This window comes from Urocitellus parryii, chromosome 7 (genome assembly GCF_045843805.1).
Source record: "Urocitellus parryii isolate mUroPar1 chromosome 7, mUroPar1.hap1, whole genome shotgun sequence".
NCBI classification, from domain to species: Eukaryota; Metazoa; Chordata; class Mammalia; order Rodentia; family Sciuridae; genus Urocitellus; species Urocitellus parryii.
In genome coordinates, this window is record NC_135537.1 from 183,513,426 (window position 1) to 183,581,625 (window position 68,200).

The window sequence follows — 68,200 nt, forward strand, 5'->3', positions numbered from 1 at the left end:
TGCAGAACAGCCCCGAGATCGGTCCCCTCGCCTGTCTCCATCCCTGGCATCCCGCCAAGAGCAGCACCGTGAAGACCAGGAAGGGCCACCAAGGAGACCCAGAGCTGGACGCTCGGCTGTCTTTGGCGTGGTATTTCTTCCCTGAACTGTGGGTGGAGCTGCCATGCACCCGGGGTCCTGATAGGGTGGGAGGCCGCCTTACCTGGCAAGAACAATTATTTTTGATTTTCATTTGTTCTTTCTAGACATGCCTGACAATCGAGTGTTTCTCGACATGTGACACGTACCTGCAGCGTGACTCACTCCAGTGGGATCCGTCCTGGAAGTTGTACGTGACGTGCCGTCTCACTGGTCGTGTATCCACATTCAGGCATGGGAAAGTGAGGTCCCTTCATCCCCCTCACTCCATTCCTTGGGGCTGGAGGGGAGGCAGGACATCATGGTGGACGATTGTGATGGAGGAAGCCAGTTGGGAACATGGCACCAAGGAGCTAAACTCAGCTCACAAAACACAGACCCCCCTCTCTGCCTTACTGTGTATTAACATCTGCTCATCAGAACATTCAGCCTCTGATTCTGGGGGGTTGGCTTATTTCACTTAGCAGCGATGCAGGACAGGTGAAGTTGGACAGCTGAGGAATTAGCAGGACGCAGGCTTACTGGCTGCCTCGGCTTGTCCAGAGGAGAGCTTGTGCCAGAAATTCTCCTCTGGATCCTGAATCTAGAAATTCTTTGAACTTTATACTGGGGGGGGGGGGTTACATTTTCGCAGAACTCTACATAAAAGTAATTTTTCCCCCTGAAAACTTGGCATTTGCAAACAAAGAGGAAGCTATAAACCACAATACCCTCTGCAGAAGATTTTGCTGATAGCTTTAAGTATGGTAAGGGTCTTCTGGCAGGGGGGTGGGTCTCAGGTCTGCTTCAGCATGATGGTCTTCAGTTCCACCCATTTACCGGCAAATGCCATAATTTCATTCTTCCCTGTGGCTGAGTAATATTCCATTGTGTACATGTACCTCATTTTCTTTATCCATTGATCTATTAAAGGCCTCTGAGGTTGGTTCCATAGTTCAGCTACGGAATATGTGAATTGAGCTGCTATAAACATGGATGTGGCTGCATCACTGTGGTGTGCTGATTTTAAGTTTTGGGGGTATATGCTGAGGAGTGGGATAGCTGGGTCAAATGGTGGTTCCATTCTAAGTTTTCTGGGAAATCTCCATACTGCTTTCCAGAGCGGTTGTACCCATCTGCAGTCCCACCAGCAGTGTATGAGTGGACCTTTTCCCCACATCCTCGCCAACACTTATTGTTACTTGTATTCTTGATAATTGCCATTCTGACCGGTGTGAGATGAAATCTCAGTATAGTTTTTTTAAATATTTTTTTAGTTGTAGGTGGAAAATACCTTGGTTTCATTTTTTTGAGGTGCTTAGGATCGAACCCAGTGCCCCACATAGGCGAGACTCTGCCACGGAGCCACAGCCCTAGCCCCTCAGCGTAGTTTTAATTTGCATTTCTCTAATTGATAGAGATATTTAACATTTTTCATATATTTGTGGACTGATTGTACGGATCCTTTGCCCATTTATTGATTTGGTTATTTGGGTTTTTGTTGCTGTTGTGGTTGTTGGTTGGTTGGTTTTGGTATTAAGTTTTTTGAGTTCTTTATATATCCTGGAGATCAATGCTCCATCTGAGGTGCAAATGGCAAAGATTTTTTTTTCCCATTCTGTGGGCTCTCTTCACATTCTTGTTTCCTTTGCTGTGAAGAAGCTTTTTAGCTTGATTCCATCCCATTTATTGATTCTTGATTTTGCTTCTTGTGCTTTAGGAGTCTTGTTGAGGAAGTCAGTTCCTAAGCCAACGCGGTGGAGAGTTGGGCCTACTTTTTGTTCTAGTAGGCACAGGGTCTCTGGCCTAATGCCTGGGTTCTTAATCCACTTTGAACTGAGTTTTGGGTGAGAGAGGGGAGTTGAATTTCATTCTGCTATACATGGATCTCCAGTTTTCCCAGCACCATTTGTTGAAGAGGCTATCTTTTCTCCAAGTATGTTTTTGGCGCCTTTGTCTAGTATGAGATAACTGTACTTATGTGGGCTTGTCTGTGTGTCTTCTATTCTGTACCATTGGTTCACTTCTGTTTTGGTGCCAATACCATGCAGTTTTTGTTACTATAGCTCTGTAATATAATTTAAGGCCTGGCATTGTGATGCCTCCTGCTTCACTTTCCTCGCTAAGGATTGCTTTGGCTATTCTGGACCTTTTATTTTCCAAATGAATTTCATAACTGCTTTTTCTATTTCTATGAAGAATGTCACTGGAATTTTAATAAGAATCACATTAAAATCTGTATAGCACTTTTAGTAGTATGGCCATTGTGACAATATTAATTCTTCCTATCCAAGAGCATGGGGGATCTTTTCATCTTCTAAGGACTTCTTCAATTTCTTTCTTTAGTGTTCGGTATTTTTCATTGTAGAGGCCTTTCACCTTTTTTGTTAGATTGATTCCCAAATGTTTATTATTTTTAGGCTATTTTGAAAGGGATCGTTTTTGTAATTTCTCTTTCAGTTGATTCATCACTGATGTAAAGGAATGCAATTGATTTATGGGTGTTAATCTTACATCCTGCTAAGGAAAAGTTCATTTGGGAGCTCACAGCTTCAGAAGTCTCAGTCCGTAGAAGGCTGGCTCCATTCCTTGGGGCTGGAGGGGAGGCGGGACATCATGGTGGAAGATTGTGATGGAGGAAACCAGTTGGGAACATGGCACCAAGGAGCTAAACTCAGCTCACAAAACACAGACTGCAAGGGCATACCGAGGGACCCAGCTCCACCCGCCACACCCCTCCTGCCTTCAGTCACCACCCAGTCACTCCCCGTCGGGGATTGATGCACAGGGTGGTCAAGGCTCTCGGGACCCAGTCACCTCACCTCTACACCTCTTTCACTGTCTCACACATGAGCTTTGGGGAAACCTCACATTCAAACCCTAACAGAGGCCGAGCTCTGCCCTCTCTGCTCCAACCACAGAAGAGGGATGAAGAGGGATGGGAGAAGGCAGAGTTCATCCCCAGAAGCATGCCCAGAAACAGCCTGGGGACGGTGGCTGTGCACACGAAGCTCTCCTGGGGCCTGGCAGAGGGGACTTGAAGCTCCTCCCAGGAGAGGACACTGAGCACACACCTGAGCCCAAAGCCCAGTGTCTGGGAGCCACAGCGATAGGCAGAGCCGCTCCCAACCTCACCCCAGTCCCCTGGAGTGTGGATTCACAAACGATGGAGAAGGAGTCATTGGAGATATCTGAGGTCCAGGATGCTCTGGAGTGTTGGGAAAGAGGAAGAAGAACTCCACGCCCACTGGGGATGGAAAACCATGAAGCAGAAGGCGGCGTCCCCAGCATGAGTCCCCAGTCCAGCCCAGCCCCAGCTGGGCCACCCCCAGCGACGTCCCTGCTGCATGTGCTCCGAGCCAGGTCCGAAGTCCCTGGAGCTCCCTGGAGAGCTGTAGGCCGACCTCTGCTGGTCTCCACGGTTTCTGGAGAGAATCCAGCTGTCGTTGGTTCCTTGTCCCACTTGTTTGGTTCTGTTTTAATCCGACGGCGTTACTGCCACTTCTGTCTTCAGGTCTCTGCTGCGGTGCAGAGGGGTGGTTCTCCTGCCTGCGACTTGCTGAGGTTCTTGACTTGTTCTGAGAAGCTCCCGGCCACACTTCAGATACTGGTTCTGTCCCCTTTCGCTCCTCTTCTCTGGGGCTCCAGTGCCAGGCCGCTGGACGACGGGGCCCCATCTCCCTGCTTGCCTGTGTCTCTTCTTCTCCTTGTCTCTCGGAGCTCGGATCATTCCATTGGCCAACCTTTGAGTCAACTGATTCTTCTGTGTGGTTTCTTAATCTTGGACATTGTATTTTTAAAGTTATAGAAAGACTCTTGGGCTCTTTTATTAGAAAATCCCGTCCTCTTTGACCCGGTGTGGAGCACCCGCCTCTGAAGAACCAGGGGCTGAAGCCAAGGCCGGGCCTTGGGCCTGCCAGGGGTCCACCACTGGGTGGCACCCCGCTGGGCCGGGTTCCTTGGGTTGAGCTCGTTTCTGTGAAGGTCCTAGAGATGAGATGCCAGGGCAAGGGGCCGGTCCGAGGCAGGAGTGCAGCCAGCATCTGCCACCAGGACACCTGAAAGGGGACATTGGAGGGACAGGGCAGGGCACATGACAGTCCCCTTGGGGTCAACACTACTGGCTGCAGAGTGATCATGGCCCCTTGGTGATCCATTCCAGGCCTGAGGAGATGGCGTGAGTCCTAGGAACATGGGGTCTTCTCCCAGGACAGATGGGGACTCTCAGCTCCTTCAGGGCAGGGGAAGGGGTCTGGGACTCGGAGTCTCTGCCAGATACTCTGTGTCCACTCTCAGAAGCAGGCTCCAGCCTTCTCTAAGTCCAGCGAGGATGACTGCATGGACTTCCCCAGGCCCTCTACATCCAGCTGAGCAACGGGAAAGCCAGGTCCACATGCTCCTGTGGGCGGGGACAGTGGCGACCCTCCAGAGGCAGGTGGGTTGGGACAGTGGTGTGGCACTCCACCCAAAGCCCAAAGTGCCTGCCCAGCAGTCACTTCAGCAGCCATAATGTTCCCCTCCCTTGTCCCTTCAACCCAAGCATGAGTACCACCTCGCCTTCCCTCGACCCTGGGCACAACCCCCCCTTGAGCTCTCCAGGATGCTGCCCCCAGAGGTGCTCTTGGTTTGTGGCTCCAGGTGAAGGGTGACAAGGCTTGAGGGTCCCACCCTCACCCTCTGCCCCTCCTGCCCCCACTCCTCCAGCCTCCTCCTGGGCAGTGTGCCACCTGCATATCGATGACACAGAGGGATAGTGACACCGCTCAGCTCTGCAGGCAGTAGAAGTGACAGCCCCAGAGGGGACAGCACCTTCAGGATGCACCTGGAGAAGAGAGCTAAGAAGAGAGGGAGGGGCTAGGTGGCCAGGGAAGACTGCTGTTGCAGAGAGGCACTGGAGGCCCAACAGGCAGCAACTGACCACCGACTGCCCACACCCTGGCAGCTGGCCTGCAGTCAGAGGTGGAGTCCCAGGAGGATAGAGAGTGGGCGCCAGGTTGGCCCAGGGCAAAGGGGCCTCATTTCAATGTGACGTCCTCCCACATCCAAGGCCTGGCTGCTTCCCAGGGTCACCTTCGTGGGTTCTGCTGAAGTGTGAAAGGCTGTGAACTAGAGTCAGGAGGGCCAGGCAGAGGACGAGGTCAGGTCAGATGCAGCCAGACCCCCTGAATCCCCAGCCCTGCCCAGGTTGCTCATCCACAGAAGCCCACAGCCCCGACACCTGGGGCTGGACCCGGCCCTGCAAGCTCCCGGGCAGCGCCTGGGCTGGACGACGCCACAGTCCCCACCCCACGCCTGCCTCTTTCAAGACCCTGGCTCTCTGGGAAGGGGTTGAGGGTTCCTGGGGTGGCAGGTGGCTTCGCCCCCAAAGCCTGATTGACAGCGGAGAATCCGAGGTCATGAAGACTCAGCGGGAGGCTGCAAGTGGAGGCTGTGAGTGGCCGCTGAGTCCTGGCTTCTCCACCCCGCACAGATCCAGGGCGGCGGACCTGCCCAGGCCCCCGGGTTGAGCCCAGCCACACCCGACCTGGCCGTGACCTGGGCGCGCAGGAGCCTCCCGGAACATTGCCCTCCCTGAGGCCTTAGCGCCACCCGCCCGCGGTCCGCGTCCCCGGTGCCCCGGAGTCCCCGCCCGGCAGACCGCTCCCTCCGCGCCCGCGAGCCGCCGACGCTGGGTTATTAATACCCGGAGCTGGCGCTGGGCCCCGGCGCATTCCCAGCTGGCGACCGGGCAGGTGGCGGCGGCCAGGGGCCGGCGCGGCGCCGCTCTCCCCGTGGAGAGGGCGGGCACCTCCCTCCTTGGCCTGGACGCCCAGGAGGCCGCGGACCCTCCGCCCCTCCGCGCCGGCGGGGACAGCGCAGAAGTTCCCAGAGCCCACTTTTCCGCGAAGTGGTCGGAGACTTGTGCGGAGCCACCAGACGCCAGGCCAGGTGGCTGTCCCGAGCGACCCCAGGCTGGGTGGACAGATGTGATGGCTCCGTGACCACCCGAGTGCCGCGGCAGGTGGGTGCAGCGCGCGTGGCTGGGGTCCCGAGAGCTCCTGCGCCCCGGGGCTGGCATTGTGGCGCCCAGAGGGAACGGAGGTCCCTGGACACGCAGGTCTCCATCCTCAAGGAACCGATGGAAGACCCTGAGCCCATGCCTGCCCCCGGCTTGGTGAGGGCTTCCTGGCGGTCCTGTCCCTGGGCCCTAGGCCCGGGTTCTGCCAGGCCCCAAAGACCCTCCAGCTGCACCGGTTACTTGGGGACTGTCAGGCTGGGGGTCTTGCTCCCTTCTCGCCTTCTTTTAACAGTCCCATGGGGGAAGGTGGGCGACCCCTAGAGGGCTTGGGCACTGGCCAAGAGGTAGGGCAGCTGAGCCAGGGGGCCTGGGCGACTTCGGGGAGGTTAGCTGACCAGCTGTGGGAGAGGACATCGCGGCCAGCTTCACCAGACCAGAGGCAGCTGCGAGAAGGAAGGGGGAAGCCATCTAGAGGCAACACAGGGCTGGACATGGGGAGGACAGCCCTCAGGGTCTTCTCTCCTTTTATATATATATATATATATATTAGTTGTAGCTGGATGCAATACCTTTATTTTATTTATTTTTATGTGGTGCTGAATACTGAACCCAAAGCCTTGCACTTGCTAGGTGAGCGCTCTACCGCTGAGCCACAACCCCAGACCCCTCTTAATGTTCTAAATGAATTTTATTTTTAAAAAATCTTTTCTCACCAAAGGTCATGGAGATATTCTCCTATTTTCTTCCAGGCACCCAACTGATAAATCTATTTAACCTTTTACACATAGATCTGCCATCCGTGGCTGTGCGTGTAGTCCAGGCTCAGTCTGCCATCCGTGGCTGTGTGTGTGGTATGAGATTCCAGGCTCAGTCTGCCATCCGTGGCTGTGTGTGTGGCGTGAGGTCCAGGCTCAGCTGCCATCCGTGGCTGTGTGTGTGGTGTGAGGGTCCAGGCTCAGTCTGCCATCCGTGGCTGTGTGTGTGGTGTGAGGGTCCAGGCTCAGTCTGCCATCCGTGGCTGTGTGTGTGGTGTGAGGATCCAGGCTCAGTCTGCCACCCGTGGCTCTGCATGTGGCGTGAGGGTCCAGGCTTGTTTTCCTCCTTTGATAAATGGAGATTGCAAAGGTCTTCTCCCTTTACCTCACTTTCAATTTGGACTTTTAAAGTCAGCAGATATTGCTTTTGTAGTTAGAAGAAAACACATTTTAAAAATGTACAAGTGAAATGACATGAGCTAGAGGTGTCTCAGGCTGGACCCAGGACGCCCAGCTCCTCCCGCGCTGGCCTTGACCCTGAGGGCTGCACTGCTGTGCTCTGCTTTCAGAAAAGCCCAGTCAGCCCTGGAGGCCTTGGCTGGCATGGAGGCCTGGGCTGGGGTCCTCTGGGGAATTCCCTGGGGACAGCTGGTCACATAGTTCCCAGGTCCCTCTGGGTGGCCTGTGGGCGTGGAAGGGAGGCTGCCTTGCACCCTGACGGCACTCCTCCCACAGGCGGCCGTTTGCCCACAGACACCCCGTCCTCCAGGAACCGCCGTCCCAGAGGAGCCCAGCTTGAAGGCAGAGATGGCGCTGAGCCCAGAGTCCCCAACCACGTTCCCGGTACTGGCTGTGTCAGGCAGTGCCACGCCCAGGCCACCTGGTGGCCCCAATGTGTCCCTCAACAGCTCCTGGGCCAGCCCGACGGAGCCCGGCTCCTTGCAGGACCTGGTGGCCATGGGGGCCCTCGGGGCAGTGCTCTCGGCCATGGGTCTGGTGGGCATGGTGGGCAACGTGTACACGCTGGTGGTCACGTGCCGCTTCCTGCGCTCCTCGGCCTCCCTGCACGCCTACGTGGTGAACCTGGCCCTGGCAGACCTGCTCTACCTGCTCAGCATCCCCTTCATTGTGGCCACCTACATCACCAAGGACTGGCACTTTGGTGACGTGGGCTGCCGCGTCCTCTTCAGCCTGGACTTCCTGACCATGCACGCCAGCATCTTCACCCTGACCGTCATGAGCAGTGAGCGCCACGCTGCCGTGTTGAGGCCCCTGGACACCGCGCAGCGCTCCAAGGGCTACCGCAAGCTGCTGGTGCTGGGCACCTGGCTGCTGGCACTGCTGCTGACCCTGCCCATGATGCTCGCCATCCGGCTGGTCCACAGGGGCCCCAAGAGTCTCTGCCTGCCGGCCTGGGGCCCACGTGCCCACCGCGCCTACCTGACGCTGCTCTTCGGGACCAGCATCGTGGGGCCCGGCCTGGTCATCGGGCTGCTCTACGCCCGCCTGGCCCGGGCCTACTGGCTGTCACAGCTGGCCTCCTGCAGGCAGACACGGCGGCTGCCCAACCCCAGGGTGCTCCGCCTCATCCTCAGCGTGGTCCTGCTCTTCTGGGCCTGCTTCCTGCCCTTCTGGCTGTGGCAGCTGCTCTCCCAGTACCACGAGGCCCTGCCGCTGGCGCCCCGGACAGCGCGCCTCGTCAACTACCTGACCACCTGCCTCACCTACGGCAACAGCTGCCTCAACCCCTTCCTCTACACGCTGCTCACCAAGAACTACCGCGAGCACGTGCGGGGACGCCCCCGCTCCAGGGGCAGCAGTGGCCACGGGGGCACCGGCAGCTTCCTGCCCAGTCACGTCCACTTCCAGAGGGACTCAGGACACTCACTGTCCTCCAGCAGCCAACAGGCCATGGAGACCCTCATACTGTCCCCTGTGTGAGCCTACTGGTCAGGGAGTCCAGGCAGGGAAGGCCCCAGAGCCCAGGTCATGCCCGGCGGCCCTTCCCCAGCGCCCTCCCCCAGCTGGCCTCTACTGCTCTTCCTCCACCTTCTTCCGTTTCTCGCTGCTGCCCTCAGCGAGCTGGCCACGTCCCCACCAGGTGCAGATGCTCCTCCCACACATGTCTCTGGAGCCAGGCCTGCCTCCCAGGCCCATGGGGGTCTGATGCCCTGGCCGTGTGCTCCCAGAGCAGCCCTTCTGCCCTCTTGGCTGGGAAGCCTTGGGCACCTCTTCCCTGTCCCCTGCCCCAGCCCTCCTGGCTTCCGCTCTGCCCTGCTGAGCCCTGGGCACAATAAAGCCGGAGCTCTGCAGCCTCTGCCTCAGCACAATGGCTGAGGAGGGTCAGGGAGGAGGGTCCTGCCCCCGGACCACGGCACGCGGGGGGCAGCTGCCTGGCTGTCGGGGATGCTTGTCAGGGGCTGGAACACACACCTGTGGCTAAAAGGACTGTCCCTCAGTGTCAGGGATGACGTGGACAGGTGGCATCCCGGGCCTCAGGGAGGGGCAGGGAGAGGCATGCTGGAAGTGGGGGGAGCCGGGCCAGGGAGGCTGGGCCACCTCGTGAACCAGCCCCGGGCCCCACAGCACCACACAGCAGTGAACCACGAGGAGGAACCACAGGTGGCAGGAAGACCACAGGCACACGGCTCTGTGGGCAGGCGGGCCAGGAGGGCCCCTGTTCTGGACCCCACTTCTCTGGGAACCCTCCTGCCCTCCAGAGCCAAGGTGCCCCAGAGGGGGGACTTCCTGGAGCCACAGGGCTGTCCATGGCCCCTGACCCCCTGAGGTGGACATGACCAAAGTGTGGGGTCTCTTGGGGGCACGGGTGGCCTCACGGCCCAGGGAGAGAGTCACAGCACCTCAACATGCCTGACCCCACCTGGAAGCTCTTCTGGAGCAGAGAGCAGGGGACCACAGGGATGAGCCTGAGATGAGGCCTGGCCTGGTCCCTCCCAGCCAAGGTCAGGGAAGGGGACATCATGGGTCTCTGAGCACCTGAGACGTCCCAGATGTCCCCACAGGCCCGACAGGAGTAGAGTCCTAGAGAAAGACACGTGTGCACATGTCTGTGAGTGTGCACACCTCCAGGCACCTCGGTGTGGAGAGGAGGGAGGGAGACCCAGGGGTGGAGAGCAGGTGAGCACTAGGCAGCGTCCTTGCAGGAACCGAGGTGGCGGCTGGTCAGCTGAGCACCAACGTGCCACCCCAGGGAGAGTCGGGCAGGTGTGCAGGGTCCTGCTGAGACAAAGCACTCCGCAGGGTGCAATGCAGCCCACAGGGGGCACCTGGCCCTCACCTGGCCTCTCCTGGCTCCTCTCCTGGCCCTCACCTGGCCTTCACCTGACCCTCACCTGGCCCTCACCTGGCCTCACCTGGCTCCTCTCCTGGCCCTCACCTGGCCCTCACCTGGCCTCTCCTGGCTCCTCTCCTGGCCCTCACCTGGCCCTCACCTGGCCCTCACCTGGCCTCACCTGGCTCCTCTCCTGGCCCTCACCTGGCCCTCACCTGGCCTCACCTGGCTCCTCTCCTGGTCCTCACCTGGCCTTCACCTGACCCTCACCTGACTCCTTTCCTGGTGCTCACCTGGCCTTCACCTGACCCTCACCTGGCCCTCACCTGGCCTCACCTGGCTCCTCTCCTGGCCCTCACCTGGCCTTCACCTGGCCCTCACCTGACTCCTCTCCTGGTCCTCACCTGGCCTTCACCTGACCCTCACCTGACTCCTCTCCTGGTCCTCACCTGGCCTTCACCTGACCCTCACCTGGCCCTTTACCTGGCCTTCACCTGGTCCTCACCTGGCCCTTTACCTGGTCCTCACCTGGCCCTCATCTGGCCCTCACCTGGTCCTCACCTGGCCCTCATCTGGCCCTCACCTGGCCATCTTCTCATACCTCCCACAAGGCACACACAGATACACAAGGACCCTACACAACTTTCTGCGGCTCAGTACCCCCTGACCCCACCCTCGGTCACTCCCTTTCCACCTCATTCCTGGCACCCAAGTCCCAGTGAGCTGCCAGAATCCAGCTCCCAGGGGCAGTAGGTGCCATCAAAGCCAGGAAGGTGATCTATGCAGGCTCCTGTAGCTCAGGAGTGTGTGAAGCCCAGCAGGCACTGTGAAGGCCCCTGGCCCCACCTGCCCTGGCTACACCTCTGCTCTGAGGCTGCCGAGGGTCCATGGGTCTGAGGCAGACAGCAGAGGGTCAGGACGAGGGTGCACACAGGTCGGTGTGCACAGATGGACTGAGCACCAGGCCTCCTGTCTCCTTGTTGGTCTGAGGCCCACCTCCTCACCTGAAGTGTGCTGCAGTGATCGGGCCATCCACAGAGGGGCGCCACTCTCACCACAAACCAGCCCAGGAGACGCGTCTCCTGCAGGAGACACACACAGCAAAGGCTCTGGAGACTGTGGGCTGGCAGCCTCGAGGCAGAATCTTCTCTCCCATCTGAAGGTCTGGGAGCTAGCGGCTTTCAGACTCGCCCGCGAGGTGTGGTGCAGCTCGGCTACGTAGAGGTGGATGCCTGGGTCTGGCAGATCCCAGCCGTGGGGCTGGGTGGGTGCAGGCTAACGCGTCCTCAGTGGAGACCACTGTTCCCTGGGTGGCTGTGCCATGGGCACTCACCCCTGAGCAGGACCCTTCCTGGCCTGGCCTGCACGCAGGCCTCTGGTAATTTGGGTGCAATAGGGGAAGGGATTTCTCTGCACAGAAGCTGCTTGGGAATCCCCTTGTGAGACGCTCAGTTGGGAGGGAAGGGTGGTAGGTCTGGGCTGGAGCGGGGTGAACGGTGGGGATCCTGGCTGTGGGGGGCCCACAAGGCTCCCAGGAAGACCTGGAGCAGCGAAGCGGCCAGCATGGGGACTGGTGGACTGAAGGGAGCGACCCCTGCCAGGCCAGGGGATGCCCCACCCAACCGCCTCAGGGCAGAGCAGAATTAGGAGGGGAGGTGACTGACAGGCTGTGGCCCACCGTGGTGGTGAATGAACAGATGTGTCGCTGGGTCCCGGGCTGGGAGGGGACATCCAGTCCATGATCAGTTTTCTGGGTGCCTGTCTTTGCTGGCCAGCGGTCTCCAGGCAGGTCTGCAGGGGCTGGATCACCTCGGCCCTGGCAGAGGGTGACACCACATCTCCAGGCTGTCCATGGGCCCCATGGGACTTTTTCAAGTACCGTGAGCTCCCAGGGGAGTGGCCCAGCCCAGTCCCAGGGCTACAGAGCCAGAGCCCAGGCTGTGACAGCCCCAGGCCCCACCCTCTCTCCCCAACAGCAAGCATTGAGATGTCACTGATGTGGGTCCACAGGGGGAGAACAGCAGGTGCTCAGCTGTGTGGGGACACACCCGGGCAAGGAGGTACAGATCTCACTACCCAGGCACCTGCCCAGGTCTGTGAGTCCTCTCCCATAATTTACCAACAAGAAACACACACACCTAAGTTCCCCGTGCTGCTAACTTTTCCAGGAAGAGAGCTCTTGGGAAGTCCCACCTACGACAAGTAGATACCACTGTTTACTTGTTCACAGAGCTCTCTGCTTTGGGACATTGTCTTCATCAAAAGGATTTGAGGGAACACCTACTGGATTGTGGGTGACCACAGCGATAGCATTTATGGGTGAGAGGTGGCCCTGGCCTGGGAGGGTGGCAGGGTGGATGACTGTGATTCCTTTGCAAAAGCCTGTGCTCCTCCTGCCCAGAGCCTACACCTGTACACCTGCCTGCCAGGTGGGTCCTGCCTGGCTGCCTGAAGCGCCACCTGGGGAAGGCCCTGGGCTCCGTCATCCTCTGGGTGTGGAGCAGGCACTGGGGAGGTTGTCCCAAGCAGTGCGCCTTCCCCGCTCCCCATGTGCCAAGACAGGTTTTTCCATTTAAATTCCAGACGGATGATGGTACCGGCGGGAACGCAGCTTGTGGCCAGTGGGCAGCTCAGCTCAGGCCTTTTCCAGGCTAGCTCAGGCCCCAGAGGAGCCCCGTCCCGCAAGCCATCAGGGGCAGGTGCCAGGTTGGCACTGGCCCTGGCTGGACAGCACCGTCCTGTGGCTTTGCTCTCCTGGACTCCAAGTCGGGTGGACTGGGTGGTGAGTGCAGAAAGAGTGGGAAGGCAGCCTTGCGTGCCCAGCAGCCCGAGGACTCTGTCCAACGCTCTGGCCCCTCTGCCTCCCCTGCCAGCCCAGCCAGGACACCTCCCACTGTCTCAGGCCACCCAGAGGTCACCACCTGGGAGGTCCCTCCCCCCTCCATCCTGCCCCATCTGGCCTCGGCTGCATCTTTCACGGGGCCCATGGGAGCCCCCTTCACTGAGGGACTGGAGGCTTGAGGGGCTGCCAGGCCACGCCAGGACCTGCAGGTGGGGGCCAGGTTAGGCACGTGACCGGGGAAGTGCTGGACAGACTCCAGTGCCTGGCACTGATGTGTCCTTGCCGGCTCTGTGCTGGCGACTGTCCACCCCGACCAGGGGCCAGGAGTGCTGCCCCTCTACTTGGCCACCCTGAGCCCTCCGTAGCCTCTGGCTCTCTGTAATGTGACTGACAGTCCAGAGCTGTGTCTCACCCCAGAACTATGCATCAGCACGAAATCCAGAGACGGTGCAGCTGCCCAGGGTGGTGGCCCTATGAGCTGGCGGTCAGTGCCGGCCACCCCGTTCCAGGATTCCTCCTGGGAGCTGGGGGCCTGATGAGGGGGCACACCTACCACCTGAAATAAACACTCGGGTCACCCCATGTGGGCTAGGGCCTCCATGGGGGGTCCCAGGGGCCCACGGGGCTGGGTGGGGCCTGGGGGAGGGTGAGCCCTCAGGGGCATCTGCAAAATGCCTCAAGGTTGTGCCCAGGGATTGGCCGCTCATCAGACAGACGGGAGTGGTCACTGGGCTACCCCAGCTCAGCACTGGCCCACGAGCCCCAGATGGGCCCCGGGGTTGGGGTTGGGCAGGAGGGGCCCCGGGGAGGGGCAGGAGGTGTTGAGGGTGGCCACATATCCAGCAGCCCACCTGATGCCAGAGGCCCTGTGGTGCCCTGCCCTCCCCAAGCACCTCATCTGCCAGCTTTGTCCTTTGTCAACGTCACAGGAGGGGACAGAGGATGGCCGTGACCCCCACTGTGCAGTGACCCTCATCAGCCTCCTCAGGCATGGAAGTCAGCCCCAGCTCAATCTCCCCTCAATCTTCTAGACCTCGAAATGGGTTAAGAGGGAAGGAAAGCAGGCTGGGAGGCCCGCCTGTGACCCCAGGAGGGTGCCAAGGTCAAGGCCAGCCTGGACAGCGCAATGAGACCCTGTCAAAGTAAAAAAAAGAGAAGGACTGGAGGTGTAGCTGGTAGAGCAGCCCTGGGTTCAACCCCCCGTACCCCCCAAAAAAGGACCTGCAGGTGGGAGAGAAGGTCAGGGGAGGGGGAGGGGAGGGGGAGGGGAGGGAGGAAGAGGGGAGGGGGAGGGGATGGAGGGGGAGGGGAGGGAGGGGAGGGAACCAGGGACCCGATTCCCTCTGGGGGAGGCTCAGGCATAGACCTCCCCTGCCCTCTGGCAGACGGGGCCAGTGCGGCTGCCACTGCGATCGGGTGCTGCCCCCTGCTGGCCGGGACCTGAAAGAACCCCAGATCCACGGGGACAAAGAGCAAGAGGGAGGTTGAGGAGAGTCCCCTTCCTGTTTCAGTGACAAGCAGAAATGCCCCCAACCCTGAGCCCCAGAGCCCTGCTGAAGGCGTGGGAAAGAGGCGTCTGGTGACTGAGGTGTCTCGCCAGAGGCCAGCAGCACCCTAGATCCTCAGGCAGGGTGGCCCCCAGGCCACGGCCCTGGGTCCCTCAGCTTCTCCTGAACAGCTCTAGGTGTCAAAGCAAAACCTCACACCTGACCTGCAAGTGCCCATCCTCCCCCGGCTTCTGTCCGCTGGCTTCCGGGTGACGTGTTTGTGGAGACCTTAAAACAAAGCACTGCAGGGTCACACAGGACATCCGACGCTGGGTGTGGACCAGGAATTGGTCTTCTGGGCTGCTGACTGCCCAGTGGTGGAGCCCAAAGAGGAGGGAGCCAGCTGGCAGGGCCTGTATCCGTCCTGCCCTTCCAGGGAAGCTGGGGGTCTGTGAAGCATGGGTTGGAGCCCTGTCTGATGTGTGGTCACTCAGGTGATGACTGCTCAGGTCTGGCCCTCTGACGCCCTCCCCTGGCCACGAGGACACCCTGCAGGCTCAGGTCTGGCCCTCTGACGCCCTCCCCTGGCCACGAGGACACCCTGCAGGCTCAGGTCTGGCCCTCTGACGCCCTCCCCTGGCCACGAGGACACCCTGCAGGCTCCTCCCACAGCCCCAGAGCTCTGCCTGCGGCTGATGCCCAGGCCTGGCTTTGGCCCCAGCTATGAGGATAGAGATTCAGGGGTCTGCTGTGGGTCAAGTGTCCCTTGAGAAGCCTCTGAGGCCTTGTCCAGCCCCATGGCCTGTCTCCACTCCAGTGTCTGGCCAGCCTGAGCCACCGCTGAGCTCTCCAGCAGTACGAGGCAGCAGCTTCAAGGACAGAAGTGCCCAGCCCCATGCAGGACCCCAGGGCTGGGACCAGACGGCGCGACCGTGGGGTTCCGCAGTAGGGACCTGGCATGTCCCAAGCACAACTTTGGGAAGCCAAGTGTGGGGAAGGACACGGCTTTTTCAGCCGGGCCTGGGAACCGTAGCCTAACTGGACAGGCTCAGACAGCTGCCATCCCCGAGAAGCCAGCACACCCAGCAGCAGAGCTGGACCCTCCGCCCTCCCAGATCCACCAACTCCCCCTGAACAACATGGCCCTTGCCCCAGGGTCCTCCAGGGTAGGCCTGGGAGGGACTGCAGGGGCCCAAGGCTTCTGCCCACTGCCCAGGGCTTGCAGCTCTGGCCCCTGCCTGCACCAGAGCTCCTCCCTGTGCACGGTGGAACCTGCCAGAACAAGCACACTCCAGCTGTCCTGTGTGCAGCAGAGAGGCCCACTGCCCAAGCCAGGCATGTGGTGCAGGAGGACCTGCCAGACCACGGGCAGAGCTGACCTCAGCTCCCAGACTCCTGGCTTCAGGTCCCTTCATTCCCGGGGGCTAGAAATGCTCCCCTGGCTTTACAAGCCCCAGACAGCCCTGCACCTGGTCTCTTGAGGGCCTGAGGGCCAAGGGCAGCAGCCTCCTCCAGCATCAGGGTGCTGGGTTTCTGTTCTCGCGACTAAAAGGCTCAGGGGTCACTCCAGGTAAACTGGGCTGGCTGGGCTGCACAAAGTAACCCCACAAGAGACACACAGACCTTTTTCATTGGGGTCGCTGTGACGGCTCCTCTGACCTTAAGGGTCCGCAGGAAGAGAGCGAGCGAGCACGGGTAGGAGAAGCTATTCAAATGAGGCCAGGGGTCAGGTTTCAGGGGGGCTGAGTCTATCTTCATGATGTCCACTGTCAGCAGGTTGACTGACACCTGGGTAGGCCACACCCCAGGGCACAGTAAGAGAAGGGGACACACACACAAGGCACTTCCATGGAAGATTCTACCCTAAACAGGGCAAGGGGTTAGATTACAAAGGAACAGGTGAGCGTAGCTCCACCCATGGGGCTCTAGCAAGACACACCCATGCACTAGACACCGACCCTCAGACCCAAGAAGGATGGGGAAAGCTCTGCCACATTTCTGTGACTGAGCTTCTCAGCACCCAGCTGGGGAGTGTGACTCAGTCCCGTGGGAGGTTGGTCTCCCACATCGGGGCACACAGCCACACTGCTCAGCATACTAGGTAGGGGTGATTGGGAGAGTCTGGCTCCCAGGGGTACTCAGTAAGAGGTCAACCCTTGCCCTGGGCACTAGCCACCTGGGACAACATGGGACCACACCTGACCCTGGATACACTGATGGGTGTGCTTCTCAGGCACAGGCTGCCTCCACAGCTGAGCTGTTTTCTGGTTCCTCTGACCACTGATGCTCTCTCAGGAAAGGCCGGGGCAGCACTTGGACAGGAAAGGGGTGGGACAGGCAGCCTGCCCAGGCAGGAGGCCCTGGGAGAGCCTCCTTGGTGGGGACACACTGGCCCGGTGCTGACAGGCACAAGCTCAGGGCCATCTGGATCATCAGACACCCACTCGGGAAGCCGCTGCTCACCAGAACCTCCTGCGAGTTGCCATTTCTGCTTCTGCCTCTGGGGAAACTGCGACCCTGAGGTGTTCCCATCAAACCTGCCCACACTTCAGCGGGTCTTCAACGGGCCAACTGCTGTTTAAACTGGACCAGGCCAGGTGAACAAGTCCGCCTGTCCACAGACAGGACTTCCTCCCAGGCCCCCGACCTCTCCTGAGGAAGGAGGCCTCAGGCTCGCCGAGGACACACACCACAGCAGACACACAGAGCCTGTGAGGCGAAACCCGCTCCTTCATTTACAGACAGGTGAAAAATCAAAACAGCACAAATCAAAATCAAGGATGATCCATAAGGCACTCTGTGCAGAGGGAATGGGCTGGACCCAGAGGGGCAGGGCGCACACTCAGGCGGCCCCGGAGTGCCCGCCCGTGGCTGCTTCCCCAGAGGAGGGTGTGGACAGGCCCCAGGCACGATCCCAGGGCCCCACCGGCTACGTAAATGCTGGGTCTTCGATGCTGTGGTCGGGGTTGCAGGTGAAGGCGATGGTGATGGCATACCGGGTGCCCCAGTGGACCTTCTCCACCCGGTGCAGGTTCTCAGACCCCGAGGTGAAGAAGGAGACTCGCCCTGGGAGAAAAGAGGGGAGAGGTGACCAGAGGCCACCAGCCTGGCCAGCAGGGTTTTCACACAACACAGCAGCATGACCAGTAAACCTGGCTGGACACGGGACAAGGTGGAGACACCTCCAGCTCCATACAGGGCAGGGGCTACAGGGGCCTCTGTGGCCAGGCAGACTGCGGAAAAGGCTGCGCCCCAGGCGCCCCAGAAGCCAGCTCACCTCCAGGCGCCCCAGAAGCCAGCCCACCTCCAGGCCCCCACAGCCTGCCCACCTCCAGGCCCCCCCCCAGCCAGCTCACCTCCAGGGCCCCTACAGCCAGCTCACCTCCAGGCCCCTACAGCCAGCCCACCTCCAGGGCCCCTACAGCCAGCCCACCTCCAGGGCCCCTACAGCCAGCCCACCTCCAGGCCCCCCGCAGCCAGCTCACCTCCAGGCCCCCCGCAGCCAGCTCACCTCCAGGCCCCCCGCAGCCAGCCCACCTCCAGGCCCCCCGCAGCCAGCCCACCTCCAGGCCCCCCCGCAGCCAGCTCACCTCCAGGGCCCCTACAGCCAGCTCACCTCCAGGCCCCTACAGCCAGCCCACCTCCAGGCCCCCTACAGCCAGCCCACCTCCAGGGCCCCTACAGCCAGCTCACCTCCAGGGCCCCTACAGCCAGCCCACCTCCAGGCCCCTACAGCCAGCCCACCTCCAGGGCCCCTACAGCCAGCTCACCTCCAGGGCCCCTACAGCCAGCTCACCTCCAGGCCCCTACAGCCAGCTCACCTCCAGGCCCCTACAGCCAGCCCACCTCCAGGGCCCCTACAGCAAGCCCACCTCCAGGGCCCCTACAGCCAGCCCACCTCCAGGCCCCCCGCAGCCAGCTCACCTCCAGGCCCCCCGCAGCCTACCCACCTCCAGGCCCCCCCCGCAGCCAGCTCACCTCCAGGCCCCTACAGCCAGCTCACCTCCAGGCCCCTACAGCCAGCCCACCTCCAGGGCCCCTACAGCCAGCCCACCTCCAGGCCCCTACAGCCAGCCCACCTCCAGGGCCCCTATAGCAAGCCCACCTCCAGGGCCCCTACAGCCAGCCCACCTCCAGGCCCCCCGCAGCCAGCTCACCTCCAGGCCCCCCGCAGCCAGCTCACCTCCAGGCCCCCCGCAGCCAGCCCACCTCCAGGCCCCCCGCAGCCAGCCCACCTCCAGGGCCCCTACAGCCAGCCCACCTCCAGGCCCCCCGCAGCCAGCCCACCTACAGGCCCCCCGCAGCCTGCCCACCTCCAGGCCCCCCCGCAGCCAGCTCACCTCCAGGGCCCCTACAGCCAGCCCACCTCCAGGCCCCCCGCAGCCTGCCCACCTCCAGGCCCCCCCGCAGCCAGCCCACCTCCAGGGCCCCTACAGCCAGCCCACCTCCAGGGCCCCCACAGCCTGCCCACCTCCAGGACCCCGCAGCCAGCCCACCTCCAGGGCCCCTACAGCCAGCCCACCTCCAGGGCCCCTACAGCCAGCCCACCTCCAGGTCCCCGCAGCCAGCTCACCTCCAGGCCCCCCGCAGCCAGTCCACCTCCAGGCCCCCCGCAGCCAGCCCACCTCCAGGGCCCCTACAGCCAGCCCACCTCCAGGGCCCCTACAGCCAGCCCACCTCCAGGGCCCCTACAGCCAGCCCACCTCCAGGCCCCTACAGCCAGTCCACCTCCAGGGCCCCTACAGCCTGCCCACCTCCAGGCCCCCCGCAGCCAGCCCACCTCCAGGGCCCCCACAGCCAGCCCACCTCCAGGGCCCCTACAGCCAGCCCACCTCCAGGCCCCCGCAGCCAGCCCACCTCCAGGCCCCCCGAAGCCAGCCCACCTCCAGGCCCCCCGCAGCCAGCTCACCTCCAGGGCCCCCGCAGCCAGCCCACCTCCAGGGCCCCCACAGCCAGCCCACCTCCAGGCCCCCGCAGCCAGCCCACCTCCAGGCCCCCCGAAGCCAGCCCACCTCCAGGCCCCCGCAGCCAGCCCACCTCCAGGCCCCCGCAGCCAGCCCACCTCCAGGCCCCCCGAAGCCAGCCCACCTCCAGGCCCCCCGCAGCCAGCTCACCTCCAGGCCCCCCGCAGCCAGCCCACCTCCAGGCCCCCCGAAGCCAGCTCACCTCCAGGCCCCCCGCAGCCTGCCCACCTCCAGGCCCCCCGCAGCCTGCCCACCTCCAGGCCCCCCGCAGCCAGCTCACCTCCAGGGCCCCCGCAGCCAGCCCACCTCCAGGCCCCCCGCAGCCAGTCCACCTTCAGGGCCCCCGCAGCCAGCCCACCTCCAGGCCCCCCGCAGCCAGTCCACCTTCAGGGCCCCCGCAGCCAGTCCACCTTCAGGGCCCCTACAGCCAGCCCACCTCCAGGCCCCCCGCAGCCAGCCCACCTCCAGGCCCCCCGCAGCCAGCCCACCTCCAGGGCCCCTACAGCCAGCCCACCTCCAGGGCCCCTACAGCCAGCCCACCTCCAGGGCCCCTACAGCCAGCTCACCTCCAGGGCCCCTACAGCCAGCCCACCTCCAGGGCCCCCACAGCCAGCCCACCTCCAGGCCCCCCGCAGCCAGCCCACCTCCAGGCCCCCCCGCAGCCTCCATCTGGCAATCCAAGACCTGGTTTCTCATCACATGTGGAGAATAGAGACCAAGTACAGAGGACAAGCCAGAGAAGCTGCTCACCGCCACCTACGGCCCCTTTAGGTGGAAACCCAATGGCAGCCCAGACACGGCCCAGCTGGGCGTCCTCCCAGAGAATCCTGTGCACGTCTGCCTGTGTGCTGAGACGGCCTGCGGCACATCTTCACAGGAAGCCTGCGCTCTGGTGTCGGGAAGCCCTCAGAGGTTCCCAGATGTGGTCCGCCACGGGCCTGGCTCCAGGCTTCCCCCAGAGGCCACTGCCTCCCCTCTCTTCCTCTCCTGCGTGCGACTTGGCCAAGTCTGAAGAGGGAGGAAGGTCCCCTGGATGTGCCCCGCACCCTGGTGGCCGATGCAGTCAGACTGCTTACAATGCAGAGCTGGAGAAACCCTGTGCAGGGCAGGCCCGGCTCCCGCGGGCTGTTGATCCAGACCCCTGCACCCGAGGAGACTGACTGTTCTAACGGCCTCGCTGAGTTCCGAGCCCCTGCAGTGAGTGGCCTGGAGACCCATGTCCGGGGCTCTGCTCTTGGCTCTGTAAGGTTTCTCTACAAAAACACTGTTTGCCACTCATGGAGAGAACTGCTGACATGCTGACCTGTGTGACCTCACCCAGGTTTCATAAAATGCAATTATATAAGCCCAGCGGGGGTGGCACACGTCTCTAATCCCAGTATCTCGGGAGGCGGAGGCAGGAGGAGCACAAGTTCAAAGTCAGCCTCAGCCACCTAGTGAGGCCCTAGGCAACTCAGCGAGACTCTGTCTGTAGGTAAAATATAAAAAGCGGCTGGGGAATGTGGCTCAGTGGTTAAGTGTACAGGAGTTCAATCCCTAAAGAACCCCCAAAAATTTAAAAAACAAGGGCTGGAGATGTAGCTCAGTAATAAAGTACCCTGAATTCAGTCTCTGTCTATCTACTCACCCTTCTGGTACTGGGATGGACCCAGGGACACTTGAAAAACTGAGCCGCATCCCCAGCCCTTTCTCATTTTTTATTTGGAGACAGGGCCTCACTAAGCTGCCCAGGCTGGCCTGGAACTTGCAGTCCTCCTGCCTCCGGGTCCTGAGTTGTTGAGATGTCAGGTGTGACCACTGTACCTACCGGGTTCATGCTTAAATGTCTAAAAGCAAGACCTGCTGAAGAGCTGCAGTCCACGGTTTTCCCACAGAAGTGCTGACTGAGCTTCTGGAGAAGAGGCCGGCTGCACTACTGCTGTGCAGCTGGACAGACATCTGGCCAAACTGGTGACAAAAGACTGGGTGAGGCCAGGACGGAGCCAGCTGAACCTCCCAGCTAGAGGGGGAGGCCTGTTAGGGGGACTGCGGCCACAGCACTGTGTCCAAGAGCAGGCCCCAGCCCAAGCCCACTGTGGGGTCATGGCAGAAGTGCCACAGGGCCAGGAGCAAAAGGCCATCTACAACCCCAGCAGCTCAGGAGGCTGAGAAAGGAGGATCGCAAGTCTGGAAGCTTCCGCCGTGACCCCTAGGCTGCAGGAAAAGCAGTGTGTGTCCAAACCCCCCACACAAGGGGAAACCCCCTACTCTGTCCCTGCGGTGTGGCCTCCTCATGAGATCTCCAGCACCCCCAGAATGAACCCCAGCACCTCCCGTGGCTTCCCCCCATGGTCGCCCCGATACAGGCGCATCCCTGGACCTGCCTGCCTCCCACCGTGCTGGCGTCCAACACCCAACAGACCCAGGTGGACAGACCCAGATGACCTTTCCAGGCTCAGCACAGGGCTGGCTTGAGGACTGGAGCTGCCAGCAGGGGTCACAGGCACCCCCAGGACAGAGCACCAAGGCCAGCCGGGCCCGACACACCTCCGGCGTGCCCACCTGGTGCAGCCCAGCAGGCAGGGGCACTGTGGACCATGTGGCTGCGGGCCATGGACTCAGGACCTTCTGCAGGCCAGGTGCAGGCCCACTGCAGGACACCTACTGCCTCCCACGAGAGGCCCCTGTGGGCAAGGTGTCCGCCTGGCGCTCCTTGTCCTTCTCAGGGAACCCTGCCCTGCGTGCCGCGGTCCACCTCTCTGCACAGGCACCAGGAGCCTCAAGGTTGAAGGAGGCCCCCGGGTCCCGCTCCCAGAGCCCAAACGGCCTGGGCCTGCTGTCCTTCCCTGCAGGCTGCCTCTCCTCTCTGCACGTCCCTCAGTGCCCAGAGCCCCCTCCATGGGAGCACCAGGGCCAGGCACTGTGCCGCTCACCTTCCAAGGGCCACCCACTGAGCGTGGGCGGCAGCCTGGGGCATTCCAGCCACCCCTCACCCCGGGTTCTGAGGGAGGAGGTGGGTGGGGCCAGGCGGGTGACCGCTGAGGGGCCACTGGTGCCCCACGTCAGGTGGGAAGCCTGGCGGACGTGTCCACTCACTCTCTTGGTGTTGGAGATGGACACAGAGCCCTGCGCAGCCTTCACCTGACCCAGGTCATATCTGAGAAGGGCACTGAGCAGGTTCACACCCCGGGGGGCCCGGGACCCTGTGTGCCACAGTGATGCCACCAGGTGCCCGGCTCTGCCACTGACCTGCAGTGACCTCAAGCCACTGACACTGGCTTCCTGGTCTCACAGCGGCAGGTGGGCCTGGACACCCCAGCATCAAGCCTAAAATACAGCAGGCGCTCTGTGAATGCAGCACTGCCCGAGTGTAGTTGCCCACTCACGGCCCACACACATGCACAGGTGTGAGGTGGTCACTGACTAGGCAAGGCTGACGTCCAGGCCCTGGCCTGCTGGCCAGCCTGTGTGTCCTACCTGCTCTTGGCTCCACTGTCTTGTTGGCCCCTTCCTCCATGAACACGAAGCGCCCTCCGCCAAAGTCCTCCAGGTAGTCGGAGAGATAGAGCAGCGAGGTGTAGTCGAAGGAGCCGTAGGTCACCTGCGGAGGAGGTGGGAAGGAGGCTCAGGAGGGAGCGCCCTGGTGTCCGCAGGTCCTGGCCCCAGGCCAGTTTCTCTCTCCAGCGTGGGAACCTGCAGAGTGCACAGGGTGGTGCCGAGCTGGGGCCTCCCAGGCACCAGGCACCTGAGCAGCGTGTTCCAGCAAAACACAAGCTGAGGCCTATCGAGGAGCTGGTGGGCAGGCTCCCGCGGGAGGTGCGACCAAGCAGGAGGGCACGTTGCTTCCCTCAGGTGGGGGCAGGCCCAGACATTTTTCTTTTTCTTTTTTTTTTGGTACTGGGGATTGAACCCAGGGACTCTCAACCACTGAGCCACACCCTCAGTAACCCCCACTTTGTATGTGTGTGTGTGTGTGTGTGTGGTGCTGGGATGGAACCCAGGGCCTTGTGCATGTGATGCAAGCACTCCACAACTGAGAGGCCAAGGAGAGACCAAGCCGGGGAGGTGGGCAGGGTGTGAATTCGTGAGCAAAGGGAGCATGGGAGGTGGCCAGGAGGTAAATGTGGGGGACAGCACGTCACTCTCATCTCTGTCACTGACACCTGGGAAACTGTCCCTCCACTTAGGGTGTGCCCTGACGCCCCGGAGAAAAGGCCCAGAGTGTCAGGACATAAACGCTGCAGAGCAGATGCCTGCGGCCGAGCCCAGCAGCCGCGCAGAAGAAAGCAGGCCAGGCTGGCAGCCCAGGGCCCACCTTGTCCACGTGTGCATGCCAGTACTCATCGTGAGCTGTCCGGGCCTCCGAGCTGTTCATGCGGGAAAAGAAGGTGGGCTTCGTCAGGTACAGCGAGGACACGCTGATGCCAAAAGCCTTGGCGATGGTGAGCTGCACCTTCTGCCGCACGTCCCTGCGAGGACACAAGGTGGCCTTCAGGAACAGCTCGGTCAGTCCCCAGGAGTTTTCTGTGGCCCCAGAGGTGAGGAGATACCACGACACTTCTGGAGCCCACAGGCCCGTTCCCCCACCTGCGGTCCCAGAGCAGGCCAGGCCTGGAGGAGGTGGGGTCCCGGAGGCAGGAGGAGCCCTGCTGCAAGCCCACCCTGCAGCTGCAGACGCCACAGCAGCATCTAGGGGGACCCCAGGCCCCGAGGTGCATCTGACCAGCATCGAGGCTCCAGGCAGTGCAGACCCCAGGAGCCCAAGCCGGAGAGCAGAGCGGGAGTGGGTGGGACAGGCTCCCCTGTGACTCCAGTGTGCAGACACACCAGCTTCCACCTCCACCTACATACCTCACCCTGCCCGCACCCCTAGGCACACACACATACACCCTGCCTACACACCTACACACACACACACTCCTGCCTGCACACCTAGGCACACACACCCTGCCTGCACACCTAGGCACACAAACCCTGCCTGCACACCTAGGCACACACACATACACCCTGCCTGCACACCTAGGCACACACACCCTGCCTGCACACCTACACACACACCCTGCCTGCACACCTAGGCACACACACCCTGCCTGCACACATAGGCACACACACATACACCCTGCCCGCACACCTAGGCACACACACCCTGCCTGCACACCTACACACACACACCCCTGCCTGCATACCTAGGCACACATACCCACACCCTGCCTACACACCTAGGCACACACACCCTGCCTGCACACCTAGGCACACACACCCTGCCTGCACACCTACACACACATCCTGCCTGCATACCTAGGCACACACACCCTGCCTGCACACCTACACACACCCTGCCTGCACATCTAGGCACACACACCCTGCCCGTACACCTAGGCACACACATCCCTGCCCGCACACCTAGGCACACACACCCTGCCCGCACACCTAGGCACACACACATACACCCTGCCTGCACATCTAGGCACACACACCCTGCCCGCACATCTAGGCACACACACCCTGCCCGCACACCTAGGCACACACACCCTGCCTGCACACCTACACACACACCCCTGTCTGCACACCTAGGCACACACACCCTGCCTGCACACCTAGGCACACACATCCCTGCCCGCACACCTAGGCACACACACTCTGCCTGCACACCTACACACACACACACCCCTGCCTACACACCTACACACACACCCTGCCTGCACACCTAGGCACACACACCCCTGCCTGCACACCTATATACACACACACCCTACCTGCACACCTACACTTGCACACCTAGGCACACATACCCACACCCTGCCTGCACACCTATATACACACACACCCTGCCTGCACACCTACACACACACACCCCTGCCTGCACACCTACATACACACACACCCCTACCTGCACACCTAGGCATACACACACCCCTGCCTGCACACCTAGGCACACACACACACCCCTGCCTGCATACCTAGGCACACACACACCCCTCTCTGCACACCTAGACACACACACACACCACTCCCTGCACACCTAGACAGGCACACACACCACTCCCTGCACACCTAGGCAGGCACACACACACACACCTGTATGCATACTAGGCACACACATACACCCATGCATACATACCTAGGCACACACACACACCCCTGTCCATATACACATCACACGCACACACCCTGTCTACATATACACAGCCTTCGTGAATGTCACTCCCGCCACAGGGATGAACACTTGTTTTCCAAGATGGCAACGTGCATACACACCTGTCTACATACACACCACACACACCCCTGCCTGCACACCTAGGCACACACATGCATAGGCCTACCTGAGCTCACACCTGTGCACTTCGTATAAACCTGTGTATAGCACATGCACACACACACATGCACACCTTTGTCACAGTACATGCAGAGATACACGACACACACCTGTTCTGTGCACACACAGCTGCAGTGCATAGGCGGGTGCGCACATCTGCATGCCAACCTACATGCCCACATGTGCTGCCCACATGCGCAGTCCTCACGCACACACAAAAGCACCTGCACTGCGTCCTGAACCTGCTCCAGGCATTTAGCCTAAGAGCAGCTGCACACAAGTCCTCGCACATTTCCAGACCCCATGGCTCCTTCAACGTGGGTGCCACAGGCCAATAGTGCTCCTGGACACAGGCTCCCACCAGGGGGCCGCATCATGCCCCCATTGACTCGTCATCTTGGAAAATGAGTGTTCTTCCCCGAGGCGGGGTGACATTCAAAGAGGCTGTGTGGACTGCCTGTCACATCAGGAAGGCTTCCAGCCTGCACTGGGTGAGCAAGTGTGTACCAACATCTGTCACCAACCACGGCACAAGAAGGACTACAGGAATGTCGGGTTTGGCTGGCTTAACTTTCCTGATTCTTGTTCATCCTCAGGTACCAAAGCTTTGCAAACAGCATTGGACCAAATTCTGCACTCAATGAAAGACCTAAACGTCTGTGATATTCTCCAATCCTATCTTCAAACCCACGTGTCTCCACGCAGCACTGGCCAGCCGGCCGCTCCCCAGGACAGATGCTGCTCTGCCCCAGACGGCAGGTCCTGCTTCTGTCTGCAAGCCCTGGCCCTCTCCCTCCACGCCTCCCGTGGCCTCTGCAGGCACAGGCAGTGTCACCCACCCCTTCCGAATCAGAGCCCTCTTCCCAGTGTCCATCATGGTGGCTGCTGGCCACACAAGGAGGACCCGTGCTCCCGCCCTCAGTCCTCCTGGTTCTTCTCAGGGGATCACAAACCCCCCCGATGTCCACCAGAGGAACAGCAGTGAGAAAACACTGGACTAACCTGGGGACCGTGCCTCCCCGTCCCTGCCCGGCAGCCAGGTAAACTGGAGCATTGCAGACGCTCTGAGGAGGGCGTGTCCTGGCAGGAACCTTGCCAGCACCTGGCACAGCAGCCCAGGGTGCTCTCGGGGACCGTCCTGCAGCTGCTGTCCCACAAACAGCTTTCTCCTCACCGCAGCTGTGCCAGGTTCTGCGTGGGACCCCGAGAGCCCCCAGCAGCAGCTGCCTTTACAGCTCTCCCTCCCGGTTCTCTGCAGGCCTGAGAGAGGCACAGCCAAGGTGCAGCAGGACAGGACACTCGGCCTGCTCCCCTCCCTCCGCATACTCATGTTGTTTCATGTGATTTGAACTCAATACATCCAAGTGCTACTGTACACTTCCTGTGTGACCAGGCTTACGCACACCAGCAAAAAGCACACTGCGCAAAATAAACAAGTGAGGGCCAGTGGCCCAGCTGGCCATCTCAGAAGTCACAGGCTGGGCCCTGGGTGGACCACACAGGGCCCTCACTCAGGAGCCACACACCTGCTGGTCACCTGAGGACATTCATGGCCTGGACCCTGGGTGGACCACACACAGGCCCTCACACAGGAGCCACACACCTGCTGGTCACCTGAGGACTGTCACAGCCTGGGCCCTAAGTGGACCACACACAGGCCCTCACACAGGAGCCACACACCTGCTGGTCACCTGAGGACTTTCAGGGCCTGGGCCCTGGGTGGACCATGCACAGGCCCTCACATAGGAGCCACGCACCTGCTGGTCACCTGAGGACATTCATGGCCTGGGCCCTGGGTGGACCACACACAGGCCCTCACACAGGAGCCACACACCTGCTGGTCACCTGAGGACTGTCACAGCCTGGGCCCTAAGTGGACCACACACAGGCCCTCACACAGGAGCCACGCACCTGCTGGTCACCTGAGGACAGTCACGGCCTGGACCCTGGGTGGACCACACACAGGCCCTCACACAGGAGCCACACACCTGCTGGTCACCTGAGGACTGTCACAGCCTGGGCCCTAATGGACCACACACAGGCCCTCACACAGGAGCCACACACCTGCTGGTCACCTGAGGACTGTCACAGCCTGGGCCCTAATGGACCACACACAGGCCCTCACACAGGAGCCACACACCTGCTGGTCACCTGAGGACTGTCACAGCCTGGGCCCTAAGTGGACCACACACAGGCCCTCACACAGGAGCCACACACCTGCTGGTCACCTGAGGACTTTCAGGGCCTGGGCCCTGGGTGGACCATGCACAGGCCCTCACATAGGAGCCACGCACCTGCTGGTCACCTGAGGACATTCATGGCCTGGGCCCTGGGTGGACCACACACAGGCCCTCACACAGGAGCCACACACCTGCTGGTCACCTGAGGACTGTCACAGCCTGGGCCCTAAGTGGACCACACACAGGCCCTCACACAGGAGCCACGCACCTGCTGGTCACCTGAGGACAGTCACGGCCTGGACCCTGGGTGGACCACACACAGGCCCTCACACAGGAGCCACACACCTGCTGGTCACCTGAGGACTGTCACAGCCTGGGCCCTAATGGACCACACACAGGCCCTCACACAGGAGCCATACACCTGCTGGTCACCTGAGGACTGTCACAGCCTGGGCCCTGGGTGGACCACACACAGGCCCTCACACAGGAGCCACGAACCTGCTGGTCACCTGAGGACTGTCACGGCCTGGGCCCTGGGTGGGCCATGCACAGGCCCTCACACAGGAGCCACGCCCCTGCTGCCCAGGCTCTGGGATGGTAGGGTCTGCTAGACTGGCGTCTACTAGCTGTGCAGGCAACCAGGCCCTCCTCTTGCACCCTGGACCTTAGCCTGGGTTTCCCTGAGCAACCATGTCCCTGGAGAGGTGGAGGTGGAGGGTCGGCTGTCTCCAGGCATCGGCTGAAGGTGCAGGTGCCCCATGGTCAGGGGCTGGAGCCATAAGGGCACAGAAGGGGCCTCACAAAGCCATGCAGGCGCAGGGGCCATACCCAGATCCACTCCAGGGAGCCACGCTGTGCCCATTGTGCCCCCCACACTGTTGGGCTAGCTGTGGAGTGGGCTGTGGGACCCTCCTGCAGCATGTCCTGCAGCCCAACGTGGGTCTCCACCCAAAGGCCCAGGTTTAGAAGCTGCAGGTGGAGGAGCTGCCCCAGGGTGACACTCAGGGGCGTCCGGGGAGGAGGCCTCCCGCAGGACTGGGCCGCAGGGCCTGGGTCTGCTGCTCCCCCACGCAGCCCACTCCTGGGCAGAGTGCTCCCTCGCTCACCCAGCCCTCCCCCCTTGGCCCGAGTCTCTGGCCTCCTCCTTACCTATACAACTGGAAGTCCTCTTCAGAGAAGATGTTCTGTATTTTATCTCCAAAATACCTGTGAAAAGAAGAGCAGATGTGACATCTCCTAGACTTTTCCTGTGTCCTTTGAATTCAGTCCTGGAAGAGCCTGGTTGTCCTGCAGCGACTCCCACTCCTGAAGTGATAACTGACAAAGGAACTGAAGGGGACAGGAACAGAGCAGGGAAGCCGGCTGTCGGCAGATGGGGGACCCTGGGCGAGGCCCGTGAGTCTCCTAGGGGCTCTGGCCCTTCTGGGGTGGACCACGCACAGGGACCTCACTCAGGCCCCAGCGTCCAAATGGCTCTGATGTCTGCACACACCCCTAACAGGACCGACTCAGACTGCTCTGAGGCTCCTGGACCAGGACCAGACAGACCCCACTCCCAGGGCACCAAAGCAGCTCTGCCCCTCAGCATCCTGGGTGGACACACCAGGACCACGCCCAGGCACTCACCACCCTCCCTGCTTCTCACCTGTACAAGTTCACGAAGTGCTTCCCCACAGACAGGGCTCCTGAGTGCAGGTCCAGGATGGACGCCTAGAAGAGAAGCCATGGGGTGGGGGGCCATGGCCACTTCCAAAGCTGCCAGACAAACCCACTCCCCGGGCCACCCCCACGGGCCAACTTCCTAACCCTGCCTCATGACAGTGCCTCCCTGACCAACGCATCACTCCCTGCTGCCTGACATTCTGGGGTCAGCCATGGACACGTTTCCCAGAAACCTCTGTGCACGCCTGTGTGGTCCCAAAGCCACCGGCTCCTGCCCCGGCTCCTCCTCTCCTTCCCTCCCTCCTTCCGCTCTGCAGGGAAAACTGGGCGTGCATTCAACTGGGTACGTGTGAAACATCAGTGCACAGATAAGATCTGACTGCACACTCCATGGGACACTCAGGCAGACAGCAGACATGTCCTTCACCCCAAAGTGCCCTGCAGCCCTGGCGGGCACCTGCAATCAGTCTGAGGGGAGGCATAGGCTGGGCTCCTGGTCTGTGCTCTTTCTCATCCTGGTACCAGTGGCCTGCCCTGCTGTTGCCATGCCAACAGCCTGCTCCCTCTTGCTGCTGTGGCGTCCACTGCATGGACGTGCCATCCTCCCCTCAGTGGCCAGGGACTCTGGCCGGGCTGGCACACTGGAGCTCGGCACACACTGGCTTAGGTGCTCACTGCTCCTGGATGAGCACCTCACGGACTTGCTGGACATGCCCCCGCTGCCTACTTCCGAGTCCTTCCCATGCTGGAGTGGCCACCAGTGCTGACCATTCTTACCTCGCCTGTGTGCATCCCTCTTCTCAGGACTACAATGACTGTCCCAGGGTGTAAATGCAATGGGGGCTGAATAAATGCTCGCTGAACCTCCACACAGCCACCTGACCAACTGGGTGCAAGATGAAGCCCACGGGAGGCCAGGAAAGAGTAAAGAGTCCACCCATATACGGAATTTAGTAAATCCCCAACTGGACTAAACTAAGATGCAAGAAGAGAGCTACAGATGGCCATGCCATCACAGAAGTACTCTGAAGTTCTAGAAAAGTCTGACAATTAATCTTCCCAGATGCCTCAGGTGTGCCGTGACCATAACTCAACTGTCACCCAACACACAGGAGGCCTGACCCCAGGACAGGGCCACGCTCCGAGCACCAAGCACAGTGCCGAGGGCCAGGAGCTGCCTGTCCACGGGACGTGGCCTCGGGGCTGCAGCTGTGGAACCTTCCTCGTCCTTCCAGCTCTGGGCCATGCAGCCCTTAGCTCAGTCCAGCTTCAGGCCTTTCTCCTCCTTCCCAGCCTCCCTCTGCCTCCCTCTGGGGAGAACACTGTCCTTGGGTTTAGGGCCCACCCTGATAATTCAGGATGACCTCATCTCCAGGTCATTCATTACATCTGCAAAGGGCCTCTTTCCAAACCTGGTCACACACTCAGGCTCCAGGTGACACACCTCTGCGCAGCAGGTGACAGGCCCCGTGGGTCTACAGAGCCTCAGGCTCAAGGCGGCAGAGTCCCCTGAGCACCCTCTGCTCATGGGCTCGGCCTCTCTGGGCAGCTCCACAGCTGTCCTGTCTGCGCTGCCCGACACCAGCCTCGCACACTCCTGACTCTTCCCGTCCGCTCCCTGCCTTTCGACCTCCCCATCCCACCCCAGGATCTACAAGGCCAGGGTGTCCTGAGCCAGCTGTGGCACACCTTGAAAAGGCAGCAGCGAGGCCCAGGACACTGTCCCCCGACACGTGGTGCCTCCAAGCACCCATCAGGAGCAGTACCACGTCAGTGCCAGGGACACTGTGGAGGACCCAGCCAGCCCACCTACTGGGGGGTCACAGAGGGGGGCCTTCCCCCACCCCAGGGAGAGCAGAGTTAAAGGTAAAGAGAGAAGTGGGCAGGGGCTGCAGCCAACTCACCCCTCCGTCGGATCCTCCCAGGGAGAAGCCCTTCTCGGCTATACTGTGGGGAAAGTGGTTTAAACCAGAATTGAGTGACTGGAATCCTGTCTGAGGTATCCAGGAACACGAATCAGTGTGATCTGGACCATGTCCCCAGGCTCCGCTGTGACGTATGAAACCCATGCAGACCAGAGCCCTCAGCCTTCAGAGCAAGTGAGGACACTGTCAGGCCGATGAAAGTGACTTAGGAACAAAGCACCAAGCAGAGAAAGAGACATCAATCGGGCACCACGGGACCGCCTGTCAATCAGCAGGGTGTCCTGGCCCATCCTGGATCTCAGCCAGTTCCCCCGACCAGCTTCACTGGGACCAGGGACTCTAAAAACCTCTTTTCCTGTCCCAAGTCCTTCCCTTCCTGCCAGTCCGGTCAAGCCCCCTCCCGGTTTCTCCTCAGGCCTCTTCCTATCTGCTCCGTGGGTCTGAGAGAGCTCCGCCCAGGGTGGGGGGATCTCAATAAAGCCTGGATCAGCGGCCTTTTAAAACCTGCCTCCTTTTGGTTGCCTGACATTACAGACACTACCACCTCCTGCACTCAGGACCCAGGGCTTAGCATGAAGGAGGTCAGAGGGCCTCAGGAGCCTGGGTGGACCCAACTGATCTGCTCCCGGCAGGTTGGGCTTGGGTGATCACAGCTCAGGAGGGGAAGAGGCCAAGACCTCCTGTCGGCACCTGGACCAGAGAAGACCCATCAAGAAGCAGCAGCTCTGACAGACATCTCGAGGTCACTGGGGACTCTGACCCCACAGAGCAGGAGAATGCAGAAGAGGTGCACTCCCTCGGGGACTCGCAGCAGGACACTGTGTGGGGACAGAGGAGAGGCCTCCGGGGCCAAGGGCCACTCCTCACACTGAGTCTGACACTGACTGGACCTCGAAGCTTTCTTCCCAGGTCTTCTTTAAAAGCACCACTGCCTCCAAGCAGGCGATCCCCAGAGGGACGGCGATCCCCAGAGGGACGGCGATCCCGAGAGGGACGGGAGATCCCGAGAGGGACGGGTGATCCCCAGAGGGACAGCGATCCCCAGAGGGACAGGCGGTCTCGAGAGGGACGGGCGATCCCGAGAGGGACAGGAGATCCCGAGAGGGACGGGTGATCCCCAGAGGGACGGCGATCCCCAGAGGGACAGGCGGTCTCGAGAGGGACGGGCGATCCCGAGAGGGACAGGCGATCCCCAGAGGGACGGGCGATCTCCAGAGGGACGGGCGATCCCCAGAGGGACAGGCGGTCTTGAGAGGGACGGGCTCTGTGGAGATGACGCCTGGCCAGATGAGAGCAGACCCGGGAACAGGATCTGGGGACCTTCCCCAGAGCAGGGGGAGCAGTCTCCAGGCGGATGGCCTTGGGCTCCCTGGACAGCTATGGGCAAGCTGCCCTGAAGGGTCGGCTAGGCCTCTGGAATGTTCTGTCAGAAAGGACAGCAGGGCCGTGGCCTTTGCTTGTAGGAAGCAAGTAACTTGTCGACTCCCCTTGAGAGCCCTGGGGAATGATGACCGTGCTGACCTGTCTGAAGTGGGCCACCTCCCACCCGTGGCTCAACCCTGACCGGGTGCCTGGACAGAGCACTGCAGCATGGGGTACCTGCGAATCCGCTGTGCTTCCTCCCGGGTGATGACGATGTCGGTGACACCCCGGCCACACTTCCTGGGGGTACAGCCTAGAGGGAGACAGGCAGGGTGAGGAGATGGCTGCTAAAGCCCCTCTAGAGACCCAGGGTGGCCAGTGTGGCCAACGTACCGCTTACAGGGGAACTTCTGAGGAGCAACACGCGGCTCAGTGAAGCACACCCTGCCCACAGCCTCAGCTCCGTCCATGCACATCCTGGGCTTCCAGTGGCCCTGTGATGGACAGGTTGACCAGCCCCAGGAGGCCATCTGTGTCCCCAGACTCACACCACCTGCGTTCCTGAGCTACGCTGACCACACGTCTCAGCACTCAGGCTCCCTCAGGAGGCCCTCCAAGACACCCGGCAGAACTCCTAATTCCAGCCATGCCCTTCCCCAGGGCCCTGACAATTCCCACCAAGTCCCTCTGCCTCTCCCTGTCCTGGTGACCTGCAGAGCTGAGTGGGAGGCGATTGAGAACTCAGGGGAGCCAGGGTGAACAGAGGCCAGGTGGTGGATGGGGCCAGGGAGGTAGGTAGGGCCCAGGTAGACGGCGACCAGGAAGGCAGATGGGGACGGGGTTGGGGTGAACAGGGACGGGCCAGTGGTAGATGGGGCCAGGATGCAGAAGTGCATCAGATGTGAGCCCCACAGGTGATCAGTCCTGTGTTCTGGCAGCAAAAGGCAGGGCCACGCCTTGGACAAGGTGAGCAACCTAAGGATACATCAGGCTGGCTACAATTTGCTTTTTATCCCTTTTTCCTTCTTCCTACTCAGAAAGTGAACCTAGAACCTGGAAATGGAGCCACCATCCAGGAACCACATAAATAAGTAAAGGCCTACACCCAGCACCAGCACCAGGCTGGGACCCGCGGGACCTTCCTCTGCCCCTCATGTAGGAAGAGCAGATTCTTATGTGAACCTGTAGGGGGTCTGGACCCAGGGCACTTTGCCACACACAGACCCACATCCCCAACCCTTCTCATTTTTTATTTTGAGACAGGATCTTGTTAAGTTGCCGAGGGTTTCACTAAATTGCTGAAGCTGGCCTCAAACTTGCAATCTTCCTGTCTCAGCTTCCTGAACAGCAGAGATTAGAGATGTGTGCCATTTCTGGCCCCATGAACTTTTAAAATTTAAAAGTATGGCCAGGTGCAGTGGTTCCAGGTACTTGGGAGGCTGAGGTGTGAGGATCACGAGTTCAAGGCCAGCCTTAGCAACTTAGCAAGACCCAGTCAGAAAATACAGATAACCAGGGTGGGCGTGTGGCTCAGTGGTAGAGCACCCCTGGTTCAACCCCGAGTGCTGGGAGGGGGGTGCCATATACACACACAGTGCTGGGGCACTTGCCTGGCTGTGACCTGGGTTCCATCCCAGCACACAAAAAAAATCATTGTTGAAACTGGGATGTCAGAGGGAAGAGTGCTAAGATTCAGAGCAACAGTGACGGGGGCCCTCACTCTACTGACCTCAGTGGTCACTTCACTGGCCTTCTTCCACGGCCACACCTGCCTCCTCTCACCCACCGGGTGGCAGGAGCTGGGGTTCATGTGCATTTCAATGGACCCCTTTGTAGGAGAACTTGGCAATCTTTTCTTGGTTCAAGTCCAAGGCACGGAATTAAAAAAAAAAAAAAACACGAGTTTTCCAGGCACAGTGGCACTGCCTGTAACCCCAGTGACTCAGGAGGCTGCGGCGAGGGGATTGTCGGGAGCTGCCATGGATGCAGCCACCGTTAAGCCCTGATGCCCCAGGGCATGGACCAATCATGGCTTCAGTCTGGCAATAATTAATAGAGCCTGGTTGATAACTCGGGTGTTACCCCAGCGTGGACAGCAAGGTGTGGCTCCAGGTGTAGGTGTCACCCACAGGGGACGAGCTACCCTCACCTGTTCCTTTATAATCCTACCTCTTTGCCCTTTGGGGGATAGAATGTTCCATGGAACCTCCCCTTGTGTGTCCCCTATACAGGAATAAAGAATTCCGGCAGCTCACTCTTTCCACAGAGCCTCAAGGTCGCAGAGCCGTCTCTGGATTATTGAAAAGGGCATTTCTGTGTGTTGGTGTGCTTTCTTTGCCACTTCCTTGAGTTATTGGAAGAGTCAGATTTTGTGAACCCAGCATTAGGTCCCCAGCTAGGGCAGATGGCGACAGAGGATCACAGGTTGGAGGCCAGCCTCAGCAACTCAGTGAGACTTTGTCTCCAAATAGAAAATGAAAAGGGCTGGGATGTGGCTCCGTGGGGGAGTGTGTCTGAGTTCAAAGTGTCCCTGAGTTCAAGCTCCAGTACTGCAAAAATACTGGAATAAAAAGTACCTGATTCTGTCCTAAAAAGCTAGTCGCGAGTGCTAGGTTTTAAAAACTGAGAACGCATCTGGGTGGCAGAGTGCTCAGGAACGTGCAGCAGTCAGAGAAGTGGAGGCCCTGGTGTGGGCCAGCCCTGTGGGCCAGCGTGTGCTCTCCAGGGTGCTGACTGGCCCACAGCGGCAGGCCTGGAGATGCCGGGGTTCCTCTGGGCCCCGTCCCTCTCCAGCCTCCCACCTGTGCTGGCTGCCCCTGGGGTGCTGGGTGGGGCTGGCCGGTGTGCTGGGAAGGCCCTCTGCCAGGGGCCTTCTGGTTACCGCAGCTTCTGTGTATCTTCTGGCTCGACTTTCTCTTCCCCACCTTGCCATGTCTGTGACTTCACCACAGGCACCACTGGAACCACCAGACCAGGGACACTGCCCCTGCTCCCAGGCCAGGCAGTTCCAGCCGACCAGGAGGGACAGTCGTCTGCTGCCTGGCAGCTGGTAGCTTGAGCCACTATTGTCCAGCAATGGCCATGAAACAATGCACAGAGGCCTGTGGCCCTCAGAACTGCCACGGGGCTGGGGACACCCTACCTTCAAACATCCGGTGGCCATCATAGTCTTCAGAGCAGGGCACCTCGATGAACCTGCCTGCCAGGACCTCGCCACGATGGGCCAGGACCTCGGTGACACCATCCTCGGTCCCCAGGCTGCTCCAGAGCAGGAAGGCAGCCAGCACGAGGCCAGCCCCCAGGCCCACGGTCCTGAGCCACATCTCCCTTGGTGTCTCCTGCGGTGCCCGATCCTTTTTGTTCCTGGGAACAGAAAACACCATCACTGTCACCGGACCACAGTTGCATATGCTGGGAGTGCAGACAGGGGCAGAGAACATGTCACACGGCTGTGTCCAGGCTGGCCTCTGGTCAAGAAGGGCCCGTCCCAACAAACAGACGGAAAAACGTTCAACAGCTCTTGTAATCAGGGAAATGCAAACCCAAACCAAACTGAGATTCCATCTCACTCCAGTCAGAATGGCAACAACCAAGAATAAAATAATAAATGCTGAACAACAATAAATGCTGGTGAGGTTGTGGGGAGAAGGAACACTCGTGTCCTGACAGTGGGACTGCCAACTAGTACAACCACTCTGGGGTGGCTGGGACACTCCTCAAACCACTAGGGACAGAGCCACCACATGATCCAGTATCCCACTCCTGGGTATCTTTCCAAAAGATCTAAAACTGGCATACTATAGCGACAGACCCACCCCAATGTTTAGAGCAGCACAATTCACAATAGCTGAATTATGGTATCAAGCCAGAGGCCCATCAATAGATGAACGGATCACAAAACTGTGGTATGTATACACAATAGCATTCTATTTGTCATTAGAAAAGGTCAATGTTTTCCCTTGTGTGCAGAAGCAAGAGTAAAATAAAAGGAAAGGGAGAGGGAGGGATAGACCATCATAAATATAAAAGAAAGATCAGTACTGAAGAAGGAAATCAAGAGGTAGAGAGGAGAGATGGGGTAGGGGAGGCAATGCAGAACGAGTTCTTAAAAACTCATGTCATAGGCTGGGGCTGGGGCTCACTGGTAGAGAGCTTGCCTAGCATGTGTGACTCACTGGGTTCGGTTCTTAGCACCACATATAAATAAAAGTCCACTGACGACTAAAATTTTTTTTTAAAAATACTGTCATGTGCATATGTAAATACATCACAGGAAATCTACCTTTATGCACAGGTGGAAAGCACAGATCAAATATAAATTAGCTGGGCACAGTGGCACATGCATGTAATCCCAGTAGCTCAGGAGGCTGAGGCAGGAGGATCTCAAGTTCAAAGCCAGCCTCAGCAACTTAGAGAGGCCCTAAGCAACTTGGTGAGACCCTGTCTCAAAAATAAATAAATAAAAAGGGCTGTGGATGTGGCTTAGTGGTTAAGTGACCCTGGGTTTAAACTCTGATACCTGATATATATAACTTAACCCTAACCCTATGCGCGTGCGCACACACACACACACACACACACACACACACACACACACACACGAGAGAAAGGAAGTCTAGTAGGGCAGAGGAGGAGAACAGGGGAGGGAGGAAGAATGGGAAGGAAAAGGGGAATCATGAACTAAACCAAAGTCCACGCATGTATGACTTGGTGGGGATGAACACAATTACTATGTGAAACTATAAAGCTCTAAAAATAAAAAATAAAAAGATGGCCCATCAACCCTGAGCTGCTCTGGGCACTTGCCCAGGGTCAGGGAAGCCGAAGATGGGAATGGGAGGAAGCCCACCACGCCCCACCCCTAAAGAAGCAGCTGGGGCTGGGTATGGCCCCTGACCATCTGACCAGGCAGGACTGACCCTGTTTGGTGATGGGACAGAAGACGGAGTGACCCCCAGTGGCACCCCTGGCCCACCCACAGAGCGCAGTGTGAGGGAGCACCCTGGAATTCGAGTCTCCAGGCTCCACAGGTGGCCAGGAGCACAGGGCACAGGGCACAGCACCAAGGTCTGCCAACAAGAAGCCTCCCCCAGCCCAGGGCTGACCACAGGGTTCAAGCAGTGCCCAGGTTGAGTGCCCAGGTCGTGTGCGTGTGTGACAGCCTTCATGGGCCCAGGCCTGGACAGACAGTGGGCAGGAGGGACAGCACTTGCTGCTCCAGGTACACCTGTTCCTGAAGGGGAGGAGCCTTCCACGTTCCCTCTTGCAGCTCCTCACAGTGTCTCGTGAATGACTCGTGGATTCCAGCGAGAAGAGTTCCAAGGTGGAACAGCAAAGTGAGTGGTGGGTACACATGGTCGTTTTAGACAGGGCCACAGGCTCCTCCAGGGGTGTCTTCGGGGCTCATGAAGATTCCCCCATCCACGAGAACTGCCTCTGGATACCTGGCCTCTGCTGATTAGACCAGGCTAGACAGCTGACCCCAGCCAGGCCCATATGTCTCTGCCCCTGGAACTCTGTGCCTGGCAGGGCCACAGCCAGGCCATCCAACAGCAGGCAGCTGGCTGCTTAGGCCGCAGACTCAGCAGCAGGGACCAAGTCTCCCCAGGTGCAAGACAGACAACTAGGAAGGAAGGGAGAGGCAAGGAGGCTAGGTCTGAACGCGCCACCACCCTGGGGTCTCCTGCTTGGGGTGAGGTGACTCAAGGTGCACCCCAGGGACCCTGCACAGCATAGGAGGGAGACAAGCAAACAACACAGAAGGGCTGCTCTCCGGCTCCTGGCACAAGCTCCCCCGGCCCTGGGCGGCACAGCCTCACAGAGACCATCCTAGAGGGACAGGGCTTTGGAAGCCTTGGGCACACTCCCCCGAAGTCATGCAGGGGGACGTCCTCACTCCTTTCATTGGTCTGTCACAGAGCCCAGACCCCACCGTCCACATGGCCCTGAGCAGAACAGGCAGGAGCAGTGGGGGCCTGGAGCCAGGGTCCAGAGCAACAGCCTGCAGCCCATGTAGAGGCCCGGCATGGGGTGGTTTGCAGGCAGGTGCCACAGGAACCCAGGGCAATGCAGCGAGAGACTCCAAGCACAGGAAGGCCCTCTCCTGCAGGGTGTGGAGGGTGGCTCGGCACTGCTGGGGTTAAGTCAAGGGGCCGTGAGTGCAGGCAGGGCAAGCACAGGCCGGGGTCCCTCCAGGCACACCACAAACGGGGTGCAGCTGCACACCTCAGCCCTTTCCACTTTGGGTCACAACACCCTCACTGTCTCCTGAGTCACAGGTTTTAAGAAACCTGTAATAGAGACCCACTCACAGGCTTCAGGCAGGGAAAAAGAGAGCAAGCATGCTCCCTAGAAAGGCCGCTTCAGTCTGAGACGTTTCACAACACACGAGGATGTTTACACGAAGAGTATGGGCCAGGGTGGGGCCAGGGAGACCACCACTCTGGATGGGCTGCATAAGAGGAGGTTACCCAGGGACCTAGAAGACATGGCCAGGGGAGGAGGGCATTTCCAGGGCTAGTGGTGAGCTTTTCCAGAGCCCAGTTACCCTGCCAGACATAGGCCTCCTGACCCAGGAAAAAGGGCCAGGCCCACACCACACTGACAGGGAGGAGTTTCAGGACACAGCTTCCTCCCATTCCCAAACTTGAATGACTCCTTTAGAGTCAGTTAGGACATTTTTTTTTTGGGGGGGGGGGTACCAGGGATAGAATCCAAGAGTGCTGAACCACTGAGCCACATCCTCCATTTTTATATTTTATTTAGACAGGGTCTCACTAAGTTGCATTAGGGCCTCGCTAAGTTGCTGAAGCTGGCCTCGAACTTGTGATCCTCTGTTCTCAGCCTCCCAAGCGTTGAGATTACAGGTGTCATGCCACCAAGCCCAACTTTTGTTTTTTAATATACAGAGATGTGTTATTTCTTCTGGGAAAACAGTCAACAGTGAATGAGTCTGTTTCCCACTCAGGCTTGTGAAATGCCTGTCCGCTTTCGGGGTAACTGGTAACCTGAGACATGTATGCCTAGCCACCCACATGCACCCTGAAGTCTCAGGGTACCTTTTAACTGGGCAGGGAATCCTTAGGGTGAAGTTCTGAGCAATGGATTGCATTTCAAGGTGCTTTTCTACCTGGGTCAATACAGCATTCTACACTCACCCTTCATTATGAACAGAAGTTGTTACTGTTTTAGACAGTTGGCAAGTTAACTGGAATTTTAAAATTTATTAATTGAATAATTTCAATATTATCTCAGAAGGACAAAAACAGATGTATATTTGTACTTGAAATATTCTTTCGAGGAGATTTAATTTGGGGGGGATGGAGGATATGCCTACATAATCTGTATGTTATTCATGCTTAATAAAATTACAGTTGCCAGCCAGCATGAGGCATTTGAGATCTTACTAGCAAAATCCAAGAGTATCTGAGGCAAAAAGGAATAAAAATCTTTTTAAGAACAAACGATGAGGTTTAAGTTACTGCAACCTAATCTAAGCCTTAGTAATCTTCCTGACGTTTTCTAACTGGTGGTTTCAATGTGCAACTTGTCAAGAGAAAGGAATCAGTTCCCAGAAGAGCAAAAACAAAAGCAAACAAAATCGTCTCATGCATGTAAAAGCCCTCTCACCCTCATTACTAACCAGCTCTCAACTCTAAGTTTAAGTCCTAAGCCCACACCACTCGTTAGGACAACCCTGAACTCCATGGGAAGGTGGACTTTATGGTTTACAGTGCAGATGTACAGACCAAACTTCTAAGAGAGGACACAGCAGGTCATCAGCAGCTCAGCTGATAGGGTGCTCCTCCCTTTCTCCACCTCTCTAGGGGGTCTGTAATCCATGCTCTCTCTCAATGCTGCTCCCCACTACTTTCTGGCTGCCCCCCCCCCATGGCATCTTCTTGGGGGCCAACATGTGCAGTGCTCCCAGTTTGCCGCACAGGGGGACGAACCCAGGGTGCGAACCCAGGGTGCTCTACACTGAGCTACAATCCTAGTCCTTTGTAATTTTCATTTTGCGACAGGATCTTGCTAAGTTGCCCAGGTTGGCCTGGCACTTGAGATACTCCTGCTTCTGCCTCACATGCTCTCGGCATGGAGAGCAGGTTTTTGTTGTTGTTGTCGTTGTTTGTTTGTTTGTTTTGTGGTGCTGGGGATTGAACCCAAGGCCTTGTGCATGCGAGGCAAGCATTCTACCAACTGAGCTACATCCCCAGACCTGGGGAGCAGTTTTGAGATGACGAGGACACACTCTCAGGCCTTGGTGCCTCTCCCTACGGGATCCATCCCGAGCCAGGGACACAGGAACAAGGTTAAGGTTCTGGCAACCCACAAGCCATTTTTGCTGAAATGGGAACGGCTGGGGCATCGGGGTGAGGAAGCCAGTACCGCCGCCGGGAGGCCTGGCCTGCAAATCAGCGGTCAGTGGGGCTCAGGGACCTCGCTCAGTGAGAGCGAACCTGTTCCTGGGTGCTAGGAGCCTCGAGCGGCCAGCGTGCTCTGGGCCGGGCACGCGGGACCGCAGCTGCAGGACGTCGCAGGCCACGCCGGGACACGCCCAGAGGGGTGCCGCCTCGCTCCCGCCCACCGCGCTCGGTGAGGCGCCGACCTCGCCCTAGCAGGGCCCGCCCCTCGCCCGTCAGGCCCCGCCCCCGTGCGGCTGGCCCCGCCCTCGCCCGTCAGGCCCCGCCCCTCCGCCCGCGGCCTGCGGCTTTCGCCGTCCGGGTACCTGCTCGGGCGCCGGCGCTCGGCGGCGCCGCTGTCCGCGGCCGCCCTGGGCGCGCTCCTCCGCTGAGGAGCCATCGGGCCAGGCTGCCGCGGAGTCCGGACGGACGAGGAGTCGCCAGCCCGGGGCGAGCGCCTGGGCCGGGAGCGGAGCGGCGCGGAGAGGCGGGAGCGACGCGCTCGGCGGTCCTCCGGCTGCGGCCAGGCGCGAGCAATCGGCGGCCGAGCGGCGGGGCGGGGCCGGCTGGTCCGCGGCGCGGCGCACCTGGGGCCGCGGGAGTCCGCCAGCGGGACGCCAAGTCGGGGCTGCGGGACCGCGGCGCGGCTCTCCAGATGCAGTGACTGCCCGCCCCCCGGGTGGCCGCACTGACCTGCCCTCCCCAGGGTCGCCAGGATGGCCTGCCCTGCCCAGGTGGCTGCAGTGACCTGCCCTCCCCTGGCCAGTACCCTCGGGGTGGCCAAGGTAAGTTTTGGGCCCCTCAGAGGGGTCCTCCCAAGCGCACCTGACACCTAAGGCTGGTCAGACTCCTGCGTCCACCCCGCAGGGACAGCCGCCGGGAGTCACAGGGTCCTGGAGGCCAGGCGTCCTTGTCCTCTGGAAGAACACGCTGGTGGGGTCAGCAAACTGAACAGTGACTCCTGTGGAGTTTTCCTCCCTTTACCATCTCACCCTTTGTGTTTTTATAATAGGCGGGGAAAATGAGTCTCTCTGTTTTCCTTGCTACTTCATTATCATCCAGACTCTTCTGTTAGTCTAAACTAGCCAACTCTGATATGCATGAGTCTCATTCCCCTTTCAAATTACCGTTGCTTCGTTTAAAATCCTAGCTAATTTTCTCAGGAGTAAAATTTGCAGTTTCTTCAGCCCTGCCACCAAGCTGACCTGAGTTCTAGAAATGGGAATTAATTTTAAGGTTATCCAAAATTAAATTGAAGGTAGAGGGCTGGGGATGTGGCTCAAGCGGTAACGCGCTCGCCTGGCATGCGTGCGGCCGGGGTTCGAGCCTCAGCACCACATACCAACAAAGATGTTGTGTCCCCCGAATACTAAAATATAAATATTAAAAAAAAATTGAAGGTAGATTTTCCACAGAAACATTGTATCACGGGACCTGATAAAAAGTGTCCAGAGACCTCTGCCTGACTACTTTCTCCCAGATGGTGTATCTAGAGAGACTTTGGCTAGGGTGCTGCTCAGGGTGGAATGCTTGACTAGCATGCACAAGGTCCTGGGTTTGATCCCCAGCACCGAAAAAAGAGAGAGAGCCTTGAAAACAATTATTTTGTAGTTGTTTGATTTGATATAAATCAAATCATGAGGCAACCAAGCCTCTGCTATTTTAGAGACAAGTCACAATTAAATAGCAGAAGTCTATATTGTGAAGACTTCTCCATTCATTTTCATGTTAGTGATACGAGTTTCTTCTAAGGTAATAAAGGCTGATAACAAAACTGAAACAGTGGGAGGGAAGGGTGGAGAAGCCTCTGCTCCTATTTAATCTCATTTTTCCTTCACCAGGAAGGCCTCCAGACACAAGGTCCTATTGTAGGAGCACACACACTTTCTGAGATGTCGGGTCCCACACCCTTTAAGATGAGATTCGTGCATCTGGACCTCAAAGGAGCTCCGCCCAGGGTCTCCTACTTCTCAGAGGTAAGCACTCACTTTTACCTGTAGAAATGTTGGGAAAAGAATCCCAACTGTGCAAAAAGATTCAAAGAGACCCTAAGGGCTCAGCAAGGCCACGAGGCCCTCAGATATATAATAGAACTTTTTTTTCAGAAGGACAGAGCCACAGAGTAAGAACAAAATGTTGGGGAAAGAATCCCAACTGTATAGGGCAGCAAGGGTGAAGGAAAGAGAAGGCTCAGACCCGGGGAGGGGCCCAGAGCTGGCAGAGATGGAGTGGAGGAGGGGCCTGGGGATGGCAATCTCCATCCCAGTTTCAAGAACCTGCTCTGAGCAGCAGATGACCTGGGGCTGTGGCTCAGCAGTAGAGCACTCGCCTAGCATGTGTGCAAGGCCCTGGGTTTGTCCTCAGCACCACATAAAAATAAATAATTAAAACAAAGGTATTGTGTACAACTAAAAAAATAAAAATAAAATATTAAAAAAACATGAACAGCAGAGAAGGCCCAGTGAAGACATGAAGACTTGTAGAGAGGACAGCTGCCCAGGTAGCGTGACAGCCAATGCAAGACGTGCAGGGACCAGTCTGTCTCAAAGCAAGGCAGACAGATTGGTGAGCGGTGGAGTTTGGGAAAGGATGGCGTGAATCAGACAGCCCAGAAATGCCGCCGCCAGTCCAAAAGCACTGTGGAGAGAGTGTGTCTCTTAGGAGTGGATCGTGACGAGAACACGGGAGACGGGAACAGCTGGGAGCAGAGCCACAGACAGTATGGCGCCTGGGAAAAAATGACAGAAAAGGGAAAATCCAACACAAGACTGAGAGGCTAGGTGACAAAAGCCACAGGCTCAGGACAGAGGCCAGGAAAGTCAACTTGCTCACCCTTAGAGCTCTGGGGCAGGTCAAGGGCAACAGCCTGTGGCCCCCACATGTCCAAGGCCAGTCTGACGCTGGGCTTCCTCCTGTGTTCGCAGTCCTGTGACAGCTAGAATCACCTGGGGACCTTGCTCACAAGTCTGGCCGTCTTTCAGCATGATGGTCTCAGGGTAGCGCTGGAAGAGGGCAGGCACAGATGCTGCCAGGCTCCGTTCCCCACCTCCCCACCCAGCATGCTTCCAACTTTCCCATGCTTTGGGAGAGGAACCCCGTCAGCAGTGACACCCCAGGTGGCAGGACACAGCAGCCCAGGCCGTGGTCCTCACCTGGAGACTGATGGCTGTCTAGGCCTTGCAGGGCCCTTGGGACAGGCTGAGAAGACTAGCTCTGCCCTGGGTGTGGAGACAAAGGTCTTAGAAGGGCCTCACCAGTACCAGGTGCTGACCAGTTCTTCAGAGCCTCAGTTCCTCTCGCCTCTGGGTCCCCGGGCTTGGCTCCTCTGCTGCCTCTCTGCATGACATCTGTGCCTGTGGGCCCGAGCCCTGCTCCCCAGCTAAGCCCCCAGAGTTAACTGCTGGTGGGTGGCACGCAGTCCATAGCACATCACCCTCCCTGTTCAAAATGGATGTGTCCCTAGTGGAGGGTTTGACTTGGCATAAGAACATTTTCCCGATTCAGTGTTTCCAGGAGAAGTGGAAGTATTAGCTACTCCCCCCATCTGCAAGGCTGGAAAGAGAAGTGTCCGTGCAGCACTGCATTGAAAGTTGCCTTTCAATCAGATGGTCACTTCATACCCCCATCCCTGTCTCCCCCAGATCTTTCCTCTGTTCCACGCGCTTGGGGCAAATGGCCTCCTCATTGAGTATGAAGACATGTTTCCCTACGAGGGCCGCCTGAGGCTGCTGAGGGCCACGCATGCATACAGGTACCACCAGGCAGCCTGGGGGAAAGCCTGGGCTGGGCGGGATGGTCAAGAGTCCAACTGTGTGGGCATGCTCCTTTTCTGTCTTTCTAAATGCATGTCCTTTATTATAAGAACTGATAATAAAATTAGCACATCATAAAAGTAAAACCTGAGGAGAATTTGAGGACATAAGCACCCACCATGGCCCTGGGGGAGGGGGGGGGAAAGCTGCGCTTGCAGATGGGTCTCCACTCTACCATCTGCCACCTGAGTGCCGGGCACCGTAGGCTGGTGGTGGGTCAGCCAGTGCCTTGGCTGGTTCTTGGGCTGGGGTTGTAGATTAGGGGGGAGGATAGAGATCAGTAGGATCAGGCATGGTGGGCTTCAATGACAGGTCACAGGAAAACAGGCAAAGGACGTGAGCTGACAGAGTCAAAAGAGGGGAGAGAAGTGACCAGTGGCATTCAAGGAAGTGTCGGTCCCCACCCTCACCAGGATCACAGGACAGTGGAGGAGAAGGAGCAGACCCCGCACCCCAGGCAGCTTGGCTCTGGGCATCTGGTTGTGCTGAGAGCCTCCAGGCTGCGGATGGGAGGCTGCAGAGGTGTGCGCGCCCTGCTGGGGCAGCAGGGTTCTGTGTGTTCTTTGCGCTCTCATTTTTTCTTACCGTGAACATATTTTATATTTTCCGTGTTTGTATTTTTGGCACTAGGGACTGAACCCAGGGGTGCTAAAGTACTTCCCCAAGTTTCCTAGGTTGGCCTGAAACTTGCCATCCTCCACCTCAGTCTCCCAGTAGCTGGGGTGACAGGTGTGTCTCCACCCCCAGCTGTGAACATATTTTCTCTCTTTCCCAGTAGGAAAAGCACCAGGGTTTCTTTGACACTTGAAACAGGTATATTATAGTAAAAACGTCATGTGATTAGTAAACTGATTAACTCATAAGATGCTCTGAACACTCAAAAACTAGAGAGAGCTTTGCCTGGCCGGGCGTGGTGGCGCACACCTGTAATCCCAGCAGCTTGGAGGCTGAGGCAGGAGGATTGCAAATTCAAGGCCAGCCTCAGCAAAAGTGAGGCACTAAGCAACTCGGTGAGACTCTGTCTCTACATAACATACAAAATAGGGCTGGGGATGTGGCTCAGTGGGCAAGTGCCCCTGAATTCAATCCCCAGTACCCCCTGCCAAAAAAAAAAAAAAAAAAAAAAAAGTAGAGATAGCTTTCTTTCTGAGATCACTCCATAACTGACAACTCATATTGAAGCGGTGAGCGGGCCCTTCCCCGAGTGACCACCACATGCTTAGGTCAGGGGCTGAATATAGTACGATTCTGTGAAAAGCACGAACACCTCACTGTGTGGACTAGGCAGGACTGGCTGGGGCCAGCTGCTCACTCTCCCGTGCCCTGGCGAGCCTCCTTCCCTGTGGAGAGCTGGGACTCACTGTCCCAGAGGGGCCCGAGCCTGAGGAGGGATGAGCGGTGTGACCTCTCACGGTCTTTGTCCCTCCAGTCCCTCTGAAGTCACAGAGATCTTGCGCCTGGCCAGGCTCAGCGAGCTGGAGGTGGTCCCCTTGGTGCAGACGTTCGGACACATGGAGGTGAGTGCAGGGTGGGGGCTACCTGGGGCTGGGCTGGTCCCCGTGCAGGGACAGCAGCTCAGCACTTACTAAGAGGCCACTGCCTTGGAAGTGCTGGCCCTGTGAGCAGCAGAGAGCACAAGCTCAGGCCAGGGCAGGGGGGGACCTTCCACTTTGTGTGTGTGTCTTTCCGCTGGGAAGCAGCCTTGCTCAGGTGGCTCTTGGGTCCTGTCCTTCAGTGTCAGCCTTGACTCACACCCCAGGAAGGAGGGGTCCTGCTCCCTTCCCTCAGGGCCCTGCAGCACTCCCAGGTCCCCCCACAGCTTTCCCAGGAGGTCCTCCTGCCCCTGCCCTGGGCTCTGAGCCTGACCTCGCCCGCTGTTGCCACCTGTCCACTGTGTTGCCACCTGAGTGACGGCTCTAGTCCTCTCCTGCTTTGCCCTTCCCTGGCCCTTGGGCATTGCCGACAGCCCCTCTCCTGTACCTGCCCCTTCCTGGCCTCCCTGCTCATGGCTGCTCCCCTGGACCTCCATTCTGGGGTGCCTCTTCCAGATGGCATCCAGAAAGAATGGGGAGTGGGAAGGGGTGGGGCAGGGTTGACTCTCACCCTGTCAGTGTGTCCCCTCTGGCAGTAGAGGATCCTGCTGGAGGGCACAGGAAGCAGCCCTCACACAAGTGGCTGTTTGAGCAGCATTGTGCATCTGGGGGCTTGTTTGGGGACTCACCAACCTCTACCATGCCCAGCCAGCAGGTCTCAACCTTTAGTTGGGTGGTGAGTAGAACCTGTCCCTTTAGTTCTGCCCTCCACTCAGGAGTGGCTGCTAAATAGCTGGAGGCTGGGCACCCAGCTGGGAGCAGGTCCAGCAGCCAGAGTTATGGGTTAGCACCCAAGACCCTCAGCCAGTTCCCGGGCAGACCACAGGAGCTGTCACAAGGCGCAGGGCTGGGAGCCCTTGCCGGGCCGAGGAGGCCTGCAGCAGCTCCCTCCTCGCCACAGTTTGTGCTGAAGCACGCGGCCTTTGCCCACCTCCGGGAAGTGGCGCCTTTCCCCAACACCCTGAACCCCCACGAGGCGGAGTCCCTGGCGCTCGTGGGAGCCATGATCGACCAGGTCCTGGAGCTGCACAGAGGTGCCCGATGGCTCCATGTCGGGTGTGATGAGGTAGGTGCCATCAGCCCCACATCCTTGGCCCTTCTCTCCTTGGGGCCGCCTTCTAGCATGCCATGATTTCATTTAAATGGGAAAACTGGAGTAGAGACAGACTTGCGCAGGGAGATAGGCCCCAGGGGAGGATGAAGGTCGGTACAGGGGCAGTCATGCAGAGCCTGCATGGGACATCCCAGGTGTCAGATGAGACCAGGACCCTCTGGCCTGGGCAGGGGCCAGAATGTGCAGTGTCCCCTACCCCCCAGTAGGGGCCCAGTCAACCCTAGTCATGGGCAAATTCTTGCCCTCAGAACTTTGTTCCAAGCAAAGAAGTGCAGTACAGGGTGGCAGGGGGGTGCTACTTTTGGAGCCTGAAGCACTAGCTGGGAAACCTGGCTCCCGGAAGACGCTGGTGATGTGACCCCTAACTCATGCGGTGGCCTCTCCCTGCCCGTTTCACTGGTGGGACTCCAGAGGTGTGGCAGAGCCTGGGGCAGCTCAGAGCCCTGAGGCCTCTGCAGGTCTGCAGCCCAGGAGAATCCTGAGCTAGGCCTACATTTGGGGACATTCAGCACTGAGGTTTCCCAGTTTCAAAGTGAATCTGCTTGTCTTGAGTATGTGTGTATGTAAGTGCACACCTCAGCAGCCTGCAGTGCACCCTGGTGTTGTGTCGCCCTCACTCCGCCTCACTGCAGAGCCTGCCCTGACCCCAGAGAGCCTGCACTCCTGTCTCCCAGCCCTGCAGCCTCCAAGGTGCTTGCCTGGTCTGGACACTCCATAGAAATGGAAGGAATCACAGGATAGGTGGCCTTCTGTGTCCGGCTTCTCGTACTCAGTGTCCAGGTCAGGGTGGCCAGGAACATCCTATTGCAGGGTGTATGTTTAGCTGTTCCTTAACTGGACAGAGCCCCATCGGCTGTCTGCATAGGGGTGCTCTGAACATCCAAGGGGTCCCGAATGAAGTTGAGTCTGTGCAGAGGCAGGGTCAACCTGCAGAGCCAGCGACTCACCCCTCCCCAGCTGCCTCCCCGCGGTCTGCTCTGAGACCCAGGACGTGCTCAGGGCAGTGCCAGGGCCAAGCGTGCTTTCTTCCTCAGGTCTACTACCTGGGTGAGGGGGAGGCCTCAAGACGGTGGCTGCAGCAGGAGCAGAACAGCCAGGCAAAACTCTGTCTGTCCCACATGCGGGCGGTGGCCAGCCACGTGCTGGCCCGACACCCCGGCATCACTCCCCTGGTGTGGGATGACATGCTACGGGACATACCCCAGGACCAGCTCACAGGTGGGCCCCAGAGTCCTGGGATGGGGCTTCTGCAGGCCCCTCCCCCAAGACCTTTGACCCCAAGGTCTCAGAAGTGAGCTTCTGTGTTCCCCTGGGAGTACCAGGCTGAAGTCATTGCCCTGAAGTGGCTGTAGACTCTGCTGGAATGGGCTGCTGAGGGCAGGGGCGTGGCGGGGGGACTGCAGGGCTTCCCACAGCCTCACAGTCCTCTGGGCAGCCTGTGGTTGCTGTTCCCTCTATCATAGGACTCCTCCAGCTCCTTCAGGGCTCAGGGTCCTGGCTCGTCCTTTCTGAATCTTGGAGATGAGCTAGAGGAGTACCTCCCCAGCCAGGGAGGTGGCATTTAAGCACACCCCCCTGGCCCACCCAGAGCCTGAGGTTCAAGGAGTCCCAGGGCAGAGCAGGGATCCAGGGCTGGTTGCTACCACGCTTCTGGGAGCTTCCTGGTCCAGTAGCAGCCACTATCCATGCCTTTTTAGATGGAGATTAATGAGAGTACCTGGGTGTGGTGGTACACACCTTAATCCCAGTCCGTGGGAGGCTGAGGTAGGAGGACTGCAAATTCAAGACCAGCCTCAGCAACTGAGACGTTTCAAAAGTTAAGGGAAAAAAAAATAGAAAAGACTACGGATGTGACTCAGTGGTAGAACTCCCGACTCAGTGGTAGAACTCCCAGTTCAATCCCCAATACCAAAAAAAAAAAAAAAAAAAAAAAGCAGCACTCCAACTGGAGGTGTGCTGCCAGGAAGAGCTCAGGAGCCCCATTACTGCTAGGCACGTCTAGAAACCTAGCACCATCCTGAGCCTGGGAAGATGACCTGGAGAGAAGGTGTATGTTCCCATTTTAGTACCAGAAGAGTGTGTCTCGGGAGCTGGAGTGTGGTCTGGGTAGTCCATCTGCCCTCTCGGCTTCCCTCTGTCCCTAGCATCCGGGGTGCCGCAGCTGGTGGAGCCTGTACTCTGGGACTACGGGGCTGACCTGGACATCCACAGTAAGGGTCAGTACCAGGTTGTCTGGGATCTGCCCTGCATGGCCATGCAACAAGATGGGCTGTTTCCCCATCCCCTGCAACCCTGTAACGTGGCCCAGTCTGAAGGGATGCAGGGCCCTGTCTGCTTGGCTGACTGGTTTTCGATAGAAGGGCCAGGCACTGCCCCTTGCCTGGGAACAGCCCCAGCAGACCCAGACCTGTGTCCGTCCTCAGCCCTTCACGTATTCTCTCTTTCTACCCAGTTCTCTGACATCTCTTCCAGTAAACTAGGGTCTCCTCTGCTGAAACGAAACCCGGGTCAGACAGCGTGGGGTCTCAGGAAGCGGGTCCTGGCTTTGCGCGGGCTGCTTCTGTGGGAGCTGCTCACACTGGGGCTCTCTCACCCAGTCCTCCTCATGGAGAAGTACCGGGAGTGCGGCTTCCCACGGCTGTGGGCTGCCAGTGCCTTCAAGGGGGCCACAGGGGCCAGCCAGGCCCTGCCCCACATCGAGCACCACCTCAGGAACCATGCGCAGTGGCTGCAGGTGGCGGGCAGTGGGCCAGCGGACATGCTGCAGGGCATCATCCTGACTGGATGGCAGAGGTAAGCCCCAGGGAGGCCATCCTGGGGTGAGAGGTAGCCCTCCTGCCCCACAGCTATCCCCCAAGCTGGGGCGCTCCAGGCTGGGAGCACAGCCCCCACTCCACACTTAGTAAGTAAGGCCACTTTGTAGGGGCGTGAGGTCACACTGGGGCACTTTGAGGACTTCACACCATTTGAAAAGTATAGCTACAGAAAAGATCCTGGTCCTTGGACAGAGCCTGGCTCTGCTCCTGACCTGCAGGTTGAGAGGGCAGAAGCCAGGCACACCTGCCAGCAGACTACTGGAGGCAGGGCTATGGGGAGATGTGCTGAGTGGCCGGGCCCTCTGGCTGTCCATGTGTGGCTTATGGTCCAGTACCTATCCAGAAGCTGCCCGTCGGGGGTCGGTCAGCTCCACAGAGCTGCTAGATGGCTCCCACTGAGGCACTGTGAAGATTCCTCAGACACCTGCTGTGCGACTCCCGGGCACCAGGACTGTCCCCATAGAGCAGAGCCCCCTGGCGTGCATGGACAGTGCCAGGAACTCCATGACATGCAGCATGTAGGTGCAGAGAGCCTGATGAGAGTGTGAGGTCAACATCAGCAGCTGCCTGGCCCCTCCATCTTCCTCCACCTGGCTCCACCCCCGCTACAGCCATGTAGCCACACAGCCTAGGAAATAGGCCTGGGCAGGTGGGGGCCTAGATGGCCACCCTGACCTGCCGGCCTCCTCATGGGGCCTAGGGGTGGAGGACAGGACCAGCTCAGAGGCTGCTGCAGAGGTCTCAGAGAAGGCACTGGGGCACAGCCCTAGGAGGCAGGAGGAAGGGCCTGGATAGCATCTCAGAGGCAGCCCCTCCAGGCCCTCCCAGAAAGCAGCATGGCCTCAGGTCCTGACAAAGGCTCCCACTGCACAGGACTCACTTAGAAACCCCTGGCCAGTGGTGGGAGGGACCCAGCTGCTCCCAGGGGGCCCTGCCTTGAACCCTAGAACAAGCAAACGCTCCTCAGGTCAGGGTGGCTGTGGCCAGGTGGACTGGCTGAGGGCATGGAGCTGAGCCCTCATCTGGACATAGGTACGACCACTTCTCCGTGCTGTGTGAGCTGCTGCCTGTGGGGATCCCCTCCCTGGCTGCCTGTCTGCAGTTGCTGCTCCATGGTACGTCCTATCCAGCAGCCCCAGCTCTGCCACTCCTCATTTGGGCCTGGACTGTGGACCTCCATGCAGTGAAGGTTGGACACACAGGGTTGGGGGGCTGGGGAGGGCACTCCTAGCTGCCCTGTGATTGGCTCAGGCCTGCCAGTGCCTGGAAGGTAGGCAGGATGGGTCCCTCAGACTCAGCCCTCAGGTGGGATGGGGAAGAAGGTCCCACCTTCACTACATAAGTGTCCTGAGAGCCATGAGGTAGGCTGTGCAGGACCCTGCTCTCTACACCTGACCCCTCTGAGGGAGCAGCTGGCCCAGACCATGGCAGGCAAGTGCAGCAACCTATGGAGACCCTGTCCCAAAATAAGGACTGGAGATACAGCTCAGGGTGCTGGGTTCAGTCCCCGGTACCAGGAACACAGGCAGAGTCTGGGTAGCATTTCTCAGGTGCCTGGAGCCTGCTTTGGACACACCACTGTTGAGCAAGCTGCAGGTGCTGGGGCTGCCAGCATCACCATGCTTGCTGCTCTGTCTTGATCTTTAAAATAGCATCCAGCCAGATGCTGTGGCCATACCTGTAACCTCAGCAACTTGGAAGGCTAAGGCAGGAGAAAAAAGCCGGGGCTGGGGCTGTAGCTCAGTGGTAGCTCAGTGGTCTCACACATGTGAGGCATTGGATTCGATCCTCAGCATCACATAAAAATATTGTGTCCATCTACAAAAAAAATAGTTAAAAAAAAGAAGAAGGTGGGGTACAGCCCAGTGGTAAAGCATCCCTGGGTTCCCCAGTACTAGAATAACAATAATAGTAACAAACACCTTTCTTGTGTTGCCCATCCTGGGGAGACCTGGGTCAGCCTGTGCGGGTGGGGTCTGACGGGTTCCAGCACTGCTGTGCCTGCAGACCCACATGCAGATGGTGAGCCTGGCAGGGAGCAGGCCCCTCTGAGCACTGTGCCTGTGGCTGGTTCCAGGAGGATTCACTGAGCACGTGAGACTGAGGGTGGAGAACCTCCTCGGGCTTCCCAGCCTGGAAGCAGCAGCTATCCCGAGGTACCTCTGCCCTGCCCCGCCCAGTCCTCCCCTCCCTGCCCGTCCCTGGGGACCACTGTCTCAGAGTGGCTCTCTGGCAGTGAGGGGACCGGCTCCTTCCCTGGCAGTGACATTCATGCCCTCGTCACTCAAGTCAGCTTCTACCTGCGCAGTTCTGTGGACGCACTGCTAGAGAGGAACAGGTGAGTGCCTCCGTGAGCAGGCCCCACCAGTCTTGTCCCTCATAAAGGCTTTCTGGAAGGAAACATGACTTCCAATTTTCCCTGCCAGATTCTAGAGCTATCCAGGGGTGTGTGACTGTGCAGCCCCAAGCTTGCCAGTTGGCACCCCTGAGAACACCCCTGTGTGGACTCACCCCAGGTACGTCACTGGCTGGTTCAGCCCCTACCATCGCAGGCGGAAGCTCATCCACCCGGTCATGGTCCAGCACATCCAGCCTGAGGTGCTCAGGTAACCTCTGTGTAGCTAGCCAAGTGCCTGGCCCCAGAGCAGCTGTCCCCTATATGTGGCAGTGCCCACAGTAACCAGCGTTGAGCTGAGACGAGCTTTCCAGGAGCTGTAGCCCTGGATCTTGGATGAGTCACGTGTGCCGTCCTTCCCTAACATCCGGGCAAGGTGGTGCACACCTGTAATCCCAGTGGCTTGGGAAGCTGAGGCAGGAGGGTCTTCAGTTCAGAGCCAGCCTCAGCAACTTAGCAAGGCCCTGAGCAGCTCAGTGAGACCCTGTCTCTAAATAAAATATAAAAAGGGTGGGGATGTGGCTCAGTGGTTAAGCATTAAGCATCCCTAGATTCAATCCCTGGTACAAAATAAAGCTAGGTTATCCCTAGCCTAAAAGCCTGGGCAGGACCATAGGTCATCTTTGGAAGTCAGGCCACCTTACTCCATCCTGGCCCTGGAGAGGGCCCTTGTGTCCAGAGTCCCCTCTGCCCTCCTGTCCTTCCCTGGCTCAAGGATGTGAGCAGAGCCTAACAGACCCTCCTACACTGCACAAGACGCTACCAGCTACACCACCTGCTCACATGCCATGGGAAAAACCAGCAGCCAGCTGAACAGCAGGCTCCAGTTTCAGACGTTAAAGTGTGGCCAATCTCTACTTGTCTCTATGGATAAACAGACACGGGGCAGTGCACCCCTGGGGCTGTTGCAGGGGTCCTTGGCAGGCAAGCTCAGGTCCGTCTTCCTCAGCCTCCTGGGCAGGTGGAGTGCCCTGGTGCAGCAGCTGGAGACAGCCCTGCAGCTCGCCTTCTACCCAGACGCTGTGGAGGAGTGGTTGGAGGAGAACGTGCGCCCAAGCATGCAGCAACTGCAGGACCTACTACAGGACCTCAGTGAGGCGGCCACCACCGGCCCCTGCCCACCAGCCCTGGCTGGGACGCTGGTGGGGACTGCCGAGGGGCAGGGTCCACAGGAGGGCTGAGGGCCCCTGCCACAGGCTAAGGCACTCTGCTGTCACTGTGGCCTCCTGTTTCCATACCCTGCTGAGCCCTGGGCAGCTGTGCAGACCAAGCACCCTCATAGCACAGCTGTCTTTGGGAAAATCATGGACACCAAGGAAAAGCAGGGGCTGTTAACCACATGCACATGGAACTTCACCATTCTGAAATAAAAGGGCAGCAGTAGCCAGAGTCCCCTGACACATCTGAATCCAACTTTTTATCACCACTCTGGTTTACAGCTGGCTTTGTTCCTCCAACACTAAAGATGAGCCCCAGTTCTGGGTGCTTCTCATTTACAAGCTTCACAAGCTGCCAGAAACATATTGCCGCACTTTGCATATTTCATTTTAGGGAAAATTTAAAACATCTCAGACTCAACCGCTGAAAACACCAACTTTGGCCTAAAGGACCAAGACCCCAGCTGGGGGCTGGTGGGCAGGAGCACCTGCCCTGCTTCCACTGGAGGTACCGGCGTGACTGCCCTGTCTGGCCTAGGAGCCTCCGGCCCCAGCACCTGAGTGGTGCTGTGGCTTCCCCAACCTGATCACACCTAGGGACACAGCCCCGTGGGGCTGACCGGAGCCCTGGAGGCCAAGCTCGGCACTTGGAAGGACCTGGATCCACTCACAAGGTGGACAAAGCAGGGGCAGGTCAGTGGCAGCTGGCACTTGGCTTCTGTGGGGAACAGCTGATGCCCTCCCGCAGGTCTTCGGACTTGAGTGACTGGGATTTGGTCCCTGTGGAACAGCTGTCAGTTTCCAAGTGCTGCAGGATGCTGTAAGAGGTGACCTCTGTTCTAGGCACATGGCTTCTGCCCGGGAGGTGAGGGCCCAGAGGGAGGACTGCTGTGATGGCTGACGACACTCTTGAGTCCTGCGAGGCTAAGGCCAGCACCCCGCTGGAGCCCGTGCCTGTCCTGCCTCAGCTCTGGCCGCCAGGGCTGTCAGCCTCACTGTCGCTGCTCTGAGACCGTTCCGAAGGGCTCTCCAGGCGGTGCAGCTCCAGGAAGTTGGTGACGAGCCTGGCTACAGCTTCCACGTCACTAAGAGGCAGGTACCAAGAGGAAAGGCAGGTCACCATGGCATATGCATCCTCAAGACCCTGCGCTGGCCTCATCCCCTGCTATCCAAATACAGCAGCTCCCAAACTGGACCCCTCACCCTCCCCTGCCACATTCTGTGCTTTCCCTGCAGATGCCATGCAGGGCTCCCTTCAAACATGCACAGCCCCCACAATTGTGCTTCCTCTGAAAACCTGTGTCCCACCCCCTGTGCCCCAAGACACTGGGTGGTAAATGAGAGATCACAGTCGTGCCCAAAGCAGGCCCCACCCCGCATACCTGCGACGGCCCATGACTGCACTCTGGGTGAGGGGATGGGAGAAGCCTGTGGCAAACCGGAGCACCACCATGTAGCCCTTCCCAAAATACCGGACCTTCTCCTCCTCCACATTCACATCCCGGATGTCATTTAGCAGGACCACCACTGGAGAGGTGCAAAGATCAGTGGTCATGTACCCCTCCCTACCCAACTCCACCTGCCTATGCTGTGGGCAAGGTCGCTTTGGAGCCATTAGCTCTGCTGAGAACAGTCACAGTGGCACTGGTGGCAGAAGTACCCTAGGCCTGATTCCAAAGCATCAGCTGGGTAAGAAAGACAAGCTCAAGCCAGGCATGGTGGTACTCGCCTGTAATACCAGCAACTCAAGAGTATGAGGCAAGAGGGTCTCAAGTTTGAGATCAGCCTCAGCAACTTAGTGAGACCCTGTCTCAAAATAAAAAATAAAAAGGACTGGGAATGTGGCTCAGTGGTGGAGCACCTGGGCTCAATTTCTCATATTGGGGGATGGGGGGAGACAAGCTCAACAGACACATGTCATGAGCTACTGGGCCCAGTGTGAAAGCTGGCCTTCCCACAGTCTGACAGCAGAATCCCTAGCTAAGGTTTCAATTTCCCCCAAGGCTGAAAAACTGCTAGCCATCACAGTGCAGTGTCCCATCTGCAAGGAGTGGGACAACTGTGCCAGGCTCCTAGCCACAATCCACCAAGAAGCCCAATAGCATACCACTACCTCAGCCTGCTAGGCAGGTCTGGTCCTCATCTGTCCAGCTTGGGGGCCACACACAGGCTAAAGTGCCACCCAGATCAGGAGAAGCCAGCAGCACCCAGGGCCTGACCCCTCACAAGGTACTCGCCAGCCAATGAACTCTTGTACGTGCAACCACCTATTCATCGGTAGTGGGCAGCAGATGCACAGTGCACAGCACACTTAGGGGAACTCTTCACTAACCCACAATGGGAGCAGCTCCCGGACCCAGAAGTTCAAGGGTAAGCAACTCCCTGACTGTCCAGACCCTCCACACAGGCCTGGCAGAGCCAATGGGGAACTGAAATCAGGAGGCCTCTGAAAGCAGAAAGGATCGTGCCAGCTGCAGAGCCACCTGCTCACTGGTACAGCTCAGCCTGCCTGCACCATGACCTACCCGCACTGCCCAAACTGACCTGGGAAGAGCCACTAAGGGGTGGCCATCCTCCCAACAGTCCAAGCCTTGAGAACCATGAGTCCTCAGAACACAGGGCCTGCCTGGGCCCCACACCCTGTGGGCCAGGGCATGGTGAGGACCCAGCTGCAGAGTGAGGCGTGCTTGGCCCCTCAGGCCTGCGCATGCCCGACTCCCCCGCCTCACCTTGGTCATGGCCTGCTCTGAGAAGAGTCAGCAGCTTCCTGTAGAGGCTGAATGTTTTCAGAACCACCTTCCCGGTGCTCTTGTTGAAGATGGCTTCCTGGAAACATGTACCTTCACCACACAGACCTCCAGGGAGGGGCCAAATGGGCACCGAGGCACTATCCCACCCATACTGATGTGGATGCTCAAGAGGAGACCCTTGAGCAAAACCCAAACCCCAGATGCCTGAGCCCAGCATCTGCGGTCTACTCTCTGGACTCATGCCATGCAGGAATCAGTAGGAAAACAGCGGGGTGGAGGAGGCACCCATTCCAGGACAAGAGGACAGCCTAGTAGCAGGGCCATCAAGAAGGCAGAGGTCAAGAGCAGCCTGGGTTGGGGCTGGAGTTGGGGCTGGGGTTGTGGCTCAAGTGGTAGTGCGCTCGCTTAGCATGCGTGAGGCACTGGGTTCAATTCTCAGCACTACATAGAAACAAAATAAAGATATTGTGTTCACCTAAAACTAAAAAACAAATATTTTTTAAAAAGAGCATCCTGGGACCAAGTGGCTTTGAGGACCCCGGAGGGCTGAAGAGCAGGGGGTTCACACCCTCTGTGCCACAGCAACCCCCGAGGTAACGATTGTTTCCTGAGTGGAAACAGTCACTGGGAAGCTTCTAGAGACTTCCTGGCCCAGGGATGGTCACAAGCAACATCCAGGGCCTGTGTCCAGCTAAATGGACACCTTTATGCCAGTCAAATATGCTCTCTCCAGAGAGGGGCACTCTGCCACCCTCACCCACATCTTACCTCCCAGTCTTCCAAGTTCTGCACAGCCACAAACAGGCAGCCTGTGACATAGAAGAGCTTCCAGCCCAGGCTATCTGTAGGCAGACACAGGACACCCACCATAAGTGATGGGCCAAAGCTACGCAACCAGGTGGGTACAGAGGCACACACCTGTAATCCCAGCGGCTCAGGAGGCAGAGGCAGGAGGATCCCGAGTTCAAAGCCAGCCTTAGCATTTAGCGAGGCGCTAAGCAACTCAGCGAGACCCTGTGTCTAAATAAAATGCAAAACAGGGCTGGAGATGTGGCTCAGTGATCAAGTGTTCCTGAGTTTGATCCCTGATACCCCACCCCCCCACAAAAAAAAGCTATGCAACCACAGGGAGCCCTGCCTGGCACGACCTTTCCCCAGACACTGACTGCCCTGTGAGAACCCAGGCAGCCAGCTGTGCTGCTGGTTTTATCTTGGTTACTCGGGACTTGCACATGACAAGCCTTCTCAGCTCTGGGGAAGCATGCAGGGCCCAGCTCCTGTTCATCTTGGCAAACTTCTAAGAGTGGGAAGGTAGGAAACACAGATCCTCAATGCAGCACCTTGGGCAAATGCTAAAGAGCTCTTTGGAAGACTTTCTCTTTTTTTTTTTTTTGGTGTGTATGGAGGTATTGGGGATTGAACTCAGGGGCACTTGACCACTGAGCCACATCTCCAGTGTATTTTATTTAGGGACAGGGTCTCAATGAGTTGCTGAGTGCCTCACAGTTGCTAAGGCTGGCTTTGAACTTGCGATCCTCCTGCCTCAGCCTCCCGAGCACTGGGATTACAGGCGTGGGCCACAGTGCCTAGCTGGAAGACTATTTTATGACACAGGAAAATGCCTGAGGTTTGACATGCAAGATGCAGGCCACATGGGGTGCACACATCAGTGCAGGCAGGTAGCACAGGTAGCACTGCACAGGGTGAGGAGGCAGAGATGCTGGCCATGCCCAAGGCCACACCACAAATACACACATGAAATTTTTTTTTTCTCCTCATTTTCCAAACAGTTGAGGAAGTTACAAGGGATGGTGTACTTTACCTCCACTGTAGTAAGCAGCAGCCAGGCCAGTTGACAAGATTCCTGCAGAGAGGAACAAGGAATACCTTACAATAGAGCCAGTGAGAGTCCCACTCTCTCTCCCAATGCTGCAGCCCCTGCCAGCCCAGCCAGTGTGCCCTCTCCACTGCAGGACTGCTGTGCACTGGTACAGCAGGAAGAGTCCACCAAGTACAGAGTGGAGGAACAGCCCAATGTTCATTTAAAAACACAGTATAGGCCAGGCACAGTGGCCGCATGCCTGCAATCCCGGCTTCCCAGGAAGGCTGAAGCAGGAGGATGGCAAATTCCAGGCCAGGCTAGGCAACTTAGCAAGAATGTCCTAAAATTTTAAAGTGGGAAAGGATGGGGATGTACTCAGAAGAATAACCCTAGGCTCAATTCCCCACTAGCACAAAAAAAAAAAAAACACGAAAATATGGTGACTTAAGAAAAGCACTACCCAGCTGGGGCTGCAGTGACAGAACACCTGCGCAGAAGACACAGGGCACTAGGTTCCATCCCCAGCACCACAAAAGAAGACAGGGGACAGGGTAGAATTAGGAAGGAAGAACACAGTCCTAATGAAGCAGACGTGCACCTCCCAAAGTGGGCGGGGAAAACCTAACAACATGCAAAGACAGCTGGTACTTTTGAGGGCAGAAAAAAAGAGGAAATAGTTTTATTTTCACCCTTTTTTTAGTCTTTCTGTTCTGGGGGAATTTATAAAGCCTTACCGACCAAGAGGGACCAGGACCGGATGCCCGGAGCCCGCTTCAGATGGAGGCAGGAGTTGGTGCGAGTCTCTACTTGCATGTACATCCCTGGAACACGGCTCCACGCCACAGGAGCGGGGGCTGGGGAAGGGGAGTCATGAGGCTGCCACGCTACAGCCGGGACCCAGGCGGCCCGCCAGCAAGGCCAGCTACCGGCCCGTGGGCACCGACCGCCGGATCCCGGGGCCCCCCCCTCCAGGAGCTGGCCTCCCGGCTCACGTCCGCTCCAACACCACTGCCTGCCCACGCTGCCCAGGGCTCCGCTCCAACACCACTGCCTGCCCACGCTGCCCAGGGCTCCGCTCCAACACCACTGCCTGCCCACGCTGCCCAGGGCTCCGCTCCAACACCACTGCCTGCCCACGCTGCCCAGGGCCCTAGCCCGGAGCGGGCAAAGCCCTGAGCCGCCGCATCTCGGCCAGCCCACCCGGACCCGCCCCGCGCCGGCCTCTGCCAGGAGAGTCCCGACCCAGGGACAGGGGCGGCTCTGGCCGCAGGCCGACCGTGTCCAGGGCGCCGCCCCGCTGCCTCCCAGCGCGACCCAACCTCACGAAGCCTAGGGCAGCACGCGACGGCCCCCTCGGCCTCCGGGGCTCCACCTGCGCTCACGCACACGCACCCGCGGGCCGTCTGCTCAGCACGCTGTCCGTCCCGGGTCCCGGTCAGCAGGGCCGGGTCAGGACGCTGCCCACCGCGAGGACCCCAGCTCGGGGAAGACCACCGAGCACAGAGACACGGCGGGACCGCGCGGGGCGTGCCCACGACACGGGAGACCGGCGGGCACCGCCTGCGCCGGGCCCGGCACCGGAGAGGGGGGCGAGGTCGGTCGCGCCGCCTTCCGGACCCTGAGGCCGGGCAGCCGGACGCGCGGACTGCGGGGTGGGGGCAGGCCTCAAAACTTCCGGGGTGGGGGCGGGGGCTCTTCACTTCCGCGTTGGGGCGGGGGCTCTTCACTTCCGCGTTGGGGCGGGGGCTGCGCGCCTCGGAGCTGGGGGCGTGGCCTTGCTGACTTCCAGGATTGAAACGGGGTCGACTGACACCGCGATGGGGCGGGGCCTGCTGACTTCCGGGTTGGGTGGGGCCTGCGGACTTCCGGGTTGGGGCGGGGCCTGCGGACTTCCGGGTTGGGGCGGGGCGGTGGCTGCGGGGGTTTAGGTGGGGCGTGCTTACTTCCGGGCGGGAGCTGGTCTCGGTGGCCGGGCGGTTGGGAACCCGGCTGACCCGGCCCCTCCAGCTGGCCCCAGGCGCGGAGGGACGGACCTCGTGCTGGGGCTGCGACCCGGCAGGAAGCAGCCTGAGGGCGACGGTGGGCGCCGCCGGGAAAAGCTGCCGTGGAGCACCTGAAGCTGGTGGCACCAGTGATGTGCAGGCCGAGGGCTGCGGGTTCAGTGGCTTTTGAGTCTAGGTGTCCGTGTGGTGCCGGGTCAACACCGCAGGGCCGGTGTTCGGAATGTTCTTAATAATTCAAGCAAGATATTAACAAGACGGTCTGATAGGAGTTCAGGAAAGTACAGGTACGACAGCATCCACGCCCCTAGAGGAATGTAACAGTGGTCCACGTAGGCTTTGAATATGACCCTTACTGCTGTGCTCTCCCTGTGCCTCTCTTCCAATCTCAGGAGAAACAGGATTACTTTTCTTCCCCAACCTAGAAAAATTTATCTGTCCCTGAGTACACAGTCACCATAGGAACAAGTTATCCAGACTTTGGGGATGGTACCAGAAGATCTCAGAAATGACTCTCTCCCAAATTAACAAGTGAATTACAGCTCCAACCCAGAACACCTGGAATGTAGCCCTTGAACCACCTCTTTAACTCTCCCCCTCCGGTTCATGATAATAGGCAGAATTACAGCTTCTGGGACAGGAGTCCCCAGAAACAAATCAATAAACCTTCATTTTCCTTTTTCTTAAAACCATGTCATCGTTATTGGATTGGCATCAGGAACAAGGAGCAAGCTTTTAGCAACAGGCACATTATAAGAAAATGTGGATTGCTGGGGCATCCTTTGCTACTTGAAAATGGCAAGGTAGAGAAAAGTATTATTTTCTATATTTGTAAAAGGGCATGTAAAAGTCAGGCACGCCTGCAGCCCAGATACTTAGGTGTCTGAGGCAGGAGGGTGGCTCCATTCTAGGGGTACCAACCCTGTCTCAAAAACAAACAAACAAACAAAAAAAGGACATGAAAAGATTGCAAATATGATCCAGGCGCAGTGGCACACACCTGTAATCCCAGCAGCTCCAGAGCCTGACAGGAGGATCACAAGTATAAAGCTAGCCTCAGCAACAGCGAGGCGCTAAGCAACTCAGTGAGACCTGTCTCTAAATAAAAAGTACAAAATAGGGCTGAGGATGTGGCTCAGTGCCCCTGAGTTCAATCCCCTGTACCGAAAAAAAAAAAAAAAAAAAAAGGGATAGTGTTCTACCACAGGGTTTCTTGTCATTGAAGGGATTAAAATATGCTCTTCTGTCAGGATTTCTCCCTGCACTAGAAACAAAAGCAGTGTCCTTATCCTCAAGGAGAAGAGGAGAGGCAGGGATACCCTACTGACTGATAAAATAACTTTTTAAAAAAAATCTCCCCACTCCTGCTGAGAATGCTGGTCAGACAGCTCTGAGAAACTCAGGAGACCCAGAATCTCAAGAACAGATCAAACCAAGGGACCCAGGGTCCCCATGCATCGCACTTTTCTGCCTTCCCACACATCAGATACTCTGCCTGCCTTACCTTGCAAGTAAGAGTCTTGTGGAGTCTTGAGGGTTATCCTCTCCCATCCTAAAATATAGGGTATGTGAGGCTCTAGCCTTTTGTCACATTCTTCCCCACTTTTTGGAGGGTACTGGGAATTGAACTCAGGAGCACTCAGCCACTGAGTCACATCCCTAGCCCTAGTTTATATTTTATTTATTTTTTTATTTTTAATTTTTATTTATTTTTTTTTTACAAGAACACAAATCCATCTTTATTTTCCATTTTAAATCCTTGAGGGGTACAGCATCACACGGATTCTGTGTCCAATGGCCTTAGCAGGAAGGTTGCTTCGGAATTTGGCCCGAACCATGCCACTATTTCCATGGGCACGAGTTACCTTTCCCCAGATTACTCTGGTTTTGTTTGGTTTGCCACCAGGAGTCACTGTGTTGTTTTTTGCTTTGTACACATAAGCACATCTTTTGCCCAAATAGAACTCGGTTTCATCTCTGGCATAAACACCTTCAATTTTTAGAAGAGCTGTGTGCTCCCTTTGGTTCCGGAGACCCCGCTTATAGCCAGCAAAAATGGCTTTGCACCACAACCTTCCAGACATATCTGTCTTTTAGAAGTCCTGTTCCCAGCAGGCCTCCACAGGCTCCAAGATGGCGGAAAAAGGCTATATTTTATTTAGAAACAGGGTTTCACTAAGTTGCTTAATGTCTCGCTTTTGCTAAGGCTGGCTTTGAACTTGTGATCCTCCTGCCTCAGCCTCCCACTGAGCCTCTGAGATTACAGGCATGTGCCACTGTGCCTCGCTACATCCCTTCCTTTAATTGACAATAAGAGGACTGTCACAAATCCATTCTGTTCAGCATCAGCATGTGAATAAATGTATGTTATGACCACCAAAAAAAAAAAAAAAAATCACATTTCTGCCCCTCCAACGTTCTTCATCCACCCCAGTGTAAAAGTAACTGCCTTCTAACTGCTGCCTTAAGGCCTCATTTCGTCACAAGGCTCCTGTGCCATTAAAACTTGTAAATATGTTTGTATTTTTTCTCAAGCTAATCTGTCTTATTTAATTCTCAGACCCATCTACAAGGATGTAGGTGGGTCTACCCTTCACCATACTAAGATATTTTTCACTTTGGTTCACTATGCTTAAAAAGGGAGCGAACAACAGATGATTTGCACAGGAACCCACCCAATAAGTGAAGTTCATTAACAGAATAGTAAGTTCCAAAAGACATAAAATCTAGTTGCTTAGAATGAAGATCCTGTGTAAGGATGGCCGTAGGCCTTAGCCTAAGCAACTCCATTTTAAAACTCCAGTTTGAAACCTGTAGTTTCACCAGGCACACCTAGGGAGCCCTCCAGTGTGGTCCTCAGGCACAAACAAGTCACTTCTCCCCACCCTGACAAACTCAAGAGTGAAGTCTCTGGCATGCCAGAAAATCAGGGTGGGGACCACCAGACCAGATGCTTTAACCTCAGGACGAATGATGTCACTAAGAAATTAGCAGCTGATAGGGATTGAAGGGACAGTCAGAAGCCTCATGATTTAGCATAAATGATGGAGCAAATGAACAGACACTCAGCCAGCCGACAATGATGCCCACATGCCAGAGAGCCTGATGAGGACCTGGACTGACACCCCAACTCTTTTCATAGTTTGCTGATCCTCTGCATTTCCTCACCACTCTACAGCCACATCTTTTTTTTTTTAATTTTTTTTCTTGCACATGGACACAATGCCTTTATTTTGTTTATTTATTTGTATGTGGTGCTTAGGTTTGAACCCAGTGCCTCACACATGCTAGGCAAGTGCTCTACCACTGAGCCATAACCCCAGCCCTACAGCCACATCTTGACCCTGGTGACAACAGCAACTTCTCCTTAGGACCCTCTCCTCAGCTGGCTGTCAGCTCCACCCCAGGAGAAGCCTGACTTGGTTCCTGACCTGATCACTGTGGTCAGAGTGAATGTGCATCTGCTGGACTTAAAGCCTAAGGCTTGAGACTTTTGATCTGATACTTGAACTGGCATGCAGTGGGAATGTCTGTCATTAGCTTGTCATGATTAAGGGCGTTTGCAGTGCTTAGAATTAATCTAGAATTGTTTCTTGTGAATTGATCATGTGTATTGCAGTGCTTAGCATTAAGGATTGTCATTTTCTTGATTAACCTGTAGAGTGAAATTGTATTGTTTTGAGTGAATAAAGCATTGAAAAGGGCAAAAGCACATGGACATTCTTTATTTCTCCTCGACTGCATAAGTCGAACCTTTTGCCCATCACAACAACCTGTAGAAGGTGAAGTCCAATTTAGAGCGGTTCTAGGTGAACTTGGCTTTTTCCAAAAGTTCAGGCCTTGTCCCTAATGCCAACCCAATAACAAGGACATGGTTTTGAGAAAAAGGAGACCTTTTATTGCTTTGCAAGTGAGAAACTGACGTGACTCCATTTAAAAAAATAAATAATAGCAGCTTCTATCTCAAGAACTGTCCTAAGGAAGGGGGCATGACCCTTGTCCTGGGAAAAACCCACAGAGCACTCCTAAGCACATATCTACCCTGCTGAGTTATCTACAAATAACAGGAGAGATTTGGGGTGCCAGGTGTCCCTGACTCAGTTAGGCTAGATGAGGACCCATAGGAACCCCCCTAGCAACCTCCAATCAGCATGAGACAGGGAAAATACCTGGAATGCCAGATGACCCCCCAGTAGTTTATGGTGGTTGATAACATGTTGGGAAACCATGTCGTTTAGCACGTACTCCCCTCGTGGCCTAAGCCCATCAGTTCAAAGAAATACCCTTCTTGTACTAACCAATCACCCCTACCCAACTTGTTCCCGCCATTGAATGTGCTAACCAATGTTAAAGAGTTGTTGTTTGACTTTCCGTGGTATGGAATGATTTGCTGTGTGGTTTTGATGCATAGAGTATCCCCCCAAAACCTATAAAATCTCACTGAACAAAGGACTGGGACTCACTCCCTGGGACTACTGCGTCGGGAACGGTTGTGAGTTCAGGCTCAAGCTTGCAATGAAGACTTTTGTGTGATTGCATTGGATTCAGCTCCTGGAGTTCTTTTGGGGTCCCACGAATCTGGCATAACACTAGCAAGGGAGAAACAGGGGAACTCCTATCCCAGATGCTGTAATTCTACCCATCAGGGGAAGCAGGGGCTTTTAAAGACCATATTCCACGTTGTTTTTTTTTTCTCCCGTCTGGAGTTGTAATTCACTTGTTAATTTGGGAGATAGTAATTTCTGAGCTCTTCTGGTACCATCCCCAAGTCTGAATTACTTAGTTCCTGTCATGGATGCATGCTCAAGGACAGATAACTCTGCCCAGGATGGAAAAGGAAGGCAATCCTGTTTTCTGAAGACTAGGGAGGGGGAGAGATTAGGTAGGAGGAGAATGGGGGCTGTTAGAGAATAAAAAAAGTCCCTTTAAAAAATAAGTTGTAGGCTGGGATTGTGGCTCAGTGACAGAAAACTTGCCTCTCAGGTATGAGACATTGGGTTCAATCCTTAGGACCACATAAAAATAAATAAATAAAGGTATTGTGTCCATCTACAACTAAAAAAAATATTTTAAAAAATTTCTAAGTTGCAGCGGTAGAGTGGCAAGGGCTATATTCAAAGCATAAAGTGTACCATGGTTACAAGACCTGGAAGGAGGGGCTTCGGAGCTCCAGGGTTTTCCCAGCCTGAGCCTTCAGAATATGCATGTGAAAGTCCAGTGTTGGGGTCAGTAACTCATATATGGCATACAAGGATAAGGTTTGCTGTAACATTTCTGCGGGGTAGAAGGAGGTCATGAAGTTCTCAGTGGGTCTGAACTGAGGCCACACTCTGCAAGGGAACAGAGAATGAGCTTCCAATTCTTATTACAGCAAAAATATTCACAAGGTAAACGGTGTGCTTGTACCACTTCAAAGCTACATAACAAACAGTGGAGCTCTGGCTGTTCCTAGGAGGCTTGTGTACTTCATGTGATACCAAGCACTTACCACGTGAAAGGAAGATTTGTGTAAAGCAAGCCCAAGGCGGCTATACTACTAAGCTACATCCTCAGCCCTTTTTATTTTTATTTTGATACAGAATTTAGATAAGTTATTGAGGTTGGCCTCGAACTTGCAATTCTCCTGCTTGCGTGTCACCGTGCCTGACTAGGTTTTTCATTTCTTATTCTGTACCCAGCATGTTTGTAATTAAAAAGTCCAATGTTTCCACGTAGCCCTGCACATTATAAGTACAAATGAGTTTTGCTCCGCAGGAACCAATTTCTTGGAGGAACAAAAACTGTTCTTAATTACGCGAAGCCTAAGGGCTGGATACCAATAGCCATACCCTTGGCCAGGAGCGCTGGCACATGCTAGTGATGGACCCCAGCGACTAGAAAGGCTGAGGTGGGAGGATCTCGGGTTCAAGGTCAGTCTCGGCAACTCACCAAGGACCTAAGCAACCATACCCTGCCTCAAAATAAAAATAAAAAGGGCTGGTTAGGCACTCCTGGGTTCATTCTCTGACAGCAAAAACAAAACTCCCTGCAGTGACGAGACCCAGGGACCAACAGCCTCTTTTGAACACCGACTTTCAGCTCCCAGACCCCGCCCACGTGGTCCAACCCACAGCGCATGCGCACCACCCCCTCGCAAGGTCTACGTGACGAACTGCAGGGTGGCCATGGCGGTCCCGTCTCCGCCCAAAAGGAGCCACGGGTGGGGGGGGGAGCATCCGAAGCTGAGCTGATGGAGCTGGAGGGTCCTGGAACTGCCCCATCTCGCCTTCCTCCGGACCGCCCTCGCGTTATCCTTTCGCCCTCATAAACGTGGCTTAGTCATTGCCCCACGCCCAGCAGAAACAGAAGCTCGGGGGAGACCCGACCAGGGCCGCTGAGGATCGGAAGGGGCGACTAAGCCCCTTTCCACCCTCTGATTGGCTCTGTGAAAGGGCCCGCCCCTTTCTGCCCCTCTGATTGGCCTAGGCCGCGCAATAGGTCTGGGGGCCGAACCGTCCTCCTCACGCTCCTAATTGGCCGAGGGGTGTGGCTCTCTCTGTCTCGGTGCTCTCATTGGCCGCACGCAGCCCTTAGGGGTGTGGCCTTGCCAGAGCAAAGACAACAAAGGGCTGCGGGTGGCGGGCGGAGGTGTCTGTGTGATCGGTGCTACGCTTTGCCCAGGCGCCCAGCCTCTCTCCTGTCAAGCTCCAGATGAAGTGTGAGCACTGCACGCGGAAGGTGGGCGCCGCACCCGGCGTGGTCAAAGCTGGGGTCGGAGGTCCGGGACAGATCTGGGATGTGGGCGGGGTCTGAGGGTGGCGAATGGATGTCGAGGCTGGAGGTCGGAGGTCAAGGCCCGGCCGTCCGCTCGCCGGGTGCGGCTTGCCGACACCTGTCAGCTCTGGTAGTCCGCGGGTGGCTGTGTGGCTGAGCCCGCGGGTCGCAGGTGGTGGTCGCTGCGGGCGAGCGCATCGCGGGTCTGGCGGTGGAGGCTGGGGCCCTCAGTCCTTGTGCCAGTCGCGGTTCTGCCCGAGAGCAGTTGGCAGTAATCACAAATGCTACGGCTGGCTCATAAACTTTTAAACTTGCATACTTTAAACAGTTCAGAAGTGGGGAGAGAGGGGCTGAAAGTCGAAACTCAGCGGTGGAGCACTTGCCAAGCACATGTGAGGCACTGGGTTGGGTCCTCAGCACCACATAAAAATCACTTAAAAATAGATATTTTAAAAAAAAAAAGTGGAGAGGGAAACAAGGGCGGGCACTCCTCTCTGCTGTGTAATTTGACAGTGGTCCTCTACCCTTGCATCCCCTGTAACAACCATGCAGTGCGTGTGCAAGGGTTTTTGTTTTCTTTTTTTAATCAGATTTTTTGATACTTTTATTTATTTATTTTTTATGTGGTGCTGAGGATCGAACCCAGAGCCTCACACATGCAAGGTGAGCGCCCTACCGCTGAGCCATAACCCCAGCCCCGTTGTTTGC

The 68,200-nt window shown here is 57.7% G+C and overlaps 6 protein-coding genes across 9 annotated transcripts in view; 3 read left to right on the plus strand and 3 right to left on the minus strand.

Moving 5' to 3' along the window:
• The first annotated feature begins 7,677 nt into the window (after positions 1-7,677).
• Uts2r (urotensin 2 receptor) lies at positions 7,678-8,866 on the plus strand. Its single transcript, XM_026381332.1, has one exon. It carries the CDS (start codon positions 7,678-7,680, stop codon positions 8,809-8,811), a length of 1,134 nt encoding a protein of 377 aa, XP_026237117.1. The 3' UTR covers positions 8,812-8,866.
• Positions 8,867-17,203: 8,337 nt separating this feature from the next.
• Positions 17,204-41,783, minus strand: Ogfod3 (2-oxoglutarate and iron dependent oxygenase domain containing 3). The gene is made up of 9 exons (XM_026381338.2): positions 41,608-41,783; positions 36,022-36,242; positions 33,117-33,192; positions 31,497-31,539; positions 29,576-29,640; positions 29,080-29,136; positions 23,750-23,903; positions 22,912-23,035; positions 17,204-17,557 (listed from the first exon to the last, which is right to left on the minus strand). Exons 1-9 carry the CDS (start codon positions 41,679-41,681, stop codon positions 17,421-17,423), a joined length of 951 nt encoding a protein of 316 aa, XP_026237123.1. The 5' UTR covers positions 41,682-41,783; the 3' UTR covers positions 17,204-17,420.
• A 74-nt stretch (positions 41,784-41,857) lies between these two features.
• Hexd (hexosaminidase D) lies at positions 41,858-54,224 on the plus strand. Its single transcript, XM_026381337.2, is given in 14 exon segments — positions 41,858-42,066; positions 43,123-43,257; positions 44,923-45,032; positions 46,523-46,610; positions 47,587-47,751; positions 48,834-49,017; positions 49,944-50,015; positions 50,397-50,592; positions 51,648-51,730; positions 52,693-52,771; positions 52,852-52,953; positions 53,132-53,221; positions 53,960-54,111; positions 54,114-54,224. Coding segments are annotated over 14 exon segments (1,623 nt in total). The 5' UTR covers positions 41,858-41,997; the 3' UTR covers positions 54,212-54,224.
• A 22-nt stretch (positions 54,225-54,246) lies between these two features.
• Positions 54,247-60,411, minus strand: Cybc1 (cytochrome b-245 chaperone 1). 4 transcript variants are annotated; one of them, XM_026381343.2, is made up of 7 exons: positions 60,112-60,411; positions 59,474-59,593; positions 58,740-58,781; positions 57,686-57,759; positions 56,897-56,993; positions 55,550-55,694; positions 54,247-55,252 (listed from the first exon to the last, which is right to left on the minus strand). In XM_026381343.2, the coding sequence occupies exons 2-7, from the start codon at positions 59,556-59,558 to the stop codon at positions 55,132-55,134; spliced, it is 564 nt and encodes a 187-aa protein (XP_026237128.1). In that variant the 5' UTR covers positions 59,559-59,593; positions 60,112-60,411; the 3' UTR covers positions 54,247-55,131. The 4 variants fall into 4 exon arrangements, with proteins under 4 accessions (XP_026237128.1, XP_026237125.1, XP_026237127.1 ...); XM_026381340.2 differs by having other exon boundaries at positions 60,132-60,220; XM_026381342.2 differs by having other exon boundaries at positions 60,126-60,201.
• Positions 60,412-62,455: 2,044 nt separating this feature from the next.
• Positions 62,456-62,882, minus strand: LOC144255903 (large ribosomal subunit protein eL33). The gene has a single exon (XM_077800991.1). The coding sequence runs from the start codon at positions 62,821-62,823 to the stop codon at positions 62,491-62,493; it is 333 nt and encodes a 110-aa protein (XP_077657117.1). The 5' UTR covers positions 62,824-62,882; the 3' UTR covers positions 62,456-62,490.
• Positions 62,883-67,330: 4,448 nt separating this feature from the next.
• Narf (nuclear prelamin A recognition factor) overlaps positions 67,331-68,200 on the plus strand; it is a 23,622-nt gene continuing 22,752 nt past the window's right edge. Inside the window, exon 1 of the mRNA XM_026381358.2 lies at positions 67,331-67,456. Coding sequence (XP_026237143.2) covers positions 67,430-67,456 — 27 coding nt within the window. The 5' untranslated portion in view covers positions 67,331-67,429. The remainder of the gene's footprint in view (positions 67,457-68,200) is intronic.

What these genes read in the sequence shown, in the direction of transcription:
- LOC144255903 (XM_077800991.1), bottom strand. Translation starts at nt 62,823, where the DNA reads ATGTCTGGAAGGTTGTGGTGCAAAGCCATTTTTGCTGGCTATAAGCGG.
- Ogfod3 (XM_026381338.2), bottom strand. Translation starts at nt 41,681, where the DNA reads ATGGCTCCTCAGCGGAGGAGCGCGCCCAGGGCGGCCGCGGACAGCGGC. An exon ending in GAGGACTTCCAGTTGTATAG is followed by an intron (nt 23,904 to 29,079) that starts GTAAGGAGGAGG and finishes GTGTCCTCGCAG; the next exon opens with GGACGTGCGGCAGAAGGTGC. An exon ending in GACAGTGGAGCCAAGAGCAG is followed by an intron (nt 17,558 to 22,911) that starts GTAGGACACACA and finishes CTTTTCTCCCAG; the next exon opens with GGCGAGTCTCCTTCTTCACC.
- Cybc1 (XM_026381343.2), bottom strand. Translation starts at nt 59,558, where the DNA reads ATGTACATGCAAGTAGAGACTCGCACCAACTCCTGCCTCCATCTGAAG. An exon ending in GTCCTGGTCCCTCTTGGTCG is followed by an intron (nt 58,782 to 59,473) that starts GTAAGGCTTTAT and finishes TCCTCTCTGCAG; the next exon opens with GAATCTTGTCAACTGGCCTG. An exon ending in CAGAGCAGGCCATGACCAAG is followed by an intron (nt 55,695 to 56,896) that starts GTGAGGCGGGGG and finishes GCACCTCTCCAG; the next exon opens with TGGTGGTCCTGCTAAATGAC.
- Uts2r (XM_026381332.1), top strand. Translation starts at nt 7,678, where the DNA reads ATGGCGCTGAGCCCAGAGTCCCCAACCACGTTCCCGGTACTGGCTGTG.